General features: G+C 45.4%; 2 protein-coding genes, 2 long non-coding RNA genes and 1 other non-coding gene across 9 annotated transcripts; 1 reads left to right on the forward strand and 4 right to left on the reverse strand.

Annotated features, from left to right (window-relative positions):
- The first annotated feature begins 19146 nt into the window (after nt 1-19146).
- On the forward strand, nt 19147-26643 carry LOC120976796 (uncharacterized). Its single transcript, XR_006672316.2, has 4 exons — nt 19147-19436; nt 19531-19919; nt 22202-22313; nt 26009-26643. It is a non-coding gene; the product is annotated as an uncharacterized lncRNA (long non-coding RNA).
- LOC109732240 (uncharacterized) lies at nt 25727-33997 on the reverse strand. 3 transcript variants are annotated; one of them, XR_012205209.1, is made up of 7 exons: nt 33519-33997; nt 33169-33308; nt 32175-32286; nt 28755-28816; nt 28140-28225; nt 27158-27445; nt 25727-25946 (listed from the first exon to the last, which is right to left on the reverse strand). It is a non-coding gene; the product is annotated as an uncharacterized lncRNA (long non-coding RNA). The 3 variants fall into 3 exon arrangements; XR_006672315.2 differs by lacking the exon at nt 25727-25946 and having other exon boundaries at nt 26863-27445; nt 33519-33996; XR_002225348.4 differs by lacking the exons at nt 25727-25946; nt 28755-28816 and having other exon boundaries at nt 27112-27445; nt 33519-33996.
- A 2347-nt stretch (nt 33998-36344) lies between these two features.
- Nucleotides 36345-45523, reverse strand: LOC109732241 (callose synthase 11). 3 transcript variants are annotated; one of them, XM_020291439.4, is made up of 4 exons: nt 45331-45523; nt 45093-45228; nt 37703-43084; nt 36345-36722 (listed from the first exon to the last, which is right to left on the reverse strand). In XM_020291439.4, exon 3 carries the CDS (start codon nt 43068-43070, stop codon nt 37704-37706), a length of 5367 nt encoding a protein of 1788 aa, XP_020147028.1. In that variant the 5' UTR covers nt 43071-43084; nt 45093-45228; nt 45331-45523; the 3' UTR covers nt 36345-36722; nt 37703. The 3 variants fall into 3 exon arrangements, with proteins under 3 accessions (XP_020147028.1, XP_073366818.1, XP_020147029.1); XM_073510717.1 differs by having other exon boundaries at nt 45093-45200; nt 45331-45512; XM_020291440.4 differs by lacking the exons at nt 45093-45228; nt 45331-45523 and adding an exon at nt 43165-43520.
- Nucleotides 39995-40075, reverse strand: LOC120962204 (small nucleolar RNA J33). Its single transcript, XR_005753047.1, has one exon. It is a non-coding gene; the product is annotated as a small nucleolar RNA J33 (small nucleolar RNA).
- Nucleotides 45524-45905: 382 nt separating the features above from the next.
- Nucleotides 45906-51228, reverse strand: LOC109780022 (uncharacterized). The gene is made up of 3 exons (XM_020338616.4): nt 50871-51228; nt 49964-50233; nt 45906-47541 (listed from the first exon to the last, which is right to left on the reverse strand). The coding sequence occupies exons 1-3, from the start codon at nt 51009-51011 to the stop codon at nt 46132-46134; spliced, it is 1821 nt and encodes a 606-aa protein (XP_020194205.1). The 5' UTR covers nt 51012-51228; the 3' UTR covers nt 45906-46131.
- Nucleotides 51229-71815: the final 20587 nt, after the last annotated feature.

Raw genomic sequence — 71815 nt, forward strand, 5'->3', positions numbered from 1 at the left:
CAAAATGAGTTGGAGTTTTATCTTTGATATGATGGATATGAAGGAATGAAGTAATATTGGATTTAAAGGAGGTGTAATGTTGTAATATGGAGCAATTGTAATTTCAAGGATGAGTGAAAACTGTTTGAAGTGGGTCCATAACCCACAGGCCCAGGAAATTAATAAGGTTCAAGAACACCCTGAAGGAAGAAATTTTGGAAGAAATCTCCGATTTAATCAGCAGACGTTTCTTAGGAGGATACGAAAACCTAAGAGTTGTGAAGTAACGATAGATGTTTTGTTTAGCTTGCAGAATAAATGGATTTACCCGAAACCAGATCAAGGACAAGAGAAATTCTGCGATGCTTGTGAGAATGCCCGAGTGTTAGAAATGTGAGATTCGCTAAACCTTATACAAGGTAATGATTTGGGTGCGGAATGGATTGATCACCATACCGACTTACTCTTGTCATTCGCTCTTGCTATTTGGAATGGTAAATCTAAGTGACTTACCCATAGTAGAGAGACGACGATACCAAAACCTTGTTTAAACCTTAGAATAGTAGGATGATTGATCCATGTACAGGCAATTGTTGCCAATCGTAGGTTATACAGTGAGATTCAACCCAGACCCATTTCTGTTGGAAATATGCCCTAGAGGCAATAATAAAATGGTTATTATTGTATTTCCTTGTTCATGATAATTGTCTATTGTTCATGCTATAATAGACCACAACATGTCCCTAGTGAGCCTCTAGTTGACTAGCTCGTTGATCAATAGATGGTTATGGTTTCCTAACCATGGACATTAGATGCCATTGATAACGGGATCACATCATTAGGAGAATGATGTGATGGACAAGACCCAATCCTAAGCATAGCACAAGATCGTGTAGTTCGTTTGCTAGAAGTTTTTCTAATGTCAAGTATCATTTCCTTAGACCATGAGATTGTGCAACTCCCGGATACCGTAGGAATGCTTTGGGTGTACCAAACGTCACAACGTAACTAGGTGGCTATAAAGGTGCACTACAGGTATCTCTGAAAGTGTCTGTTGGGTTGGCACGAATCGAGACTGGGATTTGTCACTCCGTATGACGGAGAGGTATCTCTGGGCCCACTCGGTAATGCATCATCATAATGAGCTCAATTTGACTAAGTAGTTAGTCGCGGGATCATACATTACGAATCGAGTAAAGTGACTTGCCGGTAACGAGATTGAACAAGGTATTGGGATACCGACGGTCGAATCTCGGGCAAGTAACGTACCGATTGACAAAGGGAATTGTATACAAGATTGATTGAATCCCCGACATCATGGTTCATCCGATGAGATCATCGTGGAACATGTGGGAGCCAACATGGGTATCCAGATCCCTTTGTTGGTTATTGGCCAGAGAGCTGTCTCGGTCATGTCTGCGTGATTCCCGAACCCGTAGGGTCTACACACTTAAGGTTCGGTGACGCTAGAGTTGTTATGGGAATTAGTGTGCAGTTACCGAATGTTGTTCGGAGTCCTGGATGAGATCCCGGATGTCACGAGGAGTTCCGGAATGGTCCAGAGGTAAAGATTTATATATGGGAAGTCCTATTTTGGCCACCAGAAAATGTTCGGGATTTTTCGGTATTGTACCGGGAAGGTTCTAGAAGGTTCCGGAGTGGGGCCCACCTGCATGGGAGGACCCACATGATCGTGGGTAGTGGGGGCAAGGACCCACACCCCTGGTCAAGGCGCACCAAGATCCCCCCTTAGAAGGAATAAGATCATATCCCGAAGGGATAAGATCAAGATCCCTAAAAAAGGGGGGTAACAATCGGTGGGGAAGGGAAATGATGGGATTTCTTTTCCCCACCTTTGCCAACGCCCCAATGGACTTGGAGGGCAAGAAACCAGCCCCCTCCACCCCTATATATAGTGGGGAGGTGCATGGGAGCCGAAGCCCTTCCGCTGGCGCAGCCCTCTCCCTCCCCAACACCTCCGTAGTAGTAGTAGTGCTTGGCGAAGCCCTGCCGGAGAACTGCAAGCTCCACCACCACGCCGTCGTGCTGCCGGAGCTCTCCCTCAACTTCTCCTCTCCCCTTTCTAGATCAAGAAGGAGGAGACGTCCCCGGGCTGTACGTGTGTTGAACGCAGAAGCGCCGTTGTTCGGCGCTTAGATCGGAATCAACCGCGATCATCGCTGCGAGTACGACTCCTTCATCCGCGTTCTTGTAACCTTTCCGCATCGCGATCTTCAAGGGTATGAAGATGCACTCCCCTCTCTCTCGTTGCTAGTCTCTCCATAGATTGATCTTGGTGATGCATAGAAATTTTTTAATTTCTGCAACGATCCCCAACAGTGGCATCATGAGCTAGGTCTATGCGTAGATTCTATGCACGAGTAGAACATAAAGTAGTTGTGGGCGATGATTTGTTTAATTTGCTTACCGTTACTAGTCTTATCTTGATTCGGCGGCATCGTGGGATGAAGCGGCCCGGACCGACCTTACACGTACGCTTACGTGAGACAGGTTCCACCGACTGACATGCACTTGTTGCATAAGGTGGCTAGCGGGTTGTCGGTGTCAAAACCGGCGGATCTCGGGTAGGGGGTCCCGAATTGTGCGTCTAAGGCGGATGGTAATAGGAGGCGGAGGACACGATGTTTACCCAGGTTCGGGCCCTCTCGATGGAGGTAATACCCTACTTCCTGCTTGATTGATCTTGATGATATGAGTATTACAAGAGTTGATCTACCACGAGATCGTAGAGCCTAACCCTAGACGCTAGCCTATGGTATGATTGTTGTTGTCCTACGGACTAAACCCTCTGGTTTATATAGACACCGGAGAGGGCTAGGGTTACACAGAGTCGGTTACAAGGGAGGAGATCTACATATCCGTATTGCCAAGCTTGCCTTCCATGCCAAAGAGAGTCCCATCCGGACACGGGACGGAGTCTTCAGTCGTGTATCTTCATAGTCCAACAGTCCGGCTAAAGTATATAGTCCGGCTGTCCGAGGACCCCCTAATCCAGGACTCCCTCAGTAGCCCCTGAACCAGGCTTCAATGACGATGAGTCCGGCGCGCAGATTGTCTTCGGCATTGCAAGGCGGGTTCCTCCTCCGAATATTCCATAGAAGATTTTGAACACAAGGATAGTATCCGGCTCTGCAAAACAAATTCCACATACCACCGTAGAGAGAATAATATTTCCACAAATCTAATCTGCTGACAGCTTTTCTTAACGTGACGTTCAGCCGTGGTCTGGTCATGACGAACCATTTTTCCGAGCCTGCCACAGCACGTGTTGCGAGGCGGTTTTGTTGGCACGTCTTGTCGAAGCAGAGATCGTGTCCCTCTCTTCACGGGATTCTCATCAATACAGGTGTGGGTAACCCAATCGTGCCCGCTGGTAAGACTCCTCGATTTTAGGCAAGTTCCAGACGGTCGTGCGGAGGGCGCTTGAGATTCACCCTCTTTATAAAGGGGTCAAGGCCTGTCTTTTTCCTCTTGCGCTCGATCTTTCCCTTCCCCACCTCGAATTCCAGCACCCAAGGCAGAGGCCAAGCGCTTCGGACCTTCAATCATGTCCGGATCCAACCTTCAAGGCCGGTGGGTGGCCTCCTCCGTCACAGAGGAGGACATCAAGAAGCTAAGAGAAGCCAGGTATCTGACCGCCGAAATCTCGCACAGGCTGCCTGCTCCAGGGTAGGTCATCCCCACTCCCGAACCCAACGAGAGTGTCGTATTTATTTCCTACTTCCTCCGAGGGCTAGGATTTAGTCTTGATCCCTTTGTTAGAGGGCTTATGTTCTATTATGGGCTCGATTTCCATGATCTGGCTCTGGATTCCATCCTTCACATCTCGTCGTTTATCGTCATATGTGAGGCCTTCCTCCGCATCGCCCCACACTTCGGCTTATGGCTCAAGACCTTTAATGTGAAGCCGAAGATGATCGATGGGCGACACACAGAGTGCGGAGGCGCCATAATAAGCAAAGGCGTCGATGCTCCATGGCCAAAGGGATCCTTCCCCGAGATGTCCAATTTATGGCAGCGGGAGTGGTTTTACATCACGGCTCCCCGAAGTACTAAGTGGGTAGCTGCCCCTGCCTTCCGTTCGGGCCCCCCGCCACAACTGGCGTCATGGGTCAACAAGGGGCTGGACTAGGGTCCGGCTAATGACGTGCCGACATTGCAGAGTCGCATCCGGGATCTCCTCAAGAGAGATGTCAGCCTTCTCAAGGTAATGCAAGTCATGCTAGTTCGTCGGTCCTGCCATGCCAACGTCGATCTCTCCGTATGTGGGAGTTCAACCCGGAAGGACCGCGAACCATTCAGCAATTCTTCGGCATGACGCTCGAAGAGATGTACAGAATGTTCTTCGGATCACGAATAAAGTGTTCGGACACCATCGAGGATGCGGGCCTAAACTGCAATCGTCCAGACACCCAAGTAAGTAATTCTTCGGCCGAACATATTATCTCTTTATTTATCACAACATCATTCTGAAAAGTCGGTCTTTGACCAAGACTGGATAAAAAAGGCGAAGATGATCAGGTGTTCGGCCCCCCTTCCCGAAGGCTCACCGGATCCTGTACTAGCCAGGATCCTTGAGCTTGCGCCTTATCAAGCGCCATCAGGGGAAGATAAAGGGAGGAATAAAGAAGCCGAAAGCGAGCCTCACTCATTATTCATCCAAACCGGGGGAATTAGTGCCTCCGCGAAGGAGGATAACCGGGGAGAAGAACCTAAAATTCCGTCTCCCCAAGGAAGGAAGAGGGCCGCCTCTAAAGACTTGGAAACAACGGTTTCCAAACGAGGGAAGAAACCTTTGTCAGGGGGCCCCACCCCGGAGGGCATCCTTACCGAACAGTGCCCGCAAGGGGACCAGCCCTCCACCGAGTTGTAATTAAACAAAAGTACTTTCTAGTAAATATATCTTACTTTATTTTCGAGGACAATAACCGAGACGTATGTCTTGTAGTTCGGATCGTAGCCCTTCTCGACAGAGTTCGTCTTCGGGGGATCTTCTTCCGGAGATGATGGAGAGCGAAACGCCTCCCCATGCCTCCCCGCCTCATGAGGCGGACGACCCAGAGGTGTCGTCACGAAGGATTTCTCCTGATCCACCAAGGCCAGAAGGTAACCCTTCGGCCTCCCGAGGTCCGGAGTATTCGGCTCCTAAGGGGAGCAACAGAAAGAGTCCGGAACTGTCCGGTGCACGACCAGACGCACTGATGAATCTTCTGGAGCAAGCGGCTATCTCAGAAGCGCATCGTACGTTAATGGGTACGGTGGTTGAGAGGATTTCATCCGCCGAAAGCGGGTTGCATGAAGCTTTTATGAGCCTGCTGAGACGCTTTGAGGTACGCAAAGTAATATGTATATTTTTGACGGTACTGCACACGCTAGGTGTGCCCTATGCAGATAGTAGCCCCTAAGACTCTGGTTGCTGTCGAAAAAGGCGGCAAATAGAGGATCATAGTCCCAGGTAATGATCATGACGCTTTCATGTGCAGCGGCTCAGGATGCAGTGGCTAGCCGGACTGGTGAGTTTGCCGAACTGAAGCGGCAACTTGATGCGGCAGATGCCGACATCGTGCTTGTAAACAGGCGGCTTGACGAGGCACAGGGTATGTATTCTCCAGTGGTCAACATATATTAAGAGGAGCATGATGCTAGTATCTATAATATGTTGTAACTGCAGATGGAGCTGCCGCCGTGGAGACCCTTCGGGCGGAACTTGCCCGAGCCAAGGAACAAGCCAAGAGGAGTGATGCGGCCGCCCTAAAGGCGGTCGAAGAGTTAAGAGCCGAACAGGCTGCGCATTGCCAGAGCAAAGAGAAAATAGCCAAGATGGCTGTTGAGTTGAAAGATGCCACCGACCATTATGAGCTTCTTGAAAGGGAAAGTCAAACAAAGACAGCGGACCTGGAGAAAGCCATGGTAGCAGCCAAGGAAACCCGCTCTAAAATCAGAGCGGCGAAGGAGGAGCTACGTCAAGCCGGAGATATCACGGCCGGGAAGCCCTTTTTGTTGCGGACGAAGTTCGGAGATCCTAAGTATGCCCCTCTGGATCAATTATGGAGTTCTGCGGACGCGTACTTGGATTTGGCAGCGAGTACTGCTGATGCGACCAAGTTTTTCAAAGATCAAAAAGATCACGAAGTGGAAAAGTTGTTCTGGTCGCAGTTCAATGCTCCGGCGCGTCCGCTGCTGTTAAATGAGCAAATGGCCGAATGGGCCGAGCTCCATAGGTTGTCCGGACTTGCCATGAGGTCTGTCGTGGATCGTCTTTGGCCGGAAGGACCAAGACTGAATAGTTATTTTGGTCTAGTGCAACGATTCCTTGGTGCTGTGCCGCATATCGACGCTGTAAAGAGGTCAGCGTGCATAGAAGGTGCGCGGATGGCTCTTGCCCGTGTTAAGACATACTGGGCAGAGATGGAGGCCACCACTATTGCAACCCAGAATCCGGCCGTAGGCCAGGTTTCAGCCGAGCACTATTTTGAGGAAGTCCTAGAAGGTGGCTCAGTGCTTGAAGAGTGGCATGTTCGAGTGACATGTATCCCGATTGTAGAAACAATGCTATTTGAATTATAAAGGCTGTGTTTATACTTTTGCCTGAAAGTATTATGATGCCTCCTGTGCGGCCGTTTATGTATATATATATAACCTGAAAGTTTGCAGTCGTCGGCTTCAGCCCCCACGCATATAATGCGGGGGTGTTCGCAAATGCGCGTGTTCACACTTGATCCAACGTCTTGGTCCATTAAGGAGGTGGTAGCGCGGCGAACGAGGCAATCGGACTATATTGCTTTAACACTTTCACTTAACCATAGGAGTTTGACAGTGGGGCTACTATATAGCCCCTGGTACTTCCGCGCTCATCCGAGTACGGGGCGCGCACGTACATGGCCAGGAAAACCGGCCCTTCGTTAATGCGGGGGAATCCCGAAGATTCCGCTAAGTCATCGAGTGGTTGACCAGTCTCGTGCTTTATCATGACAGTCAGTTTTCGGCTTTCTCTACTGAGGTGCTCATCCGGATGAACCAGGGCACAATCGCAGTAGTTCTCCCGGTGCCACCTTAGCCGATAGAGCGGAACATAAGGTAGCAAAACATGGGAGCCGGGAAAACCCAACATTTGACCAAAGACATGATTCGGAGCTGATGCATATAAGGCCAAACTCGCGACGCCGAACACTCCCTAAGGTATTCGGTCTTTACAACATATACCGGGCTAAGTAACGCCCTTGAACCCTGAATTTCCAGGTACGTGCATTAGTCTGACGTGGCGAAATGCCAATAACGCCAGCATCCCTCTCGGTTGTGTTGAGTATCCGGAGGTTGTGAAGCAACAAGAGACAGTAAGAAAGGTTTACACAGGGTCTTAATCTAAAAAGAAACCTTTGAGCGGGGCCCTGCTGCACGTCTGCACCTGTGTCTCCATTGTGCTGTATCCTGGAAGGTGTAGCACGATTGTCATCTGTAAAAGAGAAAAATTTAGATGAAAGTCTTCGTGCGAAAAACTGATTATTCTCATTAAAATTCAATCTAAATGAGGTAAAGCCGAACTGTAGTCCTTTTTACATGCGGGAAGCCCCTGGTACCGCCTATGGGGGTATATCCATCAAACCAATCTCAGGTTTATCTAAGCTGTTACAGCTAGTGGTGCGCCGGACTCGTCTAGCCGAGTCAGCGGTCTTGATGACCGACCATTTATTCTGGTTGGAGAGGCCGTTTAGTGTTCGGCTGCTAAAGCCGCCACACGTTCTTCCGCGCGTAAGGAACTCTCAGTGTTTCCGCTAACTATGATGATGCCACGTGGACCGGGCATCTTAAGCTTAAGAGAAGCGTAATGCGGTACCGCATTAAAACGAGCGAAGGTTGTTCTTCCGAGTAGTGCTTGATAGCCGCTTCGGAATGGAGCGATGTCGAAGGTTAACTTTTCACTTAGGAAGTTGCCGGGAGAACCGAATACAACCTCTAGTACTAGAGAGCCCGTACAGCGGGCCTCTGGGCCTGGTATTACTCCTTTAAAGGTAGTATTGCTTTGGCTGATTCTTTTCGGGTCTATCCCCATTTTGCGGACTATGTCCTGATATATCAGATTAAGACTACTGCCGCCGTCCATGAGGACTTGGGTGAGATGGTATCCGTCGATTATTGGGTCTAGCACCAAGGCAGTCAATCCTCCGTGCCGGATACTAGTCGGGTGATCCCTGTGATCAAAAGTGATCGGGCAGGCCGACCAAGGGTTGAACTTAGGGGTGACGGGCTCTACGGCGCATATGTCTCGGAGTGCGTGTTTGCTCCTCCTTTTTGTTACGTGAATCATGTTCACTGTTTTGACCTCTGGTGGGAATTTTTTCTGTCCCCCAGTGTTTTGCTGGCGAGGCTCATCCTCGTCTTCACTTGGTGTCTCCCTCCCCTTGTGTTCGGCATTTAGCTTGCCGGCCTGCTTGAAGACCCAGCATTCTCTGTGGGTGTGATTTGCAGGTTTATCGGAGGTGCCATGAATCTGACATAATTTGTCTAGAATCTTGTTTAGGTTGGACGGTCCATCTCTATTGCCTTTGAAAGGCTTTTTCCGTTGACCGGGTCGAGAGCCCCTAAATCCGGCGTTTACCGCCGTGTTGCCTGGGCTGTCTTCGTTATTTCGACGCTTGCTTTTACTGCGTCGTGGTTTTCCATTGCCATCCTTGACTTCAGATGTGCCTGGGTCGCTGGTGCTACGACGGGCCAGCCAGCTATCTTCGCCCGCGCAAAAGCGGGTCATAAGGCTTGTTAGGGCTGCCATTGTCCTCGGTTTTTCTTGGCCGAGGTGTCTGGCGAGCCATTCATCGCAGACGCTGTGTTTGAAAGCTGCTAAGGCTTCGGTGTCCGGGCAGTCGACGATTTGGTTCTTCTTAGTGAGAAATCTGTTCCAAAGCTTTCGGGCTGACTCTCCGGGCTGTTGAATTATATGACTTAAATCGTTTGCATCCAGAGGTCGAACATAGGTCCCTTGAAAGTTAGCCCTGAAAGCATCCTCAAGCTCCTCCCAACTTCCAATTGAATTTTCGGGGAGGCTCTTCAGCCAGTGCCGAGCTGGTCCTTTCAGCTTGAGGGGCAAGTACTTGATGGCGTGGAGATCGTCTCCGCGAGCCATATGGATATGGAGGATGAAGTCCTCAATCTAGACCCCAGGGTCTGTCGTTCCGTCGTACGCCTCTATGTTCACGGGTTTGAATCCCTCTGGGAATTCGTGATCCAGCACCTCATCGGTGAAGCATAGGGGGTGCGTGGCACCCCTGTACTTGGACGTGTCATGACGTTCTAACGGTTGTGGTGTTCTGTTTTGATTCTGTGCCGGAGCGCGCTTCCTAGATCCGTAGATGGACCTGGTCATACCGACATCGTTAGCCGCCCTATCGCGGCCACGGGGTGGTCGATCCAGCTGATTGGCCGTTTTAGTTTTCGGCTGTGTGGGCTATAAAGCCTCGTCATCGAATTTAGGCAGCAGCTTGCGCTTTGGATAGCTCTTTGTGTGGCGACTGCCACCGTATTTTTCTGCCGTGTCGAGCACTTTGTTCCATCTACTGTTGAGTGTATTTTGTGCGGCCTTGTGCCTTTGCTTCTGCTTCTTTAGACTCCTCGCAGTGGCAAGAAGCCTTCTATGGAGGTTCTCTTGCTCCAAGTGCCTTTCCGGGATGATGTGTGCGTCGTCGTCCGGACTGTTCTCCTCTCCGGAGACAGGTTGACTAGCTTTATCCTCGGCGTCGCCGTGATTGGACAGCGGCTCCGTGCTATGTTCGCCGTCTTCTGGCTCGTCCTGCTCTATCGCTGGGTCCATGTGGTCGTCGTTTCCTCTGGAGTCGACCAGGGTATTATTTTTTCTTGCGTTGTTATCGCTGTTTTTGCCGAGGCGGCATTTGGAGCGGCGCCTACGCCGTCGCTTTGGTTGCTTCTCGAGGGAGCTATCTTTGCTGCATCCTTCCGTTCCTCGTCATTGTTCTCTTTGGTTGTATCCACCATATATATATCGTGTGATGAAGTGGTTGTCCAGCGCCCTGTGGGCGGTGGTTCCTATTCCTCTCCTGCATCGTCGTCCATACCGTCGATGTCTTCGGAGTCGAAATCGAGCATGTCGGTTAAATCGTCGACAGTGGCTATTAAGTGGGTGGTGGGTGGGGAACGAATTTCTTCGTCGTCCGCTTCCCGTTCGAGCCGGTCATAGTTCGGCCAAGGGCCTCCTGACAAGGAGAGAGACCTTAATGAATTTAGCACATCGCCCAAGGGCGAGTGCTGAAAGATATCCGCAGAGGAAAACTCCATGATTGGTGCCCAATCAGATTCGATTGGCACGAACGCGGGCGGTTGGGAGCTCGTGGCCGGGGATGAATCCAAGTATCCGGCAACACGGGTCTCATAGGAGGTGAAGTCAGTATTCGGCTCTATCACCACTGAGAGTGTGGCCTCCGAGGCGGGGTCCATCCACCCGTCCTCAGACGGCGCAATCGACTCCGGATCTAGGGCCGGAGTAGCCATAGGTGTGATCTCCCGAACACCATCCGACGGCAAAGCTAAGTCATGCTCGTCGTGACTGTGAGGCGCACCTGACATGGGCTCGAATCCGTCAAAGATCAAGTCTCCGCGGATGTCGACAGTGTAGTTTAAATTTCCAAACCTGACCTGACGGCCAGGGGCGTAGCTCTCGATCTGCTCCAGATGGCCAAGCGAGTTGGCCCGCAGTACGAAGCCGCTGAATACAAAGATCTGTCCGGGGAGGAAAACCTCACCCTGGATCGCATTGTTGCCGATGATCGAAGGGGCCATCAAACCTTGTGATGACGGCACAGTGGAACTCTCAATGAAAGCACCAATGTCGGTGTCAAAACCAGCAGATCTCGGGTAGGGGGTCCCGAACTATGCGTCTAAGGCGGATGGTAACAGGAGGCGGGGGACACGATGTTTACCCAGGTTCGGGCCCTCTCGATGGAGGTAATACCCTACTTCCTGCTTGATTGATCTTGATGATATGAGTATTACAAGAGTTGATCTACCACGAGATCGTAGAGGCTAAACCCTAGAAGCTAGCCTATGGTATGATTTTTGTTGTCCTACGAACTAAACCCTCCGGTTTATATAGACACCGGAGAGGGCTAGGGTTACATAGAGTCGGTTACAAGGGAGGAGATCTCTACATATCCGTATTGCCAAGCTTGCCTTCCACGCCAAGGAGAGTCCCATCCGGACACGGGACGGAGTCTTCAATCTTGTATCTTCATAGTCCAACAGTCCGGCTAAAGTATATAGTCCGGTTGTCCGAGGACCCCCTAATCCAGGACTCCCTCACGGGTGCCAGTCTCTCCCACTTTAGTCGGATCGGATTCGATGAAAAGGGTCCTTATGAAGGGTAAATAGCAATTGGCATATCACCGTTGCGGCTTTTTCGTAGGTAAGAAACGTTCTTGCTAGAAACCCATAGCAGCCACGTAAAACATGCAAAAACAATTAGAGGACGTCTAACTTGTTTTGCAGGGTATGCTATGGATGTGATATGGCCAAAAGGATGTGATGAATTATATATGTGTGATGTATGAGATTGATCATGTTCTTGTAATAGGAATCACGACTTGCATGTCGATGAGTATGACAACCGGCAGAAGCCATAGGAGTTGTCTTAATTTATTGTATGACCTGCGTGTCATTGAAAACGCCATGTAATTACTTTACTTTATTGCTAACCGTTAGCCATAGTAGTAGAAGTAATAGTTGGCGAGACAACTTCATGAAGACACGATGATGGAGATCATGGTGTCATGCCGGTGACGAAGGTGATCATGTCGCGCCTCAAAGATGAAGATCAAAGGCGCGAGATGATATTGGCCATATCATGTCACTATGATTTGCATGTGATGTTTGTCATGTTTACATCTTATTTGCTTAGAACGACGGTAGCATAAATAAGATGATCCCTCATAAAATTTCAAGAAAGTGTTCCCCCTAACTGTGCACCGTTGCGAAAGTTCGTTGTTTCGAAGCACCACGTGATGATCGGGTGTGATAGATTCTAACGTTCGCATACAACGGGTGTAAGCCAGATTTACGCATGCAAAACACTTAGGTTGACTTGATGAGCCTAGCATGTACAGACATGGCCTCGGAACACAAGAGACCGAAAGGTCGAACATGAGTCGTATAGTGGATACGATCAACATGAAGATGTTCACCGATGATGACTAGTCCGTCTCACGTGATGATCGGACACGGCCTAGTTGACTCGGATCATGTATCACTTAGATGACTAGAGGGATGTCTATCTGAGTGGGAGTTCATTAAATAATTTGATTAGATGAACTTAATTATCATGAACATAGTCAAAAGGTCTTTGCAAATTATGTTGTAGCTCACGCTTTGGTTCTACTGTTTTAGATATGTTCCTAGAGAAAATTTAGTTGAGAGTTGACAGTAGCAATTATGCGGACTGGGTCCGTAAACTGAGGATTGTCCTCATTGCTGCGCAGAAAGATTATGTCCTTAATGCACCACTCAGTGTGCTGAACCTCGAGCGTCGGTTGTGGATGTTGTGAACATCTAACATACACGTTTTGATGACTACGTGATAGTTCAGTGCATAATGCTAAATGGTTTAGAATTGAGGCACCAAAGACGTTTTTGAAACATTGCAGGACATATGAGATGTTCCAAGGACTGAAATTGGGATTTCAGGCTAGTGCCCACGTCAAGAGGTATGGGACCTCTGACAAGTTTCTTAAGCCTGCAAACTAAGGAGAAAATCTCAATCGTTGAGCATGTGCTCAGATTGTATGAGTACTACAATCGCTTGAATCGAGTGGGAGTTAATCTTCCAGATGAGATAGTGATGGTTCTCCAAAGTCACTGCCACCAAGCTACTAGAGCTTTGTGAAGAACTATAACATACCAGGGATAGATATGATGATCCTTGAGCTATTCGCGACACCGCGAAAGTAGAAATCAAATAGGAGCATCAATTGTTGATGGTTAGTAAAACCAATAGTTTCAAGAAGGGCAAGGGCAAGAAAGGGATACTTCATGAAACGGCAAATCAGTTGCTGCTCTAGTGAAGAAACCCAAGGTTGAACCCAAACCCGAGACTAAGTGCTTCTGAAATAAGGGGAACGGTCACTGAAGCAGAACTACCCTAGATACTTGGTAGATGAGAAGGCTGGCAAGGCCGACAGAAGTATATTGGATATACATTATAATGTGTACTTTACTAGTACTCGTAGTAGCACCAGGGTATTAAAATACCAGTTCGGTTGCTAAGTGTTAGTAACTCGAAATAAAAAACTACGGAATAAACGGAGACTAGCTGAAGGTGAGATGACGATATGTGTTGGAAGTGTTTCCAAGGTTGATGTGATCAAGCATCGCATGCTCCCTCTACCATCGAGATTGGTGTTAAACCTAAATAATTGTTATTTGGTGTTTGCGTTGAGCATAGACATGATTGGATTATGTTTATCGCAATACGGTTATTAATTTAAGGAGAATAATGGTTACTCTGTTTATTTGAATAATACCTTCAATGGTCTTGCACCTAAAATGAATGGTTTATTGAATCTCGATCGTAGTGATACACATGTTCATGCCAAAAGATATAAGATAGTAATGATAGTACCACATACTTGTGGCACTGCCATTTGAGTCATATTGGTATAAAACGCATGAAGAAGCTCCATGTTGATGGATCTTTGGACTCACTCGTTTTTTGAAAAGTTTGAGACATGCGAACCATGTCTATTGGTTTATATGCATGAAGAAAATCCATGCAGATGGATCGTTTGGACTCACTTGATTTTGAATCACTTGAGACATGCAAATCATACCACATGGGCAAGATGACTGAAACGCCTCGTTTTCAGTGAGATGAAACAAGAGAGCAACTTGTTGGAAGTAATACATTTGATGTGTGCAATCCCATGAGTGCTGAGGCACGCAGTGAATATCGTTATGCTCTTACTTCACAGATGATTTGAGTAGATTCTAAGTATATTTACTTGATGAAACACAAGTCTGAATTATTGAAAGGTTCAAGTAATTTCAGAGTGAAGTTGAAGATCGTCGTGACAAGAGGATGAAATGTCTATGATATGATCATAGAGATGAATATCTGAGTTACGTGTTTGGTACACAATTAAGACATTATGGAAATTGTTTCACAACTAATGCCGCCTGGAACACCATAGTGTGATGGTGTGTCCGAACATCATAGTCGCACCCTATTGGATGTGGTGCATACCATGATGTCTCTTATCGAATTACCACTATCGTTTATGGGTTAGGCATTAGAGACAACCGCACTCACTTTAAATAGGGCACCACGTAATTCCGTTGAGATGACACCGTATGAACTATGGTTTAGAGAAACCTAAGCTGTCATTTCTTAAAAGTTTGGGGCTGCGACGCTTATGTGAAAAAGGTTTAGCCTGATAAGCTCGAACCCAAAGCGGATAAATGCATCTTCATAGGACACCCAAAACAGTTGGGTATACCTCCTATTTCGGATCCGGAAGCAAAAGTGATTGTTTCTAGAAACGGGTCCTTTCTCGAGGAAAAGTTTCTCTCGAAAGAATTGGGTGGGAGGATGGTGGAGACTTGATGAGGTTATTGAACCGTCACTTCAACCAGTGTGTAGCAGGGCACATGAAGTTGTTCCTGTAGCGCCTACACCAATTGAAGTGGAAGCTGATGATAGTGATCATGAAACTTCGGATCAAGTCACTACCAAACCTCGTAGGTCGACAAGGATGCGTACTATTTCAGAGTGGTACGTAATCCTGTCTTGGAGGTCATGTTGCTAGACAACAATGAACCTACAAGCTATGGAGAAGCGATGGTGGGCCCGGATTCCGACAAATGGCTCGAGGCCATAAAATCCGAGAGGATCCATGTGTGAAAACAAAGTATAGACTTTGGAAGAACTACTTGATGGTCGTAAGGCTATTAGGTACAGATGGATTTTAAAAGGAAGACGGACAATGATGGTAAGTATCACCATTAAGAAAGCTCGACTTGTCGTTAAGATGTTTTCCGACAAGTTCAAGGAGTTGACTACGGTGAGATTTTCTCGCTCGTAGTGATGCTAAGAGTCTGTTGGAATTGTATTAGCAGTTACTGCATTATTTATGAAATCTTGCAGATAGGATGTCAAAACATTGTTTCCTCGACAATTTTCTTGAGGAAAGATTGTATGTGATACAACCAGAAGGTTTTTGTCAATCCTAAAAGATGCTAACAAGTATGCAAAGCTCCAGCAATCCTTCTAAGGACTGGAGTAAGCATCTCGGAGTTGGAATATACGCTTTGATGAAATGATCAAAGATTTTGGGTTTATACAAAGTTTATGAGAAACTTGTATTTCCAAAGAAGTTAGTGGGAGCACTATAGAATTTCTGATGAGTATATGTTGTTGACATATTCTTGATCAGAAATGATGTAGAATTTCTGGAAAGCATATAGGGTTATTTGAAAAGTGTTTTTCAATGGAAAACCTGGATTAAGCTACTTGAACATTGAGCATCAAGATCTATAAGGATAGATCAAAAACGCTTAATAGTACTTTCAAATGAATACATACCGTGACAAGATTTTGAAGGAGTTCAAATAGATCAGCAAAGAAGGAGTTCTTGGTTGTGTTATAAGGTGTGAGCATTGAGTACGACTCAAGATCTGACCACGGCAGAAGAGAGAGAAAGTACGAAGGTCGTCCCCTATGCTTTAGACGTAGGCTCTACAGTATGCTATGTTGTGTACCGCACCTGAAGTGTGCCTTGCCATGAGTCAATCAAGGGGTACAAGAGTGATCCAGGAATGGATCACATGACAGCGGTCAAACTTATCCTTAGTAACTAGTGGACTAAGGAATTTTCTCGATTATGGAGGTGGTAAAAGAGTTCGTCGTAAAGGGTTACTTCGATGCAAACTTTGACACTAATCCGGATGACTCTGAGTAGTAAACCGGATTCGTATAGTAGAGCAGTTATTTGGAATAGCTCCAAGTAGCGCATGGTAGCTGCATCTATAAGATGACATAGAGATTTGTAAAGCACACACAGATCTGAAAGGTTCAAACCCGTTGACTAATAACCTCTCTCACAAGCGAGATATGATCAAACCCCATCGGTGTTGGATTCATTACAATCACATAGTGATGTGAACTAGATTATTGACTCTAGTGCAAGTGGGAGACTGTTGGAAATATGCCCTAGAGGCAATAATAAAATGGTTATTATTATATTTCCTTGTTCATGATAATTGTCTATTGTTCATGCTATAACTGTATTAACTGGAAACTGTAATACATGTGTGAATACATAGACCACAACATGTCCCTAGTGAGCCTCTAGTTGACTAGCTCGTTGATCAATAGATGGTTATGGTTTCCTGACCATGGACATTAGATGTCATTGATAACAGGATCATATCATTAGGAGAATGTTGTGATGGACAAGACCCAATCCTAAGCATAGCACAAGATCGTGTAGTTCGTTTGCTAGAAGCTTTTCTAATGTCAAGTATCATTTCCTTAAACCATGAGATTGTGCAACTCCCGGATACCGTAGGAATGCTTTGGGTGTACCAAACGTCACAACGTAACTAGGTGGCTATAAAGGTGCACTACAGGTATCTCCGAAAGTGTCTGTTGGGTTGGCACGAATCGAGACTGGGATTTGTCACTCCGTATGACGGAGAGGTATCTCTGGGCCCACTCGGTAATGCATCATCATAATTAGCTCAATGTGACTAAGTAGTTAGTCGCGGGATCATGCATTACGAAACGAGTAAAGTGACTTGCCGGTAACGAGATTGAACGAGGTATTGGGATACCGACGATCGAATCTCGGGCAAGTAACGTACCGATTGACAAAGGGAATTGTATACAAGATTGATTGAATCCCCAACATCATGGTTCATCCGATGAGATCATCGTGGAACATGTGGGAGCCAACATGGGTATCCAGATCCCGCTGTTGGTTATTGGCCAGAGAGCTGTCTCGGTCATGTCTGCATGATTCCCGAACCCGTAGAGTCTACACACTTAAGGTTCGGTGACGCTAGAGTTGTTATGGGAATTAGTGTGCAGTTACCGAATGTTTTTCGGAGTCCCGGATGAGATCCCGGACGTCATGAGGAGTTCCGGAATGGCCTGGAGGTAAAGATTTATATATGGGAAGTCCTATTTTTTGGCCACCGGAAAATGTTTGGGATTTTTCGGTATTGTACCGGGAAGGTTCTAGAAGGTTCTGGAGTGGGGCCCACCTGCATGGGGGACCCACATGAACGTGGTTAGTGGGGGCAAGGCCCCACACCCCTGGTCAAGGCGCACCAAGATCCCCCTTAGAAGGAATAAGATCATATCCCGAAGGGATAAGATCAAGATCCCTAAAAAAGGGGGATAACAATCGGTGGGGAAGGGAAATGATGGGATTTCTTTTCCCCACCTTTGCCAACGCCCCAATGGACTTGGAGGGAAAGAAACCAGCCCCCTCCACCCCTATATATAGTGGGGAGGCGCATGGGAGCCGAAGCCCTTCCGTTGGCGCAACCCTCTCCCTCCCCAACACCTCTTCCGTAGTAGTAGTGCTTGGCGAAGCCCTGCCGGAGAACTGCAAGCTCCACCACCACGCCGTCGTGCTGCCGGAGCTCTCCCTCAACTTCTCCTCTCCCCTTGCTGGATCAAGAAGGAGGAGACGTCCCCGGGCTGTACATGTGTTGAACGCGGAGGCGCCGTTGTTCGGCGCCTAGATCCGCGTTCTGAATCGCTGCGAGTACGACTCCTTCATCCGCGTTCTTGTAACGTTTCCGCATCGCGATCTTCAAGGGTATGAATATGCACTCCCCTCTCTCTCGTTGCTAGTCTCTCCATAGGTTGATCTTGGTGATGCGTAGAATTTTTTTAATTTCTGCAACGATCCCCAACAATTTCCTGCAGGAGAAACCATAAATTGTTGACCACCAGGAGGTTTCGATAATTGTTTAGTATTGGCGACAGACCTGTCAGATATGAAGACCCAGTCTCGGAAGAACCTCACGAGGATGAACTGACACGTGTTTGAGGAAAAGGTTATGCTCCTACCGGAAGATCCTCAGTGAAGGAGTTATTCCAGAGGATATGAGAAGACCGGCACCGTCAACCCAAAGGATGGAGTACATGAATTTTGTCGGAACCATAGCCTTGCTCTTAAGTGTGGTAGCACCCAGACCTCTCCGGTCGATGGATTTGCTGGAAGACCTCCAAACCCTAACCTTTTCTTGCTAGCCTCTTTGAATCTCGAGGACGAGATTCATTTTAAGTGTGGTAGGTTTGTAACATCCCAATATTCTAAATTTTGGAATGTTATATTAAATAAATAGTTTTGATTGTGGTGTGATTGCTTGTGTGAAATTGACTGAAATTTGAAACTTTTTGAAAGTTGAATGAGAGGGAATGAAATGACATTCCCAAACTTTCACCTTGCATTTATGATCTCCATGGATTCAAATTCATTTGATCACAAAACCCTAGAGTGAAGATGATATGACTTCTTCCATTTAAATAAATGAAAAGGTTTTTTTGAAAAGATTTGAATTCCATCTGAAAATATTTCAAATTCAGAAACTTTATGCAACTCAATGATTTTCATGAGAGAAAATAAAATGACTTCTTCAAATTACATGAAATATGAGTTGGAAGTTGAAAATAATAAAATTGAAAGTCCCTTTGAAGGTATTTTGAAAACCCCTCTCGTTTGGAGTTATTTGGCTTTTATTCAAATTATTTTTCTCCTAAAAATAAATAAATAGAGATAAGGGTAAAATGATTCCCTTCAATGGAAAATAGGAGAAAATAAATTTGAAATAATTTTGGTATTTTGAAAATGATTTTTATTGGTTTTTATTGCAACATCAGTACTGTTTGATTTTTTGTGAATTCTTGTGGATGTTATTTGTCTCTGAAAAATAGTTCAGGTTTTAGGATTTCTTTTTATGAACATTTTGATATATAATATTTCTATATAGATGTATTATTGTTTTTACTTTATTTAGTTTTCTTCTTTGGGTTTATTTCAAAAATAAAATAATAATAATAATGGTCGAAGCCCTCTCCTCCGAGCTGGCCCAGCTCCCTCACCCCCTCAGGCCCACGACCTCCCCACGCGACGAAGCCACTTCGCACAGGCCACCCGCTTGCTCTCGCTCGCTAACAGCGGGGCCTGCCTCATCTTCTTCCCCTCCCACACGCCATGCCATCCAGCGCGCACGCCGCCGCACCGCGTCCGATCTTAGCGGGATCGCATCCCCAAGGCTTTCCCCTCGCCCACTATAGCGTCCTATAAATACCCTAGGTCTTCCTCTGTCGATCCCCCTTTAAACCCTCGCCCAAGTCCATCTATACTGCACGCTCGCGCCGTTTGGATCTCCGCCGGAGCCGAAGCCTTCCGCCGTTAGTTTCGACGCCGGTGAGCCTCCCCTTGCCCTCTCTTTCTGCCAAGTGGCTCAACTCGTCACCCCGCTTCGGTTTGACACGTTTTGGTGCCCCCAATCTATCTACAGGTAGTTGCACGACCTCGCCCGCACTTCGCCGGAGTGGGAGCACATTCGAGCCCAACGACGTCGCTTCGCTCGCATCTGTCGTCCCCGACCACCATCTCCTCCACCTCCCGATCCACCTAGCCGAGCCGCTTCCACCGGACACCACCGCCGACAGCCACAGCCACCGGAGCAGACGCCATCTTCACCACCGACGCCACCGCCAGAGCTGAAGCTCTCCAATATTTCCATGCTGACGTCCGTCGTCCTAGACCTCTACCTCCACCATCCCTGACGCGCCACTCCCCGCCGCGCCAGACCGACGTCACCGCTGCCTTCCTCGACCACCGGAGCATCTCCGCTGACCGCCCCGAGCCGCCCGCCGCCGTCGACCTCGTCAGCGTCCGCCCGCTGTAAGCCCAACTCCCCCCCCCCTTCGTCCGATCTACTTTCAACGTTTTAGATTAGATCCAGACTAACAGTTAGGTTTTATGTATTAGATGGGTTTTTATGCGGTTTTATTTACGGTTTAGATTGGTTCAGATCGAACAGGGCCCCCTCCGGTTTTCTGTTTAGCCGCATAGTCATGGTTTTGTGAAGTTGCGGCCGAGCATTGTTTAGTTCAGATCGCCCACTGCTTAGGCCCAATAGCAGCCCGACGCGTAGTACCTGCCAGTTTGTGTTTTTAGTTTATTTTCGTTTCTGTTTTAAAAAACAGAAATAGTTTCAATTTTAGATTGCTTATAACTTTTATGTTTTAGATCCAGATTGAGGATTGTTTTTGCATTGTGTCACAAATTTGATGAAGTTTCTACTTGTGTACTTATTTTCAAATTTGAGTAGTTTAAATTTGAATTTGATAAAATCTATTCAAATCACTAATTTGGCAGTATCTTGAGTTTTATAAAATATTTTTGATTGATTCTTTTTGCTACTGTTTTGTTATTGTTTTGTCTATCTAGTAGCATATAGTGATTTATTTTAGTTTATTTTAAATTAGGGTTTTAGCAAAACATTATTGTTTTAGTAGTTTATAGGAATAGTGATATTTCCTTTAGATCTAATGGTTTTAAATTATTATTATTATTGTCACTTTTGACAAGTTAGTTTATGTTTCTGTTTACCTACAGTAGACAACTTTATTTTATTTTCTTTTAAAATTTATTTTCTTTAGTTGTATGAAAACTTTTATAGGTCATATTTAGAGTTTTATAAAAGCTATTTATTTGTTTCTTTTTACTACTAAAAGTTTATGAAAAATACTTTCTGTTAAAATTATTTGTTTTATATTTTCTTCTCTGTTAATTTATTAGTTTAGTGTTTTATTTGTTGTTAAGTTTTTACTTAGGGCAAACCTATATTAGGTGTTTGTAGTAAAGTCGTAGACTTTCCTTAGTAGTTTTCTTTGTGGTTTTATTTGAAGTTCCTTTGGAATTCAGTTGAGTTTTATTATTGAGTTTCCTTTGTTGATTTAATTGTTATTTTGAGTGCTAGAATTGTTTGCTAGGATGTTTGCTTATCTAAATGCCTTTTTCTGTTTAATATAAATTTTCATCAGAGTGACGAAAAGTTCTACCAAGTCATTTTTTTCTCAAAGCGTTATATCTTCATCAACTTACCAGGCAAGTTCACTTTGACCATGTTATTCATACCCATGTTTTTATTGCATTTAGTGTCACCATTCATGATCCCTCCAGTAGTGATATTGAATTCTTGTAGTTGAGTAGTATGCATGAGGTAGGAACCCATCACCATGTTACCAAGCCCGGGACGTTATTTATTCTAATGCTATGCTATAGTACGGGGTTGGTATGAGTGCTCGGGAGTGATGTGAGTATGAAGGACCCCTACGTCAATGACGACAACTTCATGATGGCATCGGCAAGGACTGCATCTTCAGGACCTCAAGACTTCAAGACTTCAAGATTTCGAGACTCGAGACAAGAATTCAATACACACTACTGGGTGAAGGACGGATTTGATGGGCACCCTGGAGCAGCCAGTGGATGGTCTGGATGCATGGAGAAGCGCCATGACATCTTGCGGAAAGCTTCACCCAGACTAAAAGAGAGAGAAGAATACTTCATGACCGGAAGCTTACTTGTGCAACCACAAGTTACTACGGGCTCTGGCTTGGTTGACCCTAGTGGTGACTCTGGCTGGGACGATGCTAGCAGATGTAGAACTACGGTAGGATTGGATGAGCACCGGACAGTGGTCAGAGGAACTCTTCGGAAGACCATGTTTCGATCGTCCTGTTCTCAAACATCATGAAGTGCAAGGACGAAAAGGGAGGGATCGAATCTTGCGGGTAAAGTGTACAAACCTCTGCAAAGGGTTAAAACCTAATCAATTAGTCGTGTCCCCGGTTACGGACAATTTGAGCATCTGGACTTGGATTTATCTCGGAACTCTCAACACCGGACTGATAACATAATTGTGGGCAATTTATGATGATTTGGGCTGTGAGACATCGGTTGGCGGAACCATGTCATGATAGAAAACTCTATAGTGCAGATTCCGGTCATTTCCTTTATTGTAGGGAAAATAAAACCAGCTTTTACGCAAAAACCTCAGACTCAGAGCCACAAAGCCATATTGCATATATTATAGATTATCATCTGTTTTTCTTATAGTGATCTTGCCGGTACATTCAATGTACTGACCTACACGGCTGCAACGTCTCATGTTGCAGATATTTCTTGATGAGTAAGAGTTACGAAACAGGGTTACGGTCTACACTCAACCTACCGATGGCATTTATGGGACTCCACACCCGTTTGATTGTTTCTGCTGAGACTTATGAGGTATATATTAGTTTTACGTTATTTATACATGTGATTGCACTTTGATATATACATTGATGTACTGTGTGTGCCAGCGTACTGATCCAGGGATGGCACAGATACACAGAGGCTTGACCGTTTGAGGTCGGGTCGCTACAACCGTACCATGCAGTACAGTCACTGTCATGTGGACCCGGCCCTACATGTTATCCGTACTACAGCATCGTACAGTACTGCAGAGGATCTCTACCTGATTGTTTCCACCACAAGAAACCCATCTAAGCTATGCTCACTTCACCAAGCAAGCTCGACTTTAAACCGTCACACTCTACCACCAAGTTCGCTGCCAAGCCGCGACGCCGCGTTATTCATCAACCCCCAGAAGAATGAGATCTCTGCTGTTCGTGCTATCCAGGAGCGCTTTGGTGAGGCATCTGGCCTGAAGATCAATGCTACCAAATGTGTGGCCTACCCTGTCAGATGTGAGGGCTTGGATTTTGACAACATCATCGAAGATTTGGGGGGGGGGCTGTGGGATCCCTTCCGTGCCACTACCTCGGCTTGCCGCTTGGCCTTCGTAAACCTCGTGGTGTGGAGCTGCTTCCTATCGTCGACAGATTGGGTGGTCGCATGAAGGGCTAGAAGGGCAAGTTATTGGCAAGGCCGGGCAGGCTAGCTCTAATCAACTCGGTGCTCACCTCCACTATCACATATTTTCTCACTTGCTTTGCTGCAAACAAATGGGCCATCAAGAAAATAGCGAAGATCTGTCGGAACTTTCTTTGGAACGGTGATGAGGAGGCTAGTGGTAGCAAGTGCCTGGTTAATTGGAGGAAAGTTTGTGCACCAAAGAAGGTGGGTGGGCTAGGCATCAAGGACACTTCTTGTTTTAGCAGAGCGCTCCGTCTCCGATGGGCTTGGTTCAAGTGGTGCAATGACCAAAGGCCGTGGAGTGGCACGGCAATTCCTTGTGACTTGGTGGATCGTCAGTTATTCTCTGCGTGCACAAAAATCACCATTGGGAATGGCGAACGCGCTAGATTTTGGACGGATCGATGGCTCCAAGGGGACTCGCCAGCTCAGCTAGCTTCGAATCTTTTCAAGTTTGCTCGACGGAAAAAATCTGTCTGTGAAGGAGGGCCTTCAGGCCAACCGCTGGATGAAGGGACTGCAACGGCTTGATAGTGAGGATATGTTGGATCAGTTCTTACGTCTCTGGGAAGTGGGAACTACTCCAGCCGGTGTCTCTCAGTGATACCAAGACGGGATCCAATGGACTTTGACGACTGATGGATGCTATTCTGCTGCATCTGCCTATGATTTTTAGTTTCTAACTAGGACTCCCCAATCCCTTCTGCATGCAACATGGAGAATCAAGGCGGAACCAAAGGTCAAATTTTATCTTTGGTTATTGCTCCAGAACCGCAATTGGACTGCTGATCGCCTTTCTACTAGGGGATGGCCACACAATGATCTATGCACCCTCTGTGACCAAACCATCGAGTCAGCAGCTCACATCTCCCTGGCCTGAGAAAGAGATTCTGGATGCAATTTCTCAAATGAAATCGAATAAAACACCGAGACCAGATGGGTTTCCAGCTGAATTCTATAAGAAATGTTGGCATATTATTAAGGATGATCTTATGCCTATGTTTCATGATTTCTTTAACGGCCATTTAGAGTTGTTTCACCTTAACTTTGGCATGATTACGCTATTGCCAAAGAAAGAAGAGGCAGTTCGAATTGAACAATTCAGGCCAATTTGTCTTCTTAACGTGAGTTTCAAAATCTTAACAAAAGTGGGTACTAATAGATTGACACAGATCGCGCACTCAGTGGTACAACCGAGCCAAACAGCGTTCATGCCAGGGCGACATATACTTGAAGGGGTGGTCGTTTTGCATGAAACGCTACATGAAATCCATTCGAAGAAGCTAGATGGGGTTATCTTCAAAGTGGATTTCGGGAAGGCGTATGATAAAGTTAAGTGGCCTTTCCCATAGCAGGCAATGCGCATGAAAGGATTTAGCGAGGTCTGGCGGAACCAAGTGGGTTCTCAAGTCCAGAAGGGTAGTGTCGGAATCAAGGTTAACGATGATATCGGTCATTATTTTCAGACACACAAGGGTTTGAGACAAGGAGATTCCATGTCTCCTCTCTTGTTTAATATAGTGGCCGATATGTTGGCAATTCTTATTGGAAGGGCCAAGCAGCATGGGCAAGTGGAGGGGTTAGTTCCTCATCTGGTTGATGGTGGAGTATCCATCCTACAGTATGCTGACGACACCATTCTATTCATGGAACATGACATTGCTAAGGCGCGTAATATGAAACTTATATTATGTCTCTTTGAACAATTGTCTGGTTTAAAGATAAAATTTCACAAAAGTGAGTTGTTCTATTTTGGGAAGGCCAAAGACGAACAAGACACATATTGACAATTGTTTGGATGTGAATTGGGTTCTTTACCATTTAGTTATTTGAGTATACTGATTCACCACCGCAAATTATCTAATAAAGAATGGAAATGTATCGAAGATCGAATAGAAAAAAAGCTTAGCTGCTGGAAGGGTAAGCTAATGTCTTATGGAGGTCGGTTAGTGTTGATTAACTCAGTATTGACTAGTATGTCGATGTTCCTACTATCGTTCTTCGAAATTCCGAAAGGGGTACGAAAACGACTTGATTTTTTTAGATCTCAGTTCTTCTGGCAGTCAGATGAGGCCAAGAGGAAATACCGTCTCGCATGATGGGACATTCTTTGTCGACCAAAAGACCAGGGCGGTCTCAGTATTGAGAACTTAGAAATCAAGAACAAGTGCCTTATGAGCAAATGGCTCTACAAGTTAGAGACAGAGCCGGAGGGAATGTGGGCATAGATTTTGCATAATAAGTATCTCCAGTCCAAAACACTCGCTCTTACCATGAGACCAACGGACTCGCCATTTTGGAAAGGGCTTATGCAAGTGAAGGACCTGTTCTTTCAGAGGGTCAAATTCCTGGTTGGCAATGGGATGTCAACAAGGTTTTGGGAGGATACATGGTAAGGAGAGACGCCCCTGGTCGTACAATATCCCACCCTATATAACATTGTGCAACGTAAGGAGGATTACGTAGGCACAGTTTTACATACGATCCCCTTAAATATTCAATTCAGATGAGCACTAGTTGGTGAGCGATGGAATGCATGGATGCACCTGGTTCGGAGATTGATAGATGTTCAACTCTCCAACCAACCGGACTCCACGCAATGGAAACTAGCTAAGAATGGGATTTTTACGGTAAAATCTTTCTATATGGATTTGATTAATTCTGGCCCAGTCTCAAGATCATTGCATATTTGGAAGATTAAGGTTCCTTTGCGCATTAAAATCTTTATGTGGTTTGTCCACAAACAATTAATTCTTACAAAGGACAACTTAATCAAGAGGCGATGGGTAGGCAGTCCACGATGTTGCTTTTGTGATCATGATGAAACAATACAACATTTATTTCTTGAATGCCCACTAGCCAAATTGCTTTGGAGAACGATTCATATAGCCTTCAACATTACCCCTCCAGTTGACATTGCATCGTTGTTTGGAATGTGGTTAACTGGGGTCGAACATACTACGGCGGCTCGTATTCGGATTAGAATATGTGCGCTCTTGTGGGCTATATGAAATTGTAGGAATGATTTGATATTTAACAGACAACACAATTTAACTTTCTTGCAGGTCATCTTCAGAGCTACCGCTTGGATCCGTACGTGGTCCTTACTCACTCCTATGGAATCCAGGGAGCCTTTGGTTACTGGGTGCAACCAGTGGGAGATAGTAGCACGGTCTATATTCAACCGGTTCAGATGGCGGTCGCATAACAGGATAGGAGTCTAGAGAGCTTATCCATCTTATTGCCATTCCGGTTGTGATTGTCAGCATGAACTTTGACTTATTTTTATTTTGCGCTCCATTTGCGAGTTGTAATACTTTGGCGACTTTGTGATACTCTGCGAACTTTTAATAAGATGGCTGCATGCATCATTATGATGCAAGGCCGGGGGTACGCCTCCATTTCCAAAAAAATATCTCCCTGGCCTGTCCTTTTGCTCGGGAAGTTTGGCACTCCTTCCGCAGTAATGCCGAGAGGGCTGCTGCTATTGGCTCAACATCTATCTCCATCAAGGAATGGTGGAGGAAGACCATTGGTATTGGGAAGACGCTGGACTCGCACAAGCAGATCACCACAGCGGCCTACGTCATTTGGAAGCTTTGGAAGGAGCGCAGCCGACGTACCTTCGAGGGGAAAAGGTGCTCGCCTGAAACTGTCGCCGCCATGGCTAGAGAGGAGACTTCACTTTTTTGGGCGGCAAACAGCTGAGGTTGTGTGCCCCCTCTTATTTTCTTTCTTCTCTTCTCTCTAGTTTTTGATCTGATTCGAGTTTTGAGGTGCTCTCCCTCAGCTAGCCTCCGGCTTTGAAGATGATATGTGTATGACACCCTGGGACCTTGGCCCTTTCCCTCTACTTAATGAATTGGCAGAACACCTGCCGTTGCTCGTCAAAAAAAAAGTTCGCCGTCAAGTTAGAGTGTTGACATAAAGATCTTGTGTAGTTTGTTATTTAAACCAATCATGGCTTGTACTCCCTCTGTTCCGAAATGTATGTCGCTGGGGAATATGTTCCGACCAGGTGAAAATGGGCAAATGGACCTTTATGCCCCCAGTTCAAACTTTGAATCAGTCCGTCTTCTTCCTCAGCGTCTTCCACCTCTGCCTCCGCCCCGGCGCTCCACCTCCGCCTCCGCGGCTCCGCCACCCACCCTCCACCTCCACCTCCACCCCCGCCCTCCACCTCCATCTCCACCCCCGGGCTCCTCCTCTCCCACGCCAGGGGCTCCTCCTGGCCCGCGCGCGCCCAGGTGGTGCTCTGCTGCCGCCCGCTGGTGGAGACGAGCTGCTGCTCTACTGCTGGCCACTGGTGGAGGCGAGCTGGTGCTCTGCTGCCGCCCGCTGGTGGAGGCGAGCTGCTGCCTGCGCGCGCCCAGGGGCTGTTCCTCCCCACGCACAGGTGTTGCTGCCGCTGAAGTCCTCGCCGCTGGGCAGGAGCTGCTTTAGCTAGAGTTCTCAATTTTGCTCGCCTAGGTTCATCTCCTCGCCCATTACTCCCTCTGCATCTGAGTAAATAATTTGATGATCATAAACTTGCTGTAATCATCTGTCTTAAATAATTTGAATAATTGCATGCAGTACAATCTTGGAGTAATACTGAAATTTAACACTGAAACTGAACAATGATATTGAACACTGAAAGATGAACACTGAGTAGAACATGTATTGTCAATACAAGTTTGGACTTGTATTGTCAATACAAAAAATGAACATGTACTGTTAATTTAGCACAGGTTTGGACTTAGTTTCATCAGTACTGCAAATTAGTAGGAGTGAATTAACGGGCAGAAATAATTGCTACTCTCATTTCAGGTAAAATTGAGTAGGAATAAGACTATGAATATCAGGAGCATGAATATCAGGAAGGGTAGTGGTAAAACATAAAGCATGGCCTCCGAAAATTTTACCCCAGCCTTACTTTGAACTCACTATCATTTCTGTACTTCATTATTCCCATAAGAGGGTCTCTTTCACCTGTAACTCGACATGATCAAGTAAAGTGTGCACATGTCTATTTTTATTTGAATCTTCAGAATGTCCAAACTTTTAAACACTATGGTATGACTGAACAATCTAAACTGTTTGACATTGTTTGATGTAAATAAAATACTCCGGTCATTCTTAGTATGCAATCTGCAGTAGTGCTTCGAAAAAACACTAGGGGAAATGACTTGAATGGAGAAATGTTGAGAGACCAACCTGCTACCTGAAAAGTGCAGCATGCCCACATGAGAGTCACTAATACTCTCATACATCTTTTTTCAATAGCCCTTCTTTAAAACAATCTGGTGGGAAAAAACGTTCAAGGTCACAAGTCACAATCTGGTGGAGTATGACTCAACATACTCTATAATTTACTGAATGAATGGAGGTAAAAGTATGGAGTATTTACTGAATGAATAATCAAGTAAACAATGCATGGAGGTAAAAGGATAAAAGAAGCTAAATTCACGGGGAAGAATAGAGCAAAATAATTTAGACAGAATAAATTCTGAAAGAACCTCTGCCATCTGTTGATATGTTGATTTACTTTAAATAAAAATCATAGACTGAAAATGTTGTCATCTGGATTACACATGTTCTTTTTCTCATTAAAGGGTCATGAGACAGCTATTGAAAACAGACTGGAGTAAATTGTTTTTCTAAGAACACAAACACAACAAAAACAGGTTCATGACTGGAGTAGTACTGTAATAAGACCCGACAAAACATCTTTTGGAGAACATGGATCTACTGAAAATGTTGTACTGCTCCAATTGATCATTTTCATTTCCAAAATGTACTGGTGTGCATCTTGAAAGTTCAACCTCTTACCTTGAAAGTTCTTTTCAGTTGCCTGGAGAACATGGATCTCCCAAACCTCAACTACACCCCACCTGCAGAAGATGAAGATGAAATGGACGAAGATGTAAGAGATGAAATGGACGAAGATGTAGGAGATGAAATGGACGAAGATGTAGGAGATGCAATTGTTCAACATGCAGGTAAATGACTCAAATGATCATGAGTAGAGAGTAAATGACTCAAATGACTTGTGTAAATGCATTGTTGTACTCCATTTGATCATATATTTTCTTTGTGCAGGTGTTGAGCAAGCAATTCAGAAAAGGGATATCCTAGATGACAAGCAAAGATATGTTGCTTATGTTGCAATGCATACATTGTGCATGAGTAGAGGGGGAAAGTTTAAGAGAGATGACAAGAAAAATATTGCTGATTTCTTTGGAGTGGGTGTTTGGAATATACAAAGAATTTGGAAGAAAGCGATGGAGCAAATTGCTGAAGGTCTGGATGTAGATGTTTCAAGTCAGGGGAAAGAAAATTGTGGAAGAAAGCCGAAAGACATCAATCTAGAGCAAATCCCTACCATCCCACTAAACAGGAGGTCTACTATCAGGTCATTTGCCTGGCAACTCGGGTGCAGCCCTACGACACTCCACCGGAAGTTCATGCTGAAGTTGATAAAGAGGCGTACAAACTGTTTGAAGCCAGCTCTGAATGAAAAGAACAAGAAGGATAGAGTGAAATTTTGCTTGTAAATGCTCGATGAGACAACAACACAAACTGAAAGGCCAAAATTCAAGACCATGCACAACATTATTCATATTGATGAGAAATGATTCTATATGACCAAGAAAAAAAGGAACTATTATCTGCTGTATGGGGAGGAAGAGCCTACGAGAACTCTGCAAAACGGCAGTTATATTGGAAAGGTTATGTTCTTGACAGCTGTTGCTAGGCCGAGGTGGGATAATGAAGGAAATGTGACCTTCTCTGGAAAAATTGGAATTTGGCCGTTTGTGAAAGAAGTTCCGGCTCAGAGGAGAAGCGACAACAGGCCCAGAGGAACATTGGAGACAAAGTCCATAAAAGTCAACAGGCAAGTAATGAGAGAGTTCATGATAGAGAACCTACTTCCAGCAATACAAGCATCTTGGCCTGAGAATGATGTTGGGCAAACCATCTATATACAGCAAGACAACGCTAAGCCTCATATCTTGCCTAACGACCTAGAATTTGTAGCAGTTGTGGAAAGAACTGGAGTCGATATCAGACTTCAACAACCTGCCAATAGCCCAGATCTGAATGGCCTTGACCTTGGGTTCTTCAACTCGTTGCAATCTCTAACAGATTGTCTAAGCCCTAGAACGCTTCAGGATCTTATCAAGGGTGTGCTAGATGAATTTGAAAACTATGAGGTTTACAAGTTGAACAGAGCTTTCCTATCTCTACAAGCTTGCATGATTGAAATCTTGAACCATGCGGGGGCCAATGGGTATAAAATACCCCATGCGAACAAGGAAAGGCTAGAGAACCTTGGGATGCTACCTCCAAGACTTACATGCCCTCGAGAGGTATATGCAAATGCCCTGCACAATCTTGGGATAATGGAGAGAGTTGCTTGTTGAGATGCTTGTCGAGATGCTTGAGGAGTTGCTAGTTGAGATGCTAGTTGAGATGCTTGAGGAGTTGCCTGTGGAGATGCTAGTTAAGATGCTTGAGAGTTGCTTGTTGAGATGCTTGAGGATTTGCTTGTTGAGATGCTAGTTGAGATGCTTGAGGAGTTGCTTGTCGAGATGCTTGAGGAGTTGCCTGTTGAGATGCTTGTTCAGATGCTTGAGGAGTTGCTTGTCGAGATGCTTGTCGAGATGCTTGAGGAGTTGCTTGTTGAGATGCTTGAGGAGTTGCCTGTGGAGATGCTAGTTAAGATGCTTGAGGAGTTGCTTGTTGAGATGCTTGAGGATTTGCTTGTTGAGATGCTAGTTGAGATGCTTGAGGAGTTGCTTGTCGAGATGCTTGAGGAGTTGCCTGTTGAGATGCTTGAGGAGTTGCTTGTCGAGATGCTTGTCGAGATGCTTGAGGAGTTGCTTGTTGAGATGCTTGAGGAGTTGCCTGTGGATATGCTAGTTAAGATGCTTGAGGATTTGCTTGTTCAGATGCTTGAGGATTTGCTTGTTGAGATGCTTGAGGAGTTGCTTGACGAGATGCTTGTCGAGATGCTTGAGGAGTTGCCTGTTGAGATGCTTGTTCAGATGCTTGAGGAGTTGCTTGTCGAGATGCTTGTCGAGATGCTTGAGGAGTTGCTTGTTGAGATGCTTGAGGAGTTGCTTGTTGAGATGCTTGAGTTGCTTGTGATTATTTGTGTGGAGTATGTGTAACTACTTGTTTGTGTGGAGTATATGTAAACCCTAGAGATGAGGCTTGTGTGGAGTATATGCAACTCCTTGAGAAGAGACTTGTGTGGAGTGCATCATTTGTATGATCATTTTCGGAAAACCCCATGTGAAATTACTCCATATGTTTGCAAAAGGCTTCTATGGACTGGATTTTACTCCATATATATGATCATTTTTGTTTGAAAAGTTTCATTTAATTTTGTGTGGAGTGCATCATCTGTGTGATCATTTTTGTTTAATTAAGAGATAAGAGGAGAGGGCATTGGAAGAGAGAGAGAGAGGGAGAGAGAGAGAGAGAGAGAGAGAGAGAGAGGAAACTGGAAGATACTCCTAATGCAAGCACTCCATTTACAGTACTCCTAATGCTTGTACTGCAGTAAAACTACTCCTAATGCTATAACAGTTAACAACAACTGAAATTACTGTAATGTCCAACCAGAGGTCAGAAAATATGCTTCAAATTTTGACAAAACTTCAGTTAATTTTGACAAATTTTGACTCCAGATTTACAACTTCATTTCAGACAAAACTTCAGTGAATCACTAAATATTTTCAGATACAAAAGCTGCACATTCATGACTAAGACAATTCCTAACAAAACTACTCCTCTCTTGAGAAGTTGGAGTAACAGAAGTTGCACTTGCATAAGTACAGAAGGTACACACACTAAATTCTCAATTTTCTGAAGAAGCACATGCAGACCCAAGACAATTTTTCTAAAGTTTAATAAAACTACAGAAGCTGCACCACGACTAAGCTACAGAATTTCCCTCGCCAAAGCAATGAACATTCATGACTAGCAAGGGAACTGCAAGATTAACAAGCTACTCTGAAGCTGAAGCTACAGAAGTTCAACAAGCTACAGAAGTTGGAGTAATAGAAGCTTCATGAGAAGATTCATAGTGATGAATTCATGAGAAACTTCTTTGTTAATCTACAGAAGCTAAAGAAGATTCATAAGCTAGTGAAGCTACAGAAGCTTCATGTGTAACAGAGGCTACAGAAGCTTCATGAGTAACAGAAGGCTACACAAACTTCATGAGAAGTTGGAGAATACCATGAGGACGACAAGGTAGGTATTGCAGCAGCAGGCTTCTCCCTCCATGGCCCTCCTCTCCTCTTGAATCGATATGGGCAGGAGCTTTTCTCTTCATGGCCTGGCCTCCTTCCTTCACCATGCAAGGAGTTTCAGTAGACAAGTTAACAGAAGCACAGACGACAACTTTTAAAAGAAGCTACAGAAGCTTCATGAGAATAAGTTTCAATGATTTTTTTATTCAGGACAAGTTTGATCAATCCAATGATTTGTTGTTTCTCACTGTCAGTATGAAAGATTGATCTCATGTTGTTTATTTTGCAGCATAGGGAAGTCCTTTCTGCAGGACAGAAATTTGTGGTGGATAAAGAGGCAAGAACCAACAAGTAATTGATCTCTTTTCCTAATGGTCGAACAACTGCAGCTTCAGTTTAAGCAATAAGAGCCATATTCAGGTTAGAGCTATGATTAGAAACACTAATGCCATTCGCGATATAACCTGATTTCAGACCAGGGTTCTTAAGTTTTGTTTTCTGGATTTGAGAGAAATTCAATCAATTTTTTGAGGAATTTTGACGAAAAAATTGAACGCATTTTGCTTTTGGCTCGATTTCACATGTCACTACCTTTTTACTAATTGTAAATACTCACAGAAATCATAGTATATCGGTACTCACAGAAATTTGGATTCTTTTGAATAAATTTTTTGAGGAAAAGAGCACTCTGGTTCAGTCCAGTTCAGTATCCATAAACATAGTGTAATGTTCAGGGTTCAGTGTACGAGCATAGCTACTTGAGCTCAATACCAGTTTAGCACTTTATAACAAAAATTGCAGCACAAGGTAACTAGGTGAAGCTGCAGATTCATGACCAAGACTAGGTAACAGAAGCTACAGAAGTTCATGAGAATATTAACGAAGACACAAAATTAGCTCCACTACAGGAAAGAACAGTACAGGAATCTACTCTTGGCACAACACAACAAAGTTTACCAAGATGTGTACACAAAGTTTACCATCAAGGTTGTGATGCTGCGCTGCATCAGGCTCTACAGGAATGAAGTTTGTGATGTTGCACTGTCCATGGCTCTGTCATGCGCTGTCCATGGCTACGGTCCAAGGCTCTTTCCTACTCTAGGCTCTCTACTCCATCCATCTGGCCAAATCGAAGAGGAAAACAAATTAGGGAAGTTTAACTAATAACTGCAGTTTACCCAGCCCCATGGTGAGAGGAAAACAAGCTGCAGATACCACACACCCAAATTCAACCAATCTACTCCGACCGGCCGGTTATCAAGTTCAAAGGTCTTGTTCAAAGGGAAGAAGAAGAAGAATCTGTTCCATCAAAGAGGAGACGGGGTCAGACCTTGATACAGTACAAGGTCCAGATGCGGCTCCACCTCCACCTGCTCGGGCTCCAGCTCCTACTGCCGCCGCCTTCACGCCCGCGCCGGCGCCGCTCCGGCTCCGCTTCAGCGCCTCCTTCATGCCTCTCCACGAAGCAGATCGAGCGCCAACGCACTCAGATCTAGCGCCAGCGCGTTGCCGGCGCATAAAAATGGCAGCTTTCTGCATCTACTCCTCGCCCAGCAGTGCATTGCCGGAGTTTGAGAGGGTGGCGCGTTGGGAGCGGTGAGCTAGGCGGCGATGCATGGGGAGCGGTGAGCTAGGCGACGGTGCGGAGCAAGATGCCGGCGAGAGGGCACATCGACGGGGAGAGGACGGCGTCGCGCGCGAGAGAGAGACGAGTGGTGGGGAACGAGTGGTGGGTGGCGTCGGGCGAGAGAGGGGGGAACGTGTCGGTCGGCAGGCGTAGAATGGGATACTCAGGAAATTTCGTAGCCTAGGAAATTTTGTACGCCAAATCGTTAAACGACATACATTTCGAAACAGAGGGAGTATATTATATTGCTCTTATATTATAGAACGGTGAAAGTGGTATAAAGAGAACGTCACAAACAAAACATATACTTCACCGAGACAAGATTAGAGCTTAATATCATCATCATGGTCGGAGGCGGAAGGGGGCAGTGATTGGCTCTATAGGATGCAATTAGAGTTGAGAATGTATAATCAACAAGCCCACCGTAGATCTTTTGGCATTTGTTAGTAGCACATGCATGTCATAACTACACGATGTGTAAACCTTCTTCTTTCTTGTGAGGAGGCCAAGACTATATATCATGTAACATAAGGGACGTTTTGTTCCTGGGTGTATCTACACCCTGTATGGCAAAAAAAAAATCAACAAAAAGTCAAAAAATTCTGAAAATATTTTTGAAACACAATTGATCTTTCATTGTACTTGTGAGAAAAATTCCACAAAAAGAACCCCCCCTTTGACTTCTTTTCAAAAAAGACAAATTTTTAGCTAAAATAGTGTGGATAGTGACCTATAATAGCAAATTATTTTTGTCTTTTTTGCCCTAAAGTCAACGTTAGTTTTTTCGTGAAAATTTATATACTAGCGCGAAAGAAAGTCAAGTTTATTCTAAAAAACTTTTAAACTATTTTGACTTTTTGTTTAATTATTAGAAAAAATCCCCCATATAGGATGTATATACAACCAGATTCCGAAGTGTATTTCCCGTAACATAAGCCCTTACAAACATATACTCTCTACGTTCCATAATGTAGTGCATATAGTTTTTTGAGAAGTCAAACCTCACACTTTGACTAAGTTTACAAACAAAAACGTTTACATTTAGAATGCAAAATATGTCTCATTAGATTCATCATAAGATGTAGTTTTGTATTTTATATATTTGGTATTGTAGATGTAAATAGTTTTCTTTATAAACTTGATCAAAATTTGCATAGTTTGATTTTTCAAAAAATGTATACAGATTACATTATGGAACCGAGGGAGTATTTACAAAAGTTAAATAATGTGTCCAAATCCTTAGGGGAGTACTAAAAACCCATGGGGGTGTTGAAAGTCTTCCATCTGCGTCCATCAATTGTGCGCCTTGAGCAAAGCTTGTTATCGTCTTTGTGCCTTCATTTCAGCAGAGCAAAGTTGTTTAATCCCAGGAGTTTGTAGAAGCAGCGCCCGAAAAATCATCGATGTAGACTAGAAGATATCGCTGACTACACGTTGTTCACTCCGTTTGACAGTGCAAAAGACAAATGCCGGACCATGGGAACCAAAGGAGGCACCATCTTCCACACACACACCTAACATTTGGAGGTAACATTTACATTCGTTATTTTATTTTTGCGCAGACAAAAAAAAATTAAGTTTCCTAAATGATAACATCCACACGTGTGGCACAATTCAGCATGGCCCAAACACAGTCGATGTCGTTCGATTCATTTGCACAAATATTGAAGAAGTTGCCATCTGGGTCGAGAGCCACGTAAGCACCCAGCGTCATGTGTGCATTATCATTTAGTGCCACATGTGTGGACGCTCCTCGCCCGAACAGACACACGACGCTCGCCCGAACGTGTGGGCGAAACTGCTCTTCGCCCACACGACGCTGACGGTGATAGATGGCAAATACAACTATGCATATATGACAACTGGTTAATCACACACGGCAACTATGGTTGACCATACATTGCAACTATGGTTTAACAACACGTGGCAACTCCAATTAATTACATATTATGCATAAGTGGCAACTAGTTAATCACACACGGCAACTATGGTTAGACCACACGTGGCAACTCCAATTAGTTACTCATAGCAACTATATTTAATGATACATGGCAACTAAAGTTTTACACATGCGTTCACGCTCACAGGGTGGGGGTGAGCAGTTGCCACACAGAGTTGTGTGGGCCGTCGTAGCTGCACCCAAACGTGTGTGCAGTTTTAGTGTTCGCCCACACAGGGTCGTGTGGGCTGGCTCCTGGATACAACCGGACGAGTCATATGGTCGGATGTCCATTGTACCACACGTGTGATAGTTATCGGCATCCAAAAGTTTTTCCCCTAAAATTTTACATGTGGCAATTTGACTGTGACAAGGAACCCATCTATTTTCTTCAAAAAAAAAACATTTGCAAAAAAATTATTTTTGATGCGCAGGAGCATACACTCCCAACAGCCTAATTGAATTTCTGAAACTAACCCATTTTGTTACGAGTCCATTCTGACTGTACTCGCACGAATTACAAAGCGCCAATCTTCTTTTGCCAATTTTGCGCGACGACCACATGCAGAGCATGCAGAGAGAATGCAACGGAAGAAATAGCGCGCACATAACTGAGGCGCAGACCTAGATCTGATCAACCACACCGGGGAATTTCCATCAATCCTCAATTACACGACCTCTTCAGCACAGGAGATGGAACTTCTAGCCAGGCCAACAAATATAGTCAGAGCTCAACGGTAAGCTGAAGCGCAATCATCATCTACTCTAACAAGCAGCTAGTGCAAGACTCAATGCCTAAATCACCAAAGTTGTACGAATCTGAACATCTAATCTAGAGAGATCGCCAGTAGCCAGCAAAAGATTGCAATATGGAGCTAAGCTATGTCACGGAAGGCTTTCCGTGTTGGTGCTGTAGAGATGATGACCGGATCACTGCCTAACTGCAACCGCGACGACCTGGTTAGTACCTGCGAAAAAAATCAAGGCGAAAAAACCCAGCAGTTACATCTCTGAATCAGAAAGTGCACAGTTCGATACTTTTCTGGTGCAAAAATAGAACAGGCTCTACATGCTACCTTGAATTTCATGCAAAGACACCACACACATATCATTGGTATTATTATTCTACTAGAGCGCTAAATTAACGACTGCTGTGCTGAGTGAAATTTGGTGGTATCGACACGCGGACAGACAGAAAAGGGGAAACACAACGAAGCTAACTTCAGATGCGCTCACAAACGTGCGGGTTGCAATCGCCTTGTTATTAATTCTGATAATGTGGAGGTTATTGAAACGATGAATAATGTCGGATGGTCAGCAGGAGCGGCGGCGGCAATTTTTTATGATTGCTATTTTTTGGCGTGTGATTTTCCTACCTCTAGGTTTGAACATTGTAATAGGGAAGCCAATAAGGTTGCGCACGAGCTTGCTAGGTTGGCTAGATTTTCTTCTACTGTTGATTGGTTTGAGGAGCCTATGATTGAGATTGTACCTTTCCTCACAAACAATGTATCTGTTATTTCGGTTGAATAAAGTCCATATGTTTTTCAAAAAAAAAACTTCAGATGCACTCATCCCATTAGACAAGGATAAAACAGATGGTAAATTGATAAAGAATAGAGCATTAGATCAATCACATAACTGCAGCATTTTTCGTTTTCAGCACAATTTAAGCTCATCAGTGACACCAGCCCAACACAGTAATCTAAATCATCAATAGAGCTATTTATCATTACTGAAAACACCAATTGAACAATTAGAAAGCGGCAAGTTTAGACTTGTCAAATGCCATTTGTCGAAATAGTATGATTCACCATGAGACTAAGCCCTAAATTCCACTGCTTCCAGAAGCGTCACAATTCAATGTAAAGATGCCAGTAGAATATAAGTGGATGCACAGTACATTGCAAATAGGCCAGATAAATCGAAAAGGTTTATTATGGAGTACCTCAAATTGTGTTCGTTTTCTTGCCAGCAAGAATGCGGGATATTTGGAGGCCTCTGCTGAAACCTTCATTGAACAGTACCCTTGTCTGCATTTCTTGAAATCCTGGCAACCAGGACAGCAATGCAACTGGTGCCATAACAATCACTCCAAGCAGTATCTCATACAAACGCGCCACAGAAATAACACTGCCCCACACCACAGTGGATTCGATGAATGGCCTGATCACCTGAGCAATGGAAATCAAGCCCCAGCCAGTAGGAATGAATGCCAAAAGGCCAGTGAAGATGTCAATGATTTGAAACTCAGTAAACTTCAGGAATAATATCAGCACCAGCACTCCCAGAACGATGATAGCAGTCTGGACAACCCGGTAGTAAAGATGTTGCTTTGCAGCATACGTGTCCCTGGTATAGGACATCAGGACAAAAACACCAAAGATCACTGCCACACATATCCAGGAAAGCAGATACACCGCAATACTTCTGCTTCCGTCTGCGATTTTGAGCTGGTATACAACCCCATACTGAAAAAAGAAGTATCTGAGATCTAACAGTATCTCCAAAATCTTTCCCCAAAGGCCAGTAGTCCGCAGATGATCTTGCTCCTCATACCACCACACTTCCCAGCTGTGCTCAGCCTTAGAAAATATACCTCCTGGAAACCAGATCCAGGTCATGAAATCCTCGAAATCATACACAGTTTTCAACCAATCAAAGCCAGAAGGATTAAATGCAAATGGAGCCATGATCCAGGACACCACAAGAAACCAGCTTGATATCATCATGACTATGTAAACAAGTGTGTTCCTGGCAATCACACTGTGAGCGGCATACACGGTCAATATTATTCCGAGCTCTATAGCCTTTATGAAGTGGCTCCTAGCATATAGCCTGTAATTTTCAGCAAAACTCTTATGCTGCACAACAAAGCCACGGCCAGTAGCCCGATACTTTGCACCACCATGAAGAATTGTTCGGCCATAGTAATGGCTTTTTGTTCCCATGGAAAATGTGTAGAAGACAGACGAAAAATTCATCTGCATTGTGAAAAAATCCCAGACAGCAGGTAGAAAACCTAGTTCAAGAGAATTCTCTAAAATCATTGGCAGGGCAGTGAAGAATCCGAGCTGTATGACAAACTGCTGATTTAGCACAGCACCCAAGGCTTTATTGTTAGTAGCATTAGCACTTCCCTGAATTCCAGCCTCCAGACCACTCAGGGCCAGATACAGGCGCCCCCAAACAAATGTGTAAACTGTCAAGACCACCAGCATTGTGTTGAAGTAGAATCCCACTGTTGTATAAAACACAGAAAGCATCCGGAAAAAATCAGTTCTATGACCAAGTCTGTAGATATCCCTACTCAATGTCTGTTCACCATTGCCACTGGATACCTTAGCCTCAAACATCGATATCTGATTAAGCCCAACATCACGCCCCTTGCCAACCTGGATGTACTCATGGTGGCTAACATTTCCACCACGCAGGGTGCAGTTGAAACCTGCAAATATGTCCTCACTGATATTGATTACTCTCGATGCCTTACTTAAACCACCCCGGGTCAGAAACCAAAGGCGATCAAATACATCAGGATGTCCATAATGCATCCGAACCTTCAGTGGATTAGCTAGCACACGCTGCCCAAGGGTAACAAAGCTTGTCTCTTGTGCAGACATGAACCAAGCAAGTGAAGAGACAGATCCAGTGAAAACATGTTCTCGAACTCCCAACAGGGTTGGCTTTTGGCTCCCATGATAATAGTTGTACTGTTGTAATAGATTGCGCATCTTGAGAGCCTCCTCAAAATAATTATCTTGGTTCATGTCAATTGTTTGCACTGCATCGCCTCTTGTGAATATGATGGCATGGTTCTGGTTTTCGGGTTTACCTTCTCCAAGTTTCAGTTGGCCTGGCAACCTGATCCTGTATATCTCAACCTCTTTCTGCAAGTCCTGGTCAAATTTTACAAGGACAGAATAATATTGTATACCACCCATCTCGTGGACCTCATCAACATAAGCAACACGAAGGGCCTCATTTTTCTTCATAAGAGACAGGATATCTTCGGCACGTGGATCTTTCCCCTTTTTCTGGTTTCCGTATATCTGGCAAGCGACCACATAGGTGTACTTCATGAGAGCAGCACCATCTTCCTGGCCTTTAAACAACTGACTGACAGTGCTGGCTCCTCTGTTCAACCTCCTTTGAGGCCGTTGTTGCAAACCATTGTTCATAGGATACACATCATTTTCATGCCTAATGGAACCAAAGCTAGCCAGATGTTTTGTTCCTTCTGTAATGTCAATCTCAGAGGCAGTATCAAGAAAAGCAAGCATCTTGAGAGCCCTGTAATAGTACATCATTCCCCTAACAGTCCGTGATAAGGTCTGACCCCTATACGAGGCCCAAAGTCGGAGCTCCTGAAATTTCCCAGCCCAAATATCATCATCACTAACCATTCCCTCCCTCCTCATACGTTCTAAAAAGTTCGCCCAGTCATCTTCATAAATCTTCTGAAGATAAAACAAGATTGAGATGCCATCTTCATTTTCACGACGAAGCTGGTCCTTGTTGTACATGACGTCTTCGTTGTAATATGGAGTCAAAACACTGAATGCCACCATCTTCTCAACTGTGGGAGCACGAGGCATGTTCATGAATAGGGAGTTGCTGAAGAAAGCTATACGCCGCCTAGCCTCAGGGTTCTTTGGGACATTGTTCATGGAATCCCTGGATGTGAGGATTGTATGGAGGCGCCTCACCTGCTTGTAGAAGCTAAGATCATTCTCACCAGGGAATTTTACGGCATCCTCAAAGAGCAACCCAGATTCAGTCAACCTTGACGGTGCTAGCCCCTCTTGCCGGAGCTGTTCAATACCCTTCCTGGTCTTTGGAAAATCATGAACTGCAAGGACATAGAGAGTCTGCAAGGTGTTGACTATCTTGGTCTGATCTTTTTTTTCCTTCAGTAGCAGTTCCACTAAGGTGATTACAGATGAATGGATTTTAGGTAACAAGTCTAGCCTGTAGTATTCAGAGAATTTCCCGTATTCCATTGCGTTATCAAATGCAAGGAACAGCTGATTGACAATAACGTGCTCATCCGTCCTCTCCTCAATGATCTCCAGCAGCAACTGGCGTATGCTGTCATAAGCTTCAATCACAGCACATCGCCTGTACTCGATGCTAGATATCCTACCCCAGTGTGTCCTGTCATCAGCCACTAGCTCTTTTGCTTGACTGAGAGCAAGAAGCAGCTCATTGTTTAGCAGCAAGCACGGCCACCGCACCACACGAATTTTCCAAACAACTGGTGGAAGCTCAAGAAGCTCAACTTCCTTGTCACTAACAATGTCTTCTTCCCTAAATGTCAGAATGATCTCATTCCAAATCAGTGCAAATCTCTTTGCTTCGACCTCATTTGCTTCAATTTTCCTATATGGGCGGCCAAAACCGTATCTCAGCTTGAGCCGGTGAATTGCATCATACAGTTTACTCCGGATGCCACCATGCAACTTGTCCAGGTGCTCCTCTGGCATCAAATTGAACTGCATTGCACTTGCAAAAAACTGAAACCTCAACCGCAGCTGCTCAACACTGCGAATCTCCCCCAGATGCGAGAAAAGACCGATTAGTGCCCCTGTAAGTGATGAGAAGACTGCATACCATATCTGGATATCCATGAGGTAAATGAGGACAACTGGGAGCCACAGGATGATTACAGCAATCCGCTCCGTGTGGGGCATGAACTCAAACCAGTTACGCCGGATGTCATGGAGGCTGAATATTGTCTTTGTGGGGGACACCATCGGCTTAATCTGGAGGAAGTAGCTGAAGCTAAACTTAGCAGCAAGAAGGCAGATCCAGAACAGGGAATACTTGATGTTATCTATTAGCCCCTCCCTCAGACCACGGCCTACAAATGTGCGCGTCTGGAACCACCAGGTGAGCACATATAGAATTCTCCAATTGGTTTTCTCCGTAAAATTCCGAACCCAAGGAATGATGAACAGCACCAACGCAAGCACCTGTGGGATGACAAACACAGCAGCTGCTTCAAGGAAATTTAACACCCTGGTTTCGGCGGCGAAGGACCACCTGCGATCTCGCCACCGCTGATCCCACATCCGCACATAAAGCACGCTGAATGTGATAGTCCACCCTGCAGCAACAAACGCCTTGAGGACCATCCGGACAGAGATGAGCTTAGTCTCCCTCGACACAAGACTGTATTGAGTGCCCGCATCAAGCAACGCCTGCATAAAGCGCAGCCCAGCCCAGGTGATGAACACTGACAGCACCCGGACCTGGATGTCACGGTGCCTGAGGGTCTCCCATGGAATCCCGCTACCATTCCATGCAATGATCATCGCTGCCTGAAAGAACAGAATAAGCATCACCCATAACCGGTCGAAGCTGCGGTAGACATTCCAGAAAGACCGCTGCTCTACAAAACCAGTCTTCCCAACACGGCCAAACTTCCCCGGCGGCACAAAGAAGCCCCTTGATGAATCCAGTGGCCACCGGAGCTTCTTGAAGACTCGCCGGCTCCAGAAGTACTCATTCACATCATCATAATTTCTCCACGCTGAGTGTGGCTTGGTCCCATTCCGGCTTGCCTCAACCTCGGCCTTGAGCACAGTATAAATCGGAATGACAACACGGTTCAGGAAAGCCTCCTCACCGCACACAGCAGGGATTGCAAGCCGCCCTGTCTCAATATCGATAGAGCAGTCCATGACATGGCTGAGGTCGAGGGCCATGTAGTGGAAGATGTAGCAGAGGCACTCCGGCATGAACCTCAAATTGGCAGCCTCCCCCCAGATTAGCAGGTACAGCGCCGTGTAGAGGAGGTCCCTGCGGGTGTCGACGCCGACGGTGGCCGAAGCACCGGTCCGGCGGCCGGCGCTGGGCACGTGGACGTGCGGCCTCTGGCCGAGGTAGGCGCACCAGGCAGTGTAGTTCCTGAGGAGCTTCTTCCGGATGTTCCGGGCGACGGAGGAGTGGAGGACGTCGGCGGGGTGGTCGGCGGGCAGGGTGCCGCCGGCGCGGAGCTGCGCGTTGGCGAGGAGCAGCACGAGGTGCTCCCGCTGGTTGCGGACGTTGTGCAGCTGGAAGCCGAAGGTGGCGCCGAGCCAGTCGAAGAGGTCGGCGCGGCGGAAGTCCCAGGCGCGCATGAGCGGCGGCTGCGGGAGGTCCTCCGCGTGCGCCATCGCCTCCACCGCCGCGCGCACCTCCGGGAACCGCAGCGACGGGTGCTGCCCGTGCATCACCACGTCCTGAATCGGGATGATGTTGTACGACGCCTGGACCGGCGGCTGCTCCGCCGCCGCCGCGGCGGTGGGGCGGCGGGTGCGCAGGTGGCTCATCCCGTCTCACGCAGCTGCAAAACAGGAGGAGGCGTCAGTACTAGTCATCAACAAGAGCCACATCATTTCCGGCGAACTAGGGCACTCTACACACATGAGGAGGAGGAGACGGCGGCGGGTTAGGGGGGAATCATGCGACGTTTGTCTGGTTTCTCCGGCGTGGGGTTTGAGGGGTTTGCTTTGCTTTGCTTCTGGGGTTTCCAACCATGACCCGACTCGACCCGCTCGCTCGCTAGTGTTTCCGTGCGCTGTACTTTCCGGTGGGATAATGATGACGACGATAAGAATGATGAATGAACGAGAGTTTGGTGATGTGCTACGAGTCCAACTCAACAGCAGTTCTAAATTCTGATCCTAGGTTTCGTCTCGGTGAAGCCATGGAGCCAGCAGAATTGGCACTCAACTGACTCGCTGTTTGCAAAATCTAGGGGATTAATTTTAGTGGATTCTTTTCTTTCTTTCTTTTTGCGATGTACTAATTTTAGTGGATTCGCGTAGATAGCTTTTGGTGATGATCAATATAGGCGTGCATTAATTCTGCTGGAGAGCCGTTTCAGCCCATTTCCAGCAGCAGACGAGATGAGCGGAAAAAGGGCTAGAGGCGTGACAGCTTTTGAATTGTGGTTGAGAAAGCATAAGAGCTTTTAATATTCGGAGATTTGGAGCCATATGGCATATGAGTCCATCAGACTTTTTTGTTTACTCCTATCCCACAATTGGAAACATTTGGCTACATGCCGCTCACGTGCGGTGTCCCCGCTTATTACCCGCTGAAACAACCAGACCGCCAGCACCGGGGGGCAGCAGCAAGCACATGTAGCCAAATGAATCAGCATCAATATCTCATTTATTTTATTAAGATTAACAGTAACGTGAAGCAATATCGCAAGGCCGAAGAAATTTTATAGAGGAGGAAAAAAAGACAGAACAAAATCCGAATGTTGGTGGTGTAGAGTATCTATCGCCGATGGCCAGCAACTGCTTTTGGGGGTAACCTGTGGCCGTGACACTTGTTTTGGGGCATAATTTTTTGCTAGCTCCTTGTGTTTAAAGCCTCCAAGATCGACGCTTTCTGTTTTGCTTTCACCCGTCGCTGTTTGTGTTATGCCGCACTAGCGAGCTACCAGTCAGACCTCCCCGCGTTTGCCGTCAAAGCGAAAAGAGGCTCAGATAAAGACCAATTTGCCTTTCGTAATTCCTGGGCTCAAAACACGTCGTCTTTTTTGCCTGAGGAAAGGGAAAACTAGATCTAACTCGCTGTCTCTTTATGCACAACCCCCAAAGTCCATGTAATTTTTGTTATTTCTGGTTTCCCTGTACCGATGAAAATCGAAGTTTTGCACACAAAAAAGAAAAGACCACTAAACGATAAGCACCTAGCGATTACAGACCACTTACGATAAGCTAGCACAAAACCCTAGCTATGGTGTGCTGCAAATTTGAGTCCATGGCCTCTAAACTAGACGTTACTACTAGTACTGGTGAGTGACACCAGTTTTTTTACTCATCAGCCGCACGCCGCTGCTTGCTTGCGTTGCGTCCGCTCCGTAGCTTGACGCCATGCCAAAAAGGTGCAACGCACGCCGCAAGGGGACGCACGCAGGCGCATCTCAACGAGAATGGCTAGTGGACCCGCCACGTCTCAGTTCCATCAGAGGCGACCATGTGCCGCCAGATCAACGCGATACGGGCTAGCTCAACGACACTGAGACGTGGGCCAGCAGGAGCACGTGGCGGGCCCTGGTAACAAGCAGAGGCTATAGGCGATATTTCCTTCCAGGAGATAAACTCGTCAGTCGCCGCTTGGTGAGGCCCACGAGACGAGCAGCAACGGCATCAGCGGGAGAAAACTACGGGACTGCCACTGACTGAGCACCCCGCTCCGCTCCGCTCGGCTCGGGCGACGGCGCGACCCGTTCGAGCTCGGGGAACCTCGACTGCGAACTGCTAACGGCGATCTACGGGAGCAGTAGTAAAATTCCGTCACCAAGGCGTTCGCGGGGGAGGATTTAGAACTGTCACCTGATCAATCGACCGGCGGCGAGGAGCGGCCGCCCGCCGTCTCCGTCGAGACCCTCGGCTTCCGCTGCGGCGGCTCAATCTTCCCTTTTTTTCTTCTTTATATCACAGCTGATTCGGAAGGGAGGGAAAACAAAATCTGGGAATCAAAATATGCCAATTAGGAAGAAATTTTGGATAAGAACACGCAGGGGGGAGGGAGAAGAAGGAGTCGCCGGAGCAACCGAGAAGGATTCATTACCCCCCAGGCGTTTGTTTGGCCTTCCTCGATCTCCCCTCTCCCGCTGCCGTTGTTGTGCCGCCTCCCGCTCGGCTTCTCACGACTCGCCACTTGCTCGGCCTTGCTGCCGCTAGCGCATTTGAGACGTTTCTCCCCTTCTCGTCCGCCGCGGGGGAGAGGAGAGAGATGCTCTTGGGTGGGGCCGGCCCGGGCCGTCATTCGGGAACTTGGTTATTCTCTCCTAAACGCTACACAAGTCCCAACTGTCCTCATCCATTCTCTTCTGTCTCTCCAATCTAACTCCAATCCAAGCAGAGAAATGAAAATGTTTCCGAGCTGGAAAGACAGTGGGGCGCCCATACTCAGATATTCTCGTGATTTTCGTAGGCTGGGAAATATTGGAAAGGACAAAAAAAATACATGTACGAAAAAGGTGCGGCTCCAGCTGGAAGAGCGAACCGTTCAGTGTAGACTGTAGTACACACTATGATAAGATCAGGACAACACATAAACATGATGGACAAAAAAGTAGACAAAATTCAAAACGTACGTACTAGCAAACATCACCTGACATTGCACACTACAAAATGACAAGATAACTGGAAATAATTTGCTTCAGAACAGATCTCCGTAATCCAGTTGTGCACGTGCACGAGTCAGGGGGGTACATGAAATTCAAGCTCAATGTTTGTATGTACATTGTACGGACAAATCAACAGACGGCATCATATCAAATCTTATTTATTTAGATTGATTTAGACAGATATCACGACACCACCCTGTGGCACACACGGCTTCCAGCGAAACAGGGCCTGGACGAAATCACCACGGACGAGGGGGTGCTCCGGACCCTGATTCGTTCAGCCTGTCGAGCAACGCATTGAAATCTATCTGCTGCCCGCTCTCGGTCATCCTCTGGATCACATTCAGCACCTGGTCCCTTGGATATCCCATGGTGTTTGCCTTCTCAATCATATCTCCATATGGATGGCCACGCATCATGTGATGATGCGATGACCCTGGATGGCTCACACCAGCACCACCTGGAGGCATCTGTGGTGCCTGGGCTGCAGAAGGACCATTGGGCGGGTAGCCGCCATACGATGTGTTGTAACCCCCCTGCGGATGCCCCTGTGGTGCATACTGCGGAGGATAGGCCCCCTTACTTGGAGGCGGCCCAAAAGAACCCTGGCCTGGAGGAGGAAGCTGCTGCCTTTGCATGCTGTGCTGCGGTGGTGGCTGAGACGGTGGGATGCCAGCTCCACCGTATGAATATTGCACTTCCGAATGACTCCCACCTGATGGAGCAACGGTGTTGTATGGTCCTTGCATAGCCGCGCTGCCAGGCAGAGTTTCAGGGGATGGGTTCAATGGCTGGTGGGGTGGATAGCCACCAGAGTAGTTTGGTGGGGGAGTGGAGGGTCTCATCTGAGTTTGCACATGAGGATGTTGTGGTTGTGCTGTCTGAGGAAGATGAGGGTTGGATTGCTGTGGTTGCAGCTGTGGTGGAGGGAACTGTTGAGCATTAGACAACTGGGACTGCTGCGCTGGTTGTGCTGGAAACTGCTGAACATTAGGCAGCTGGGACTGCTGCGCTGGTTGTGTTGGAAACTGGTGAGCATTAGATAGTTGGGGCTGCTGCACAGGTGGAGGAAATGGCTGGGAGAAAGGCTGCTGTTGCTGAGCCACTGGTGCAGGAGATGAACGAGAGGGTTGCTGCTGCTGCTGCCACTGCTGCTGGTAAGGAGTGTAAGACTGGGGCTGGGATTGATTTGCTGACTGAGGCTGGGATGAAGCATGGACATCTTGAGCTTGAGGCCTTAATGGCAGGTATTGCACCTCTTGTTGTACTTGCTGACCCTGTGTGTCCTGGTTGCCTGGAGCTTGGTGTTGTGGGTAGTATACAATGGCTTGGCTAACAGCATAACGGTCCTGCTGCGGTACAAGAGAGCTAGGGGCTGTCTGCTGCACAGGTTGATCATTGTACTGTTGGACTGGTCCAGAAGCTCTAGGTACAAGTGCCGATGAGTTCACCTGATGAGGTAAAGCAAGTGCCAGCTGCTGACTTGCTGCATCTCGCTTTTCTTCAGGCTTCTTTGGCTCAGGGAAAGAAGGCGTCAGCACATCTTCTTTCTTTTTAGATTCATCGTGTGTAAGTTGAAACTTGGCTAGCTCCTTCTGAGTATCCGCTAACTCTTGCTTGTCTCGAAGGATTTGAATAGACCTGTGCACCTGCACCGTTTCAAATTTTAGTCACGGTTAGAAATTTCTTAACAGATTAACACTCAAGATCTGTCAGCGAAGCACGTATGAAAATTAAAGTACAAAAATGTACTGGCTAGATCATCTTGGGTTCTTAACAGTATTTCTTAACAAAACAATGTAAATGTTATAGTTAGAACCATCACAAGTTATGTGTACTGTATATGTATGCTTCACCTGCAGCTACAAATTTGCCACCGAGACATAAATATATTTAGCATAGGAGTGGAGCGCATAACAGGCAACGAAAACAGGTTCATCATTAAGTAGAAAATATCATTCTTCATGTGCATTCAGATCTCAGTGACAGGGACGCTTATATCTTCTGTTGTGTCACTGTCCATGGGTTGGCTTAAATGTGTTTCCTTGAGAGAAAGATCATCGGTTGTTCCAGCTCTATGTTGAGATACCAATGGCTAGAATCTGGAAGGTGCAGATTAGGCACATACAGTGATACAGGTTGATAATTGGCTCAAATACGACTTATACAAGGGCCTGTCCATGGACAGGCCACAGTAAGATGAAGGGCCAAGCAAGTCCAGACGTCCTAGCTGATTGTCCTTTCCTCATAAACTGACTTCCTAACATGCAGTGTGCTTATAACTTGCCATGAGAGTGTAGAACTAGAACAATGGTTAAAGGGCATCAGATTAGAGGATCTGCCCAAGCATCCCCACAAAAAAGCCTTACATGAGAAACAGACAGTAGCTTGCCCGGAATTAATACCATGGGTACGAGATCAAGCCTGAGCATACTTGGGATAACTCGTAGTTGCATGTAAAGACTCCCAAGTGTCTTTATGATGATTTACTTTTGATTTAGTGATTCAGGTAGGACCAAAGGAGTGATAAGATTTGGAACATGCACGAAACTTCCCATGCATGCAACCAAAGTGACCAAGGTGATTTCTCAACAATTTTGTGAATTCGTGGTCAAAATTGCTTACTTGTTATGTTAACTCAGATTTCAGATTATTCACCTATTCCTCTAAGATAAACCACCTATGCCAAAAAAAAACATGGTATGCAGAGAAAGTCATCATGGTTCGGACCTAATAGGTTTAAGTAACCATATTAAACAATCAGTTCAGCTTAGCTTGGGATTTCTAAATAACTGGAAGTAACAGATCAGTAGGATAGGCCCAGACAAACCCTGAACTTTGGGCTTGATCAACTTCAACCTCAGATGAGAGATGCCTGGGTTGGCTACTTCGCTGGCCAAATACGCTCATCTAGTATTGAGCTCATCAAAATCAAACTGCCAAGAGTCTCATATCATTTAGGATATCATACTGGTTATAATCAGTAAGTACCCACTCGAACTTGTGCTGCATCTTCACTGAGGCGTATAAGCACAGAGGATACAGTTACAGTGAATGAAACAGCCTGATGCATTGTTCTAAGATTGAACATAATGTGTAACTGCAATTTGTTTCAACTAACCAAGAAAAACTGGTTGGAGTGGAACAAAAGAAATCACAGGAGGTAATACTACAGAAACATAAGCTAGAAAAAACCACAGCAGAACAACAAACGATGTAATATAGATTAAATATATCTGAACCTTATACTTACTATACCGATGGCTTTCGCTACTTAGTCTGAACTCACAATTACTAGATGATCAATAGAATAAATAAACATATTGGAGCAACAAACTGGAGCAAACATTTACAAGGAAAGGAGTAAACTTCACATGTAAGTGATATACAATGTTTGATGCAACGGATCATGGATGGCCTGTCGGCCAAAGATGAGAGAGTGTTCATTGCCATCCACACGGGGTTGATCCCTATGATGAACGAAACGTGCCGTACTTAATCGGAGTACACACCACATTGTGTCCCTCCAGTATTTTCCTCATGTGTAGGCAACACACAAGCACACACGCGCGCGCGCACACAGAGTCACACACTCGTGTTTATTTGTGCATATGATGTTGGTGGTGTGTGTGGCTTGTGTGCATCCGCCTTTTACTCCCTAACAAAATATTCTGATGTAATAATGTCCAAGATAGTTTCATCCAGAGACACAATAAAGTGCATACACATCAAATAAATTCATAGATATGATATTAGTAATATATCAATGAATATATGGCATGATATTAGTAATATATCAATGAATATATGGCATGATATTAGTAATATATCAATGAATATATGGCATGATTGCACTGATAATACACCTGAAAGAACTATATTATCAAAACGGCCTTACTCTAAATAGTACTCCCTCCGTTCACAAATATAAGATGTTCTAACTTTTTTGTGAATAGGATGTAGATAGGCACACTTTATGTGTTTGTTCACTCATTTCAGTCTGCATGTAGTCCATATTGAAATATCCAAAACATCTCATATTTGTAAACGGAGAGAGTAGTATTTACTTACTTCATGTAGATGTTTCTCAAGAGATTTTAATCTTAGATCAGTTTCATCACGAAGCACATCAGCTCGAAGCTCGCCTATGGACCTCTCAAGCTTATAGCAATAAATCTCCAGTTGTGAAAGCCTGCTGGTGATTCCTTCAAGAGACCTTAGCAAATTATCAGCATATTTCTTCATGCATTTCTCAACAGCAGAAAGTACATCCTCTTTGGCATAACTCTCTTGTTCATAAACTTTAACAGATGGTCTCCCAAATCTGCTCTCATGAAAATCCTGTTGCAAAAGTACAAGAATGAGTACTGGAAGTAATGAATGAAGGTTGAGCATTATAACCACAGCGATTATAAAATAAGTTCGTCGCTGGAACCAAAACAAAACCCTCCAGCATCCAGCAATACAAAGGGCATTGCTATGGAATTTCCAGCATGATTCAAATTGTTTTCAAACTGATCCCTTAAATTTTCCTATCTATTGACTAGCATTGTAGTAACAATAAGCTGTGCAGGGTTTGAAGAAATAGGTGATATATCCCAGTGAAGTTAAAGTATACGACCCAAAAGTCTAAAACACTGGATTGCGACATTTCTATACTACAAGTATAAACATGCACGAGTTTCCCTCAATCACGATACATAAATCAATCAAAATTGTTTAAAACATAGGGCGCATAATACCCTGGGCAGAAGCACAACTGACGCGTAATAACAGTGAAAATAGAGATTTTCCCATGCGAACTCGTCATGGGACACTTTAACCCAGTTTCATTTTCCTTCCTCCCAAATTCCTCCAACGGAACGGAGGGATCCGCAGACCAGAACCGAAATTTAGCCCCAAGCTTCTACCAGAGCTTGGCACGCCAACAAATACTGCTCGCGGAAGGGATCTAAGGGAGGGAAGGGACGATGGATACCTTGTCGACTGGATCGGGTCGCTTGGGCTCGGAGGGGGCGGCGAAGTCGTCGTAGGAGCAGAGCACGTCGTCCGTGCCGAAGTCGAAGCTCCGAGTGCCGCCTGCGGAGCCGCGGCCTGAGGGCCCGCCGGAGCCGGACATCGCAGGGTTAGGGTTTTGGTCGCGATGGGGAGCTTGCTTGGAGGGGAAGGGAAGGGGATGGGAGGGCGGTTGATAGGTTGCAGGTGAGGAGAGAGGAGGAAGAAGGACGGATCGATTGATTAGTCTGTGCTGTTTGTTTTTACTTTTTATTAGGGCCCTCTGGTGTGTTGATTAAGCAAAGGCCTCGCCGTCCCGGCTGAGACGATAAGACTAGACTAAGTTTTGTATAGCGACGGGTTATCTCTTTTTGCTTTCTTTTGGTTACTTTTTTATATATATTGAGAAGGCTGGTAATCGAGCAAACAATAGTGAAAATTGTCTCTTTCAGACTTGCGTGTTTCTTCAGTTAAAAGCAATTTCAAAAAAAATGGCTGGACATAGTTTTTAGGGGGAAATGGAAACTAGAATAGCTGTATGATTCATATGCTTGTTTTCATCTGTTGCTTACTTGCTTTGCACTCTGCTTGAAAGAAAAATTCCTTTTGACTTTTTTTTTGCGAGAAGGCCAAGGATATATTAAAATTGTTCCCTTATAAAATGATTCTTGCATAAATAGAAAATAACATACATGTCCTTGGGTATAACGTTGACGTCTTCCTCCTGCACTCGTTGGTGGCGCGCTATGGGCAAAGCTCCATGGCACCTTTGGTTCTCCAAACTAACCTTGGACCTAGGGTAACGTTGTTAACACAACAGAAATGAAGTCATGAGTCGGAGCCAAAAGAAGCCGACAACATCGAATTGCATATTATATCGTTGTCCTGGGAAGAATGCAACTAAGAGGCTGAACAATCATCCCCGATCCGTCCAGTCAGCACCAGAGAGGCCTAACCTCACTAGCTCATTGATGAAGCCGAACCTAACCGTGCTTCGTCGAATGGAGAAGCCAAAAGACCAAAACACGAACCATCATCGTCCACTTCGTCAAAGACCACCTAGATGAAACATAGACAAACGAGGGGGGGCAGATCTGGCCCTGGCCGAAGCTTCACGCGCCATGCAGCGACGCCAATCGACATCATCAGACCGAGGACATGAGAGGAAGGGATTTATTCCACGCCTTCGATGATGCCATCGCCTCGCCACCACCGGCCTGCACCGAGCCTTAACCAAGGCTAGGACTGTTGGGTAACGTAGTAATTTCAAAAAAATCCTACGCACACGCAAGATCATGGTGATGCATAGCAACGAGAGGGGAGAGTGTTGTCCACGTACCCTCGTAGACCGACAGCGGAAGCGTTAGCACAACGCGGTTGATGTAGTCGTACGTCTTCACGATCCGACCGATCAAGTACCGAACGCACGGCACCTCCGAGTTCAGCACACGTTCAGCCCGATGACGTCCCTCGAACTCCGATCCAGCCGAGTGTTGAGGGAGAGTTTCGTCAGCACGACGGCGTGGTGACGATGATGATGTTCTACCGACGCAGGGCTTCGCCTAAGCACCGCTACAGTATTATCGAGGTGGACTATGGTGGAGGGGGGCACCGCACACGGCTAAAAGATCAACAGATCAATTGTTGTGTCTTTAGGGTGCCCCCTGCCCCCGTATATAAAGGAGCAAGCGGGGGAGAGGCGGCCGGCCAGGAGGGGCGCGCCAGGAGGAGTCCTACTCCCACCGGGAGTAGGACTCCCTCCCTTTTCCTTGTTGGATTAGGAGTGGAGAGGGAAGGAGAGAGAGGGGGAAAGGAAAGGGGGGCGCCGCCCCCCCCTCCTTGTCCAATTCGGACTTGGGGGGAGGGGCGCGCGGCTGCCCCTTGGCTGCCTCTCCTCTTCCACCAATTGGGCCCATGAGGCCCAATAACCTCCGGGGGGTTCCGGTAACCCCTCGGTACTCCGGTATATATCCGATAACCCCCGGAACCATTCCGGTGTCCGAATATAGTCGTCCAATATATCAATCTTCATGTCTCGACCATTTCGAGACTCCTCGTTATGTCCGTGATCACATCCAGGACTCCGAACAACCTTCGGTACATCAAAACATATAAACTCATAATATAACTGTCATCAAAACTTTAAGCGTGCGGACCCTACGGGTTCGAGAACTATGTAGACATGACCGAGACACGTCTCCGGTCAATAACCAATAGCGAAACCTGGATGCTCATATTGGCTCCCACATATTCTACGAAGATCTTTATCGGCCAGACCGCATAACAACATACGTTGTTCCCTTTGTCATCGGTATGTTACTTGCCCGAGATTCAATCGTCGGTATCTCAATACCTAGTTCAATCTCGTTACCGGCAAGTCTCTTTACTCGTTTTGTAATACATCATCCCGCAACTAACTCATTAGTTGCAATGCTTGCAAGGCTTAAGTGATGTGCATTACCGAGTGGGCCCAGAGATACCTCTCCGACAATCGGAGTGACAAATCCTAATCTCGAAATACGACAACCCAACAAGTACCTTCGGAGACACCTGTAGAGCACCTTTATAATCACCCAGTTACGTTGTGATGTTTGGTAGCACACAAAGTGTTCCTCCGGTAAACGGGAGTTGCATAATCTCATAGTCATAGGAACATGTATAAGTCATGAAGAAAGCAATAGCAACAAACTAAACGATCAAGTGCTAAGCTAACGGAATGGGTCAAGTCAATCACATCATTCTCCTAATGATGTGATCCCGTTAATCAAATGACAACTCATGTCAATGGCTAGGAAACATAACCATCTTTGATCAATGAGCTAGTCAAGTAGAGGCATACTAGTGACACTCTGTTTGTCTATGTATTCACACAAGTATTATGTTTCCGGTTAATACAATTCTAGCATGAATGATAAACATTTATCATGATATAAGGAAATAAATAATAACTTTATTATTGCCTCTAGGGCATATTTCCTTTAGTCTCCCACTTGCACTAGAGTCAATAATCTAGATTACACTGTAATGATTCTAACACCCATGGAGCCTTGGTGCTGATCATGTTTTGCTCGTGGAAGAGGCTTAGTCAACGGGTCTGCAACATTCAGATCCGTATGTATCTTGCAAATTTCTATGTCTCCCACCTGGACTAAATCCCAGATGGAATTGAAGCGTCTCTTGATGTGCTTGGTTCTCTTGTGAAATCTAGATTCCTTCGCCAAGGCAATTGCACCAGTATTGTCACAAAAGATTTTCATTGAACCCGATGCACTAGGTATGACACCTAGATCGGATATGAACTCCTTCATCCAGACTCCTTCATTTGCTGCTTCCGAAGCAGCTATGTACTCCGCTTCACACGTAGATCCTGCCATGACGCTTTGTTTAGAACTGCACCAACTGACAGCTCCACCGTTCAATCTAAACACGTATCCGGTTTGTGATTTAGAATCGTCCGGATCAGTGTCAAAGCTTGCATCAACGTAACCATTTACGATGAGCTCTTTGTCACCTCCATAAACGAGAAACATATCCTTAGTCTTTTTCAGGTATTTCAGGATGTTCTTGACCGCTGTCCAGTGATCCACTCCTGGATTACTTTGGTACCTCCCTGCTAAACTTATAGCAAGGCACACATCAGGTCTGGTACACAGCATTGCATACATGATAGAGCCTATGGCTGAAGCATAGGGAACATCTTTCATCTTCTCTCTATCTTCTGCAGTGGTCGGGCATTGAGTCTTACTCAACTTCACACCTTGTAACACAGGCAAGAACCCTTTCTTTGCTTGATCCATTTTGAACTTCTTCAAAACTTTGTCAAGGTATGTGCTTTGTGAAAGTCCAATTAAGCGTCTTGATCTATCTCTATTGATCTTGATGCCCAATATATAAGCAGCTTCACCGAGGTCTTTCATTGAAAAACTCTTATTCAAGTATCCCTTTATGCTATCCAGAAATTCTATATCATTTCCAATCAGCAATATGTCATCCACATATAATATCAGAAATGCTACAGAGATCCCACTCACTTTCTTATAAATACAGGCTTCTCCAAAAGTCTGTATAAAACCAAATGCTTTGATCACACTATCAAAGCGTTTATTCCAACTCCGAGAGGCTTGCACCAGTCCATAAATGGATCGCTGGAGCTTGCACACTTTGTTAGCTCCCTTTGGATCGACAAAACCTTCCGGTTGCATCATATACAACTCTTATTCCAGAAATCCATTCAGGAATGCAGTTTTGACATCCATTTGCCAAATTTCATAATCATAAAATGCGGCAATTGCTAACATGATTCGGACAGACTTAAGCATCGCTACGGGTGAGAAGGTCTCATCGTAGTCAACCCCTTGAACTTGTCGAAAACCTTTCACAACAAGTCGAGCTTTATAGACAGTAACATTACCGTCAGCGTCAGTCTTCTTCTTGAAGATCCATTCATTCTCAATGGCTTGCCGATCATCGGGCAAGTCAACCAAAGTCCACACTTTGTTCTCATACATGGATCCCATCTCAGATTTCATGGCTTCAAGCCATTTTGCGGAATCTGGGCTCACCATCGCTTCTTCATAGTTCGTAGGTTCGTCATGGTCTAGCAACATAACTTCCAGAACAGGATTACCGTACCACTCTGGTGCGGATCTTACTCTGGTTGACCTACGAGGTTCAGTAACAACTTGATCTGAAGTTTCATGATCATCATCATTAACTTCCTCACTAATTGGTGTAGGTGTCGCAGAAACCGGTTTCTGTGATGAACTACTTTCCAATAAGGGAGCAGGTACAGTTACCTCATCAAGTTCTACTTTCCTCCCACTCACTTCTTTCGAGAGAAACTCCTTCTCTAGAAAGATTCCAAATTTAGCAACAAAAGTCTTGCCTTCGGATCTGTGATAGAAGGTGTACCCAACAGTCTCTTTTGGGTATCCTATGAAGACACATTTTTACGATTTGGGTTCGAGCTTATCAGGTTGAAGCTTTTTCACATAAGCATCGCAGCCCCAAACTTTAAGAAACGACAACTTTGGTTTCTTGCCAAACCACAGTTCATAAGGCGTCGTCTCAACGAATTTCGATGGTGTCCTATTTAACGTGAATGCAGCCGTCTCTAAAGCATAACCCCAAAACGATAGCGGTAAATCAGTAAGAGACATCATAGATCGCACCATATCTAGTAAAGTACGATTACGACGTTCGGACACACCATTACGCTGTGTGTTCCGGGTGGCGTGAGTTGCGAAACTATTCCGCATTGTTTCAAATGAAGACCAAACTCGTAACTCAAATATTCTCCTCCACGATCAGATCGTAGAAACTTTATTTTCTTGTTACGATGATTTTCAACTTCACTCTGAAATTCTTTGAACTTTTCAAATGTTTCAGACTTATGTTTCATTAAGTAGATATACCCATATCTGCTCAAATCATATGTGAAGGTGAGAAACATAACAATATCCGCCTCGAGCCTCAATATTCATCGGACCACATACATCTGTATGTATGATTTCCAACAAATCTGTTGCTCGCTCCATAGTTCTGGAGAACGGCGTTTTAGTCATCTTGCCCATGAGGCACGGTTCGCAAGTACCAAGTGATTCATAATCAAGTGGTTCCAAAAGTCCATCAGTATGGAGTTTCGTCATGCGCTTTACACCGATATGACCTAAACGGCAGTGCCACAAATAAGTTGCACTATCATTATCAACTCTGCATCTTTTGGCTTCAATATTATGAATATGTGTATTACTACTATCGAGATTCAACAAAAATAGACCACTCTTCAAGGGTGCATGACCATAAAAGATATTACTCATATAAATAGAACAACCATTATTCTCTGATTTAAATGAATAACCGTCTCGCATCAAACAAGATCCAGATATAATGTTCATGCTCAACGCTGGCACCAAATAACAATTATTCAGGTCTAAAACTAATCCTGAAGGTAGATGTAGAGGTAGCGTGCCGACCGCGATCACACCGACTTTGGAACCATTTCCCACGCGCATCGTCACCTTGTCCTTAGCCAATCTTCGCTTAATCCATAGTCCCTGTTTCGAGTTGCAAATATTAGCAACAGAACCAGTATCAAATACCCAAGTGCTACTGCGAGCATTAGTAAGGTACACATCAATAACATGTATATCACATATACCTTTGTTCACCTTGCCATCCTTCTTATCCGCCAAATACTTGGGGCAGTTCCGCTTCCAGTGACCAGTCTGCTTGTAGTAGAAGCACTCAGTCTCAGGCTTAGGTCCAGACTTGGGTTTCTTCTCCTGAGCAGCAACTTGTTTGCTGTTCTTTTGAAGTTCCCCTTCTTCTTCCCTTTGCCCTTTTTCTTGAAACTGGTGGTCTTATTGACCATCAACACTTGATGCTCCTTCTTGATTTCTACCTCCGCAGCCTTTAGCATTGCGAAGAGCTCGGGAATCGTCTTATCCATCCCTTGCATGTTATAGTTCATCACAAAGCTCTTGTAGCTTGGTGGCAGTGATTGAAGAATTCTGTCAATGACGCTATCATCCGGAAGATTAACTCCCAGTTGAATCAAGTGATTGTTATACCCAGACATTTTGAGTATATGCTCACTGACATAAGTATTCTCCTCCATCTTGCAGCTGTAGAACTTATTGGAGACTTCATATCTCTCAATCCGGGCATTTGCTTGAAATATTAACTTCAACTACTGGAACATTTCATATGCTCCATGACGTTCAAAACGTCGTTGAAGACCCGGTTCTAAGCCGTAAAGCATGGCACACTGAACTATCGAGTAGTCATCAGCTTTGCTCTGCCAGACGTTCATAACATCTGGTGTTGCTCCTGCAGCAGGTCTGGCACCCAGCGGTGCTTCCAGGACGTAATTCTTCTGTGTAGCAATGAGGATAATCCTCAAGTTACGGACACAGACCGTGTAATTGCTACCATCATCTTTCAACTTTGCTTTCTCAAGGAACGCATTAAAATTCAACGGAACAACAACATGGGCCATCTATCTACAAACAACATAGACAAGCAAAATACTATCAGGTACTAAGTTCATGTTAAATTTAAGTTCAGTTAATCATATTACTTAAGAACTCCCACTTAGATAGACATCCCTCCAATCCTCTAAGTGATTACGTGATCCACACCAACTAAACCATGTCCGATCATCATGTGAGATGGAGTAGTTTCAATGGTGAACATCACTATGTTGATCATATCTACTATATGATTCACGCTCGACCTTTCGATCTCCGTGTTCCGAGGCCATATCTGTTATATGCTAGGCTCGTCAAGTTTAACCTGAGTATTCCGCATGTGCAACTGTTTTGCACCCGTTCTATTTGAACGTAGAGCCTATCACACCCGATCATCACGTGGTATCTCAGCACGAAGAACTTTCGCAACGGTGCATACTCAGGGAGAACACTTATACTTTGATAATTTTGTGAGAGATCATCTTAAAATGCTACCGTCAATCAAAGCAAGATAAGATGCATAAAAGATAAACATCACATGCAATCAATATAAGTGATATGATATGGCCATCATCATCTTGTGCTTGTGATCTCCATCTCCGAAGCACCGTCATGACCACCATCGTCACCGGCGCGACACCTTGATCTCGTAAAAATTCTGGTGTCCTTGCCCAATAATAAGCACTAGCAGGTTGGTGAAGCATAATCCGTAGCATCGTTGTCGTCTCGCCAATCTTATGCTTCTATGACTATCGCTACCGCTTAGTGATAAAGTAAAGCATTACAGGGCGATTGCATTGCATACAATAAAGCGACAACCATATGGCTCCTGCCAGTTGCCGATAACTCGGTTACAAAACATGACCATCCCATACAATAAAATTTAGTGTCATGTCTTGACCATATCACATCACAACATGCCCTGCAAAAACAAGTTAGACGTCCTCTACTTTGTTGTTGCAAGTTTTACGTGGCTGTTACGGGCTGAGCAAGAACCATTCTTACCTACGCATCAAAACCACAACGATAGTTTGTCAAGTTGATGCTGTTTTAACCTTCGCAAGGACCGGGCATAGCCACACTCGGTTCAACTAAAGTTGGAGAAACTGACACCCACCAGCCACCTGTGTGCAAAGCACGTCGGTAGAACCAGTCTCGCGTAAGCGTACGCGTAATGTCGGTCCGGGCCGCTTCATCCAACAATACCGCCGAACCAAAGTATGACATGCTGGTAAGAAGTATGACTTATATCGCCCACAACTCACTTGTGTTCTACTCGTGCATATGACATCTACGCATAAAACCAGGCTCGGATGCCACTTTTGGGGAACGTAGTAATTTCAAAAAAATTCCTACGCACACGCAAGATCATGGTGATGCATAGCAACGAGAGGGGAGAGTGTTGTCCACGTACCCTCGTAGACCGACAGCAGAAGCGTTAGCACAACGCGGTTGATGTAGTCGTACGTCTTCACGATCCAACCGATCAAGTACCGAACGCACGACACCTCCGAGTTCAGCACACGTTCAGCCCGATGATGTCCCTCGAACTCCGATCCAGCCGAGTGTTGAGGGAGAGTTTCGTCAGCACGATGGCGTGGTGACGATGATGATGTTCTACCGACGCAGGGCTTCGCCTAAGCACCGCTACAGTATTATCGAGGTGGACTATGGTGGAGGGGGGCACCGCACACGGCTAAAAGATCAACAGATCAATTGTTGTGTCTTTGGGGTGCCCCTGCCCCTGTATATAAAGGAGCAAGGGGGGGAGAGGCGGCCGGCCAGGAGGAGCGTGCTAGGAGGAGTCCTACTCCCACCGGGAGTAGGACTCCCTCCCTTTTCCTTCTTGGATTAGGAGTGGAGAGGGAAAGAGAGAGAGGGGAAAGGAAAGGGGGGGCGCCCCCCCTCCTTGTCCAATTCGGACTTGGGGGGAGGGGCGGGCGGCTGCCCCTTGGCTGCCTCTCCTCTTCCACCAATTGGGCCCATGAGGCCCAATAACCTACGGGGGGGGGGGGGGGTTCCGGTAACCCCCTGGTACTCCAGTATATATCCGATAACCCCCGGAACCATTCCGGTGTCCGAATATAGTCGTCCAATATATCAATCTTCATGTCTCGACCATTTCGAGACTCCTCGTTATGTCCGTGATCACATCCGGGACTCCGAACAACCTTCGGTACATCAAAACATATAAACTCATAATATAACTGTCATCGAAACTTTAAGCGTGCGGACCCTACGGGTTCGAGAACTATGTAGACATGACCGAGACACGTCTCCGGTCAATAACCAATAGCGGAACCTGGATGCTCATATTAGCTCCCACATATTCTACGAAGATCTTTATCGGTCAGACCGCATAACAACATACGTTGTTCCCTTTGTCATCGGTATGTTACTTGCCCGAGATTCGATCGTCGGTATCTCAATACCTAGTTCAATCTCGTTACCGGCAAGTCTCTTTACTCGTTCTGTAATACATCATCCCGCAACTAACTCATTAGTTGCAATGCTTGCAAGGCTTAAGTGATGTGCATTACCGAGTGGGCCCAGAGATACCTCTCCGACAATCGGAGTGACAAATCCTAATCTCGAAATACGCCAACCCAACAAGTACCTTCGGAGACACCTGTAGAGCACCTTTATAATCACCCAGTTACGTTGTGACGTTTGGTAGCACACAAAGTGTTCCTCCGGTAAACGGGAGTTGCATAATCTCATAGTCATAGGAACATGTATAAGTCATGAAGAAAGCAATAGCAGAATACTAAACGATCGTGTGCTAAGCTAACGGAACGGGTCAAGTCAATCACATCATTCTCCTAAGGATGTGATCCCGTTTATCAAATGACAACTCATGTCAATGGCTAGGAAACATAACCAACTTTGATCAACGAGCTAGTCAAGTAGAGGCATACTAGTGACACTCTGTTTGTCTATGTATTCAAACAAGTATTATGTTTCTGGTTAATACAATTCTAGCATGAATAATAAACATTTATCATGATATAAGGAAATAAATAATAACTTTATTATTGCCTCTAGGGCATATTTCCTTCAAGGACGACGCAAAGCTCAACTGCCAATCTCCAAGTTGCCCCCCCCACGCACGCGCGCATTGGCGTCGAAATGCACCCAGAGGGGATGGGAGCTGATGGCTGCTAGACATACGAGGAAACCCTAGTCGCTTCTGCCCCTCGTGAGAGGAGAACAAATTGTTTAGAATCTCCAATGACTCATATCTTAGAATAAAAGCATACATTTACATATGGAGATTATTTGATACACACACATCCACATTTTCAAATTATGAAAAGGACCAATAAGGTATAACAACACAATTATATATGGGTATGCTCATGTTCTAGCCAGGCGCTTGCACGCGGGGGCGATGGGTATTATGATGGTGGTGCTTCGATGTTGCACAAATACGTCACATTAGGGACATGCATAGTGAAAGAACATGTGGTGCTCCCATGTTTGGTTTTGGTAATGATGACAATCTCTATGGACTAATAGTTTCCTTGAGTTATCTTTGAAGGATTTGTCCATAAGCATTTCTTGAAGTGCATGTGTTGGTTTCAAGGAGTTTATGATGACCTAGGTGCTATTCAAGGAATTATCCAAAGATGGTCATGTAGAAGACATGATACAAGGTTGATCAAGACTAAGTCAATGAGTGAATCAAGTTGATCAACACACAAAGCATACAAGATGTACCGAGATGGATCAAGTGATCCCGTGGTATGGTAAGCATTGTCCATTATGCTTTGTGTACTAACCCATGGTCTACGGGAGAGTTCTATGTGGGGTTAGGTATGTTTCCATGGGCTTGCATCAAGAGGAAGATCTCATACAACCCATGGAGGATGACATCAAGTGGTGATCACCATCAAGTTTGCGGTGTGTAAGTTCAAGTGTAGAATCATGAAGAGATCTTGCTTGATTCTTGCCATCCATTGTGATGACAATGGACTTGTGAAGATGTGTCGAAGAGTGGCTCACCCATAGTGGAGTATGGGGGAGTAACCTACTAGTCTTCATCGAGCCAACACAATCAAGAAAGGTGGTCCAACTTGAGGGAGTCAAGATCGTCATCATCTAGCTCAAGTGGACCATGTGCAAGGCAAAGGTTTGCTCTTGATAGGTTTTCTATTTTACCGGTCTCATGATGGTAGGTGGGAGACCGGGTTATAGGATCGATTGCCGTACTATCAAGGGAGGCTCTCAATGAGTAGCTTGATCATATCATTCATAGAGAGCTCAAACCATTGCATCCTTGCATCATCTTTTATTGGTTCTTGTTTGGTTCTTCTCTTTGTGAGTTTTAGAGGTTATGGTCATCTTCATGACAAGCTCGAGTTCATCGAAAACGGAGTTCATATATGCATCTTCTATGATGTTTTTGATGTTGGAGTTTTGTCGGTCCTTCTCTGATGGAGGTTCACTCCTCTATATCATAGGCATACTCCCCCTACCACTTCTTGTCGCTGTTGGATAATATTTGTCGTCATCTATCCAACAAGCTTGAGCTTGCTCTATTCGGAGCTCATTTGCAGAAGTTATGGCAGTTCAGGCTTTATTGTATCCTTCTGTTTTGCTTGGGCTATTTTGAAGCTCACGAGCGGTAGTACCACCCTGGGTAGCGGTAGTACCACTTGTGCGGTACTTTTGCGGTCCAGTGCCGCGGGCACTACCGCTTGTGTTCAGGCTTCTGGACTCGTTTTCGCTTCGACGACAGTAGGGCGGCAGTTGGGCATGACAGTACCATTCTGGACGGTAGTACCGCACCTGCCCCGCGGTAGTACCGCTCTCGTGGTACTTCCGCTACCGACTACCGTCACACTACCGCCTTTGCTTCTGTAGTCCCTTGCTGCCTCCATGGTAGTAGAGCGGTAGTACCGCTGTAGGCAGTACTACCGTCCTACCCTCCCTCTATTGCTGCTAGTTCTATGTGTCCTGAGACACTAAGCGGTAGTACCGCTTGTGAGGATGGTAGTACCGCTCCGGCTGCACTACCGCGCCTGGACTTTCGTTCTCTCAGTGCTACACCTGGAACTACCGCCCCAAGCGGCAGTACCGCTCCTCTGGGCGGTAATACCGCTTGTGTGTGGGCTGAAGGCATAACAGTTGGCTTGTTCCCTTCCTATAAAAGGGGGTCTTCTTCCCCAATGGCTCTTAACCTTTCTAGCTCGTGTTCTTCCCCTATTGTTGACCTTCTTTGAGCTTGCTAACTCTCAATCCCTCCATGGATTCTTGCTAAGTTTTTGATGGAAGAGAGAGAGGAGATCCAGATCCACATTTCCACAAATCACTTTCTCCTCTTTGTGAGGGGAACCCCTTGGATCTAGATCTTGGAGTTATTTGTGTTCTCCTTCTTGTTCTTCCTCTCATTTTCCTCCATAGCTTTCGTTGCTTTGGTGGGATTTGAAAGTGAGGGACTTGGGCACTTCGTGTGCCCTTGCCATTGCATTAGTTGCATCGGCTTGAGTTCTCCACGGTGATACGTGGAAGTGAAAAGTTGAGAAGCTTATTACTCATGGGTGCTTGGTACCCTAGAGCTTGTTCCTCTTGGGTGCTTGGCGCCCTAGATGGCTGGTGGTGCTTCGGAGCTCAATCATTGTGGTGTAAAGCTCTTGGCTTGCGCCGGGGTCTCCAATTAGGTTGTGGAGATTGCCCCGAGCAATTTGTACGGGTTCCGATGACCGCCCCAAGGGTTGCCAAAGTGTACGAGTTCGGTGACCGCCCTCAAGGGTTGTCATTTATACGGATTCGGTGACCTCCCTCAAGGGTCTCTTAGTGGAATCACGACGTCTTGCATTGTGTGAGGGCATGAGGAGATTACAGTGGCCCTAGTGGCCTCTTGAGGAGCATTGTGCCTCCACACCGCTCCAAACGGAGATTAGCATCTGCAATGGTGTGAACTTCGGGATACATCGTCGTCTCTGCGTGCCTCGGTTATCTCTTACCCGAGCCCTTTACTTATGCACTTTACTTTGTGATAACCATAGTGTTTCATGTTATATATCTTGCTATCACATAGTTGTTTATCTTGCTTAGCATAAGTTGGTGGTGCACATAGGTGAGCTTAGTTGTTTTAGGTTTTGTTCTTAACAAATTAAACACTAGTTTTATTCTGCATTTTCTCAAGCCTAAACCGTAATCATTTTAAAGCGCCTATTCACCCTGCACTGGTACGCGTCGGTGCTATACAAACGGTTTTAAACCCTTTCCGCGGCGGCATTTGGAACCGTCGCCAAGTGAATGTGGGCAATAGGGGGGGTCCTTCCCACACGACCTAGAAACCGTTGGGGATAGGGAGCCAAGATGCATATATAGTACTCCTACTCGTTTGTGCTCGCATTGCCATCGCAGTCGGTATTCTGTGGTGTTATGTTTACGATGCGCGACCCATCACAAACGGTTCACTATTATAGAACGTGTATGATAAGCATACAATCACACACATTCTCTTGTCCCAAACCGTATGCGATAACTAATTAAGAAGATTAGCTAATCGTCGTACGAGTGTCGGATAGGATTATGAAACGTCGCACCGTCGTAACATTGTCGTACACGACAACTGTCGCACACGCTTTTCCGTGGTGCAATGTTTACGATGCATACTTCATCAGAAACAGTTCACAGTTGTGAATCGTGTACGATAAGGCAACTGTCACAAACGTTTAGTTTGCCCGCACCGTTTGTGATATTGTCTGACATTGCACACGCTTCACAAACGGCAACTGTGTGCATGCTTGCACACGTCTTCTCTTTGTGAACCGTCTCGAATTATGGTGTATATCGCAAACGTTTGTGTTTTACCAACCGTGTGTGCCGTAACGACCTGAAGAGCGTAATTTCACCGTAATTTAATTGCTGCTATTTCAAATTGTACCGGATTTGAATTTGAATGTATGCTATAGCTTTATTCATATCCATCAGGTTCAAACAACCAATGCATTATTCGATTCGTAGGTACATATGTTCAAGAATTACGTAAGAACCAAATAAAGAATGATGAACCACAATTGTATACTTGTACTATTAAAGACGGTAAAGAAAGAGGCGAAATACATTCTAATTGCTGAACAAGGTGAAGCGGAATGCCCATATTGTGCCCTTCTCCATGCAGAAGGCACGCATGACTCTAGTCCAACCCCTTGTGATGGCCGACCGCCCATCCTTCACGGCCTTCATGAAAACATCTAGATAATCATCGTGTTCTGGTAGAAATACTTTAACCTTTGCATGCCCATCAATCATGTAGTTTGAGAGGTAATCTTGAGTAAACTGCTTCGGCAACCACTACAAAGGAAAAAGATTCAGACATTGTCATCTAACACAACTCATTATGGGCAGTAAAAAGAAGGTTGTAGAGTTCTTACTTACCATCCTGCAGTTCGCTGTTGTCTTGGATAAAGTGTAAACAAATAGTTTAATTGCCATCTTTGGACCCATTTTACTAACAATCTTTATCAGCTTCCTCACTTGATGCTGGTTCATCGATATCTCATTGCCCCATACGCAGAAAGGGTCGAAGTGCGGATCTTTACCAATGACATATGTACCTAAAAGCACCAAGTTAATATTAGAAGCTAAACAACAATTGCACAATGATGTAGTACAACACTCTTTTATAATATCTTATAACATCCAATATACTCACATATTAGATGAATTAACATCTTATATTATGGGCCGGAAGGAGTTAATTCGCAGAGCAGAACAGCCCCAAGCTTCTACCAAAGCTTGGCGCACCAGCCAATACTGCTCGTGGAATGGATCTAAGGGAGGGAAGGAGCGATGGATACCTTGTCGACTGGATCGGGTTGTTGGGGAACGCAGTAATTTCAAAAATATTCCTACGCACATGCAAGATCCATCTAGGTGATGCATAGCAACGAGAGGGGAGAGTGTTGTCCACGTACCCTCGTAGACCGAAAACGGAAGCGTTATGACAACGTGGTTGATGTAGTCGTACGTCTTCACGATCGACCAATCCTAGTACCGAAAGTACGGCACCTCCGCGATTTGCACACGTTCAGCTCGGTGACGTCCCATGAACTCTAGATCCAGCTGAGTGTCGAGGGAGAGCTTCGTCAGCACGACGGCGTGATGACGGTAATGATGAAGTTATCGACGCAGGGCTCCGCCTAAGCACTACAACGATATGACCGAGGTGGAAATCTGTGGGGGGGGGCACCGCACACGACTAAACAATCAACTTGTGTGTCTATGGAGTGCCCCCCTCCCCCGTATATAAGGGAGTGGAGGAGGGGAGGGCTGGCCCTCTCTATGGCGCGCCCTAGGGGAGTCCTACTCCCACCGGGAGTAGGATTCCCCCCTTCCCTAGTTGGAGTAGGAGGGGAAGGAAGGAGGAGAGAGGGAGAAGGAAAGGGGGGCCGGCCCCCCACCCCAATTCGGATTGGGCTTGGGGGGCGCCCCCACCTTGGCCGCCTCCTCCTCTCTCCCAGTAAGGCCCATTAAGGCCCATGTACTCCCCGGGGGTTCCGGTAACCCCCCGGTACTCCGGTAAATGCCCAAACTCACCCGGAACCCTTCCGATGTCCAAACATAGCATTCCAATATATCGATCTTTATGTCTCAACCATTTCAAGACTCCTCGTCATGTCCGTGATCTCATCCGGGATTCCGAACAACCTTAGGTACATCAAAACATATAAACTCATAATACCGATCGTCACCGAACGTTAAGCGTGCGGACCCTACGGGTTCAAGAACTATGTAGACATGACCGAGACTCGTCTCCGGTCAATAACCAATAGCGGAACCTGGATGCTCATATTGGTTCCTACATATTCTATGAAGATCTTTATCGGTCAAACCGCATAACAACATACGTTGTTCCCTTTGTCATCGGTATGTTACTTGCCCGAGATTCGTTCGTCGGTATCTCAATACCTAGTTCAATCTCGTTACCGGCAAGTCTCTTTACTCGTTCCGTAATGCATCATCCCACAACTAACTCATTAGTCACATTGCTTGCAAGGCTTATAGTGATGTGCATTACCGAGAGGGCCCAGAGATACCTCTCCGACAATCGGAGTGACAAATCCTAATCTCGATCTATGCCAACTCAACAAACACCATCGGAGACACCTGTAGAGCATCTTTATAATCACCCAGTTACGTTGTGATGTTTGATAGCACACAAAGTGTTCCTCCGGTATTCGGGAGTTGCATAATCTCATAGTCATAGGAACATGTATAAGTCATGAAGAAAGCAATAGCAACAAACTAAACGATCAAGTGCTAAGCTAACAGAATGGGTCAAGTCAATCACATCATTCTCTAATGATGTGATCCCGTTAATCAAATGACAACTCATGTCTATGGCTAGGAAACTTAACCATCTTTGATTCAACGAGCTAGTCAAGTAGAGGCATACTAGTGACACTCTGTTTGTCTACGTATTCACACATGTACTAAGTTTCCGGTTAATACAATTCTAGCATGAATAATAAACATTTATCATGATATAAGAAAAATATAAATAACAACTTTATTATTGCCTCTAGGGCATATTTCCTTCAGTTCCCACTTGGACTAGAGTCAATAATCTAGATTACACAGTAATGATTCTAACATCCATGGAGTCTTAGTGTTGATCATGTTTTGCTCGTGAGAGAGGCTTAGTCAACGGGTCTGCAACATTCAGATCCGTATGTATCTTGCAAATCTCTATGTCTCCCTCCTTGACTTGATCGCGGATGGAATTGAAGCGTCTCTTGATGTGCTTGGTTCTCTTGTGAAATCTGGATTCCTTTGCCAAGGCAATTGCACCAGTATTGTCACAAAAGATTTTCATTGGACCCGATGCACTAGGTATGACACCTAGATCGGATATGAACTCCTTCATCCAGACTCCTCATTTGCTACTTCCGAAGCAGCTATGTACTCCGCTTCACACGTAGATCCCGCCACGATGCTTTGCTTAGAACTACACCAACTTACAGCTCCACCGTTCAATATAAATACGTATCCGGTTTGTGACTTAGAGTCATCCGGATCAGTGTCAAAGCTTTCATCGATGTAACCATTTACGACGAGCTCTTTGTCGCCTCATAAACGAGAAACATATCCTTAGTCCTTTTCAGGTATTTCAGGATGTTATTGACCGATGTCTAGTGATCCACTCCTGGATCACTTTGGTACCTCCCTGCTAAACTAATAGCAAGGCACACATCAGGTCTGGTACACAACATTGCATACATGATAGAACCTATGGCTGAAGCATAGGGAATGACTTTCATTTTCTTTCTATCTTCTGCAGTGGTCGGGCATTGAGTTTGACTCAACTTCACATGTTGTAACACAGGCAAGAACCCTTTCTTTGCTTGATCCATTTTGAACTTCTTCAAAACTTTGTCAAGGTATGTGCTTTGTGAAAGTCCAATTAAGCGTCTTGATCTATCTCTATAGATTTTCATGCCCAATATATAAGCAACTCCACCGAGGTCTTTCATTGAAAAACTCTTATTCAAGTATCCTTTTATGCTATCCAGAAATTCTATATCATTTCCAATCAACAATATGACATCCACATATAATATTAGAAATGCTACAGAGCTCCCACTCACTTTCTTGTAAATACAGGCTTCTCCAAAAGTCTGTATACAACCATATGCTTTGATCACACTATCAAAACGTTTATTCCAACTCCGAGAGGCTTGCACCAGTCCATAAATGGATCGCTGGAGCTTGCACACTTTGTTAGCATCCTTTGGATTGATAGAACATCCGGGTTGCATCATATACAACTCTTCTTCCAGAAATCCATTCAGGAATGCAGTCTTTACATCCATTTGCCAAATTTCATAATCATAAAATGCAGCAATTGCTAACATGATTCAGACGGACTTATGCATCGCTACGGGTGAGAAGGTCTCATCGTAGTCAATTCCTTGAACTTGTCAAAAACCTTTTGCAACAAGTCGAGCTTTGTAGACAGTAATATTACCGCCAGCGTCGGTCTTCTTCTTGAAGATCCATTTATTCTCGATGGCTTGCCGATCATCGGGCAAGTCAACCAAAGTCCACACTTTGTTCTCATACATGGATCCCATCTCAGATTTCATGGCCTCAAGCCATTTCGCGGAATCTGGGCTCGTCATCGCTTCCTCATAGTTCGTAGGTTCGTCATGGTCAAGTAACCTGACCTCCAGAACCGGATTATCGTACCACTCTGGTGCGGATCTTACTCTGGTTGACCTACGAGGATCAGTAGTAACTTGATCTGAAGTTACATGATTATCATCATTAGCTTCCTCACTAATTGGTGTAGTAGTCACAGGAACTGATTTCTGTGATGAACTACTTTCCAATAAGGGAGCAGGTACAATTACCTCATCAAGTTCTACATTCCTCCCACTCACTTCTTTCGAGAGAAACTCCTTCTCTAGAAGGATCCATTTTTAGCAACGAATGTCTTGCCTTTGGATCTGTGATAGAAGGTGTACCCAACAGTCCCCTTTGGGTATCCTATGAAGACACATTTCTCCGATTCGGGTTCGAGCTTATCAGGTTGAAGCTTTTTCACATAAGCATCGCAGCCCCAAAATTTAAGAAACGATAACTTGGGTTTCTTGCCAAACCATAGTTCATAAGGTGTCGTCTCAACGGATTTAGATGGTGCCCTATTTAACGTGAATGCAGCAGTCTCTAAAGCGTAACCCCAAAACGATAGCGGTAAATCAGTAAGAGACATCATAGATTGCACCATATCTAATAAAGTGTGGTTACGATGTTCGGACACACCATTACGTTGTGGTGTTCCGGATGGCGTGAGTTGCGAAACTATTCCGCATTGTTTCAAATGAAGACCAAACTCGTAACTCAAATATTCTCCTCCACGATCAGATCGTAGAAACTTTTTTCTTGCTACGATGATTTTCCACTTCACTCTGAAATTATTTGAACTTTTCAAATGTTTTAGACTTATGTTTCATCAAGTAGATATATTCATATCTGCTCAAATCATATGTGAAGGTCAGAAAATAATGATACCCGCCGTGAGCCTCAGTATTCATCGGACCACATACATCAGTATGTATGATTTCCAACAAATCTGTTGCTCGCTCCATTGTTCCGGAGAACGGAGTTTTAGTCATCTTGCCCATGAGGCATGGTTCGCAAGTACCAAGTGATTTATAATCAAGTGATTCCAAAAGTCCATCAGAATGGAGTTTCTTCATGCGCTTTACACCAATATGACCCAAACGGCAGTGCCACAAATAAGTTGCACTATCATTATCAACTCTGCATCTTTTGGCTTCAATATTATGAATATGTGTGTCACTACTATCGAGATTTTTAAAAAAGAGACCACTCTTCAAGGGTGCATGACCATAAAAGATATTACTCATATAAATAGAACAACCATTATTCTCGGATTTAAATGAATAACCGTCTCGCATCAAACAAGATCCAGATATAATGTTCATGCTTAACGCTAGCACCAAATAACAATTATTCAGGTCTAAAACTAATCCCGAAGGTAGATGTAGAGGTAGCGTGCCGACGACGATCACATCGACTTTGGAACCATTTCCCACGCGCATCGTCACCTCGTCCTTAGCCAATCTTCGCTTAATCCGTAGTCCCTGTTTCGAGTTGCAAATATTAGCAACAGAACTAGTATCAAGTACCCAGGCACTATGATGTCTACTACGCAAACTTCTTCTTGTAGACGTTGTTGGGCCTCCAAGTGCAGATGTTTGTAGGACAGTAGCAAATTTCCCTCAAGTGGATGACCTAAGGTTTATCAATCCGTGGGAGGCGTAGGATGAAGATGGTCTCTCTCAAACAACCCTGCAACCAAATAACAAAGAGTCTCTTGTGTCCCCAACACACCCAATAGAATGGTAAATTGTATAGGTGCACTAGTTCGGCGAAGAGATGGTGATACAAGTGCAATATGGATGGTAGATATAGGTTTTTGTAATCTGAAAATATAAAAACAGCAAGGTAACTAATGATAAAAGTGAGCACAAACGGTATTGCAATGCTAGGAAACAAGGCCTAGGGTTCATACTTTCACTAGTGCAAGTTCTCTCAACAATAATAACATAATTGGATCATATAACTATCCCTCAACATGCAACAAAGAGTCACTCCAAAGTCACTAATAGCGGAGAACAAACGAAGAGATTATGGTAGGGTACGAAACCACCTCAAAGTTATTCTTTCCGATCAATCCATTGGGCTATTCCTATAAGTGTCACAAACAGCCCTAGAGTTCGTAGTAAAATAACACCTTAAGACACACATCAACCAAAACCCTAATGTCACCTAGATACTCCAATGTCACCTCAAGTATCCGTGGGTATGATTATACGATATGCATCACATAATCTCAAATTCATCTATTCAACCAACACATAGAACCTCAAAGAGTGCCCCAAAGTTTCTACCGGAGAGTCAAGACGAAAACGTGTGCCAACCCCTATGCATAGGTTCATGGGCGGAACCCGCAAGTTGATCACCAAAACATACATCAAGTGGATCAATAGAATACCCCATTGTCACCACGGGTATCCCACGCAAGACATACATCAAGTGTTCTCAAATCCTCGAAGACTCAATCCGATAAGATAACTCAAAAGGGGAAACTCAATCCATTACAAGAGAGTAGAGGGGGGAGAAACATCATAAGATCCAACTATAATAGCAAAGCTCGCGATACATCAAGATCGTATCACCTCAAGAACACGAGAGAGAGAGATCAAACACATAGCTACTGGTACATACCCTCAGCCCCGAGGGTGAACTACTCCCTCCTCGTCATGGAGAGCGCCGGGATGATGAAGATGGCCACTGGTGAAGGATCCCCCCTCTGGCAGGGTGCCGGAACAGGGTCCCGATTGGTTTTTGGTGGCTACAGAGGCTTGCGGCGGCGAAACTCCCGATCTCTTCTGTTCCCCGATGGTTTTAG

This window comes from Aegilops tauschii, chromosome 3, assembly GCF_002575655.3.
Source record: "Aegilops tauschii subsp. strangulata cultivar AL8/78 chromosome 3, Aet v6.0, whole genome shotgun sequence".
Lineage (NCBI taxonomy): Eukaryota > Viridiplantae > Streptophyta > Magnoliopsida > Poales > Poaceae > Aegilops > Aegilops tauschii.

What these genes read in the sequence shown, in the direction of transcription:
- LOC109780022 (XM_020338616.4), bottom strand. Translation starts at nt 51,011, where the DNA reads ATGTCCGGCTCCGGCGGGCCCTCAGGCCGCGGCTCCGCAGGCGGCACT. An exon ending in GACCCGATCCAGTCGACAAG is followed by an intron (nt 50,234 to 50,870) that starts GTATCCATCGTC and finishes CTTTTGCAACAG; the next exon opens with GATTTTCATGAGAGCAGATT. An exon ending in TTGAGAAACATCTACATGAA is followed by an intron (nt 47,542 to 49,963) that starts GTAAGTAAATAC and finishes GAAACGGTGCAG; the next exon opens with GTGCACAGGTCTATTCAAAT.
- LOC109732241 (XM_020291439.4), bottom strand. Translation starts at nt 43,070, where the DNA reads ATGAGCCACCTGCGCACCCGCCGCCCCACCGCCGCGGCGGCGGCGGAG.